This window comes from Bos taurus, chromosome 10 (genome assembly GCF_002263795.3).
Source record: "Bos taurus isolate L1 Dominette 01449 registration number 42190680 breed Hereford chromosome 10, ARS-UCD2.0, whole genome shotgun sequence".
NCBI classification, from domain to species: Eukaryota; Metazoa; Chordata; class Mammalia; order Artiodactyla; family Bovidae; genus Bos; species Bos taurus.
In genome coordinates, this window is record NC_037337.1 from 27,949,250 (window position 1) to 28,021,338 (window position 72,089).

At 37.6% G+C, this 72,089-nt stretch overlaps 3 protein-coding genes and 1 non-coding gene across 4 annotated transcripts; all 4 read left to right on the top strand.

Moving 5' to 3' along the window:
* The first annotated feature begins 21,420 nt into the window (after positions 1 to 21,420).
* On the top strand, positions 21,421 to 22,359 carry OR4F15 (olfactory receptor family 4 subfamily F member 15). The gene has a single exon (NM_001390411.1). It carries the CDS (start codon positions 21,421 to 21,423, stop codon positions 22,357 to 22,359), a length of 939 nt encoding a protein of 312 aa, NP_001377340.1.
* A 19,756-nt stretch (positions 22,360 to 42,115) lies between these two features.
* On the top strand, positions 42,116 to 42,187 carry TRNAH-GUG (transfer RNA histidin (anticodon GUG)). Its single transcript has one exon. It is a non-coding gene; the product is annotated as a tRNA-His (tRNA).
* Positions 42,188 to 46,995: 4,808 nt separating this feature from the next.
* Positions 46,996 to 47,949, top strand: OR4F14G (olfactory receptor family 4 subfamily F member 14G). The gene has a single exon (NM_001389896.1). The coding sequence runs from the start codon at positions 46,996 to 46,998 to the stop codon at positions 47,947 to 47,949; it is 954 nt and encodes a 317-aa protein (NP_001376825.1).
* A 16,456-nt stretch (positions 47,950 to 64,405) lies between these two features.
* On the top strand, positions 64,406 to 65,359 carry OR4F14H (olfactory receptor family 4 subfamily F member 14H). The gene has a single exon (NM_001390415.1). The coding sequence runs from the start codon at positions 64,406 to 64,408 to the stop codon at positions 65,357 to 65,359; it is 954 nt and encodes a 317-aa protein (NP_001377344.1).
* Positions 65,360 to 72,089: the final 6,730 nt, after the last annotated feature.

Here is a 72,089-nt window from a genome sequence, read left to right on the forward strand (position 1 = left end):
GCCTGGAAGAGAAACGCACAGGAAGTGAAGGAGACCAAGGATAAACTAGAACTGTGTCTCTCTTTGCTTCCAATTTTGATGATGCAGGTGACCTGTGGAGTAAGCTGATGCTCTTCATCATGAACATGCACTTGCATCTGACCCGGACTTAGAAAAACTGAGGTGGAAATCCAGCAGGAGTGAAAGGAGCTGAAGGCCCCAGTTGTCCCACATCAGCAAGGTGAGCCAGTTGCATGCATGAGTTATAAGGATACTTTCTCTATCTTGGCCTTCAGAACAAAAATGGTACTGCTTCACTTCCTTCCTCCAAATCTCAAACAAACTTTTCTAGTGGCGAATCCTAATGTGGAAACATACATGGAAGGAAATTCTGGGAACAGGTCTGGTTTAGCTGAGTTGACACAATATGAAGCCATGATAGCAGACTAGTAATTCAAATTCATTATGAAATATGTATCCATTCTTGCTAGGGTAAATCACTGCCTCTTCCATGAAAAAAGAGGTCCAATGTAATCCATATGTTGCCAGGTAGCTAGCTATTTTCCCCTAGAAATGATGCTGATTGGTTTCCTCTACTGGCAGGTTGGAACTCTGTGATGGAGGTACACAGATCAGTTTTGTTGAGGGGAAGTCTGTTGAAGGGAAGTATTGAGCCCATATATAGCTTCCATCCCTGTTACCATGGCCGCTCTGCACATGTGCCCATTAATCAAATCCTGGAGTGGTGAGAAGCTAACTGAAATTCATTGGATGGGTAACTAGTCCATCTGATTATTAAGATTCTTTTTAATGCCCCTTGATGGGCATTTTCATGAAATATCTTCATTGAGTAAAAGATTTAACAATCTAATAGGCTGTTAACACCACTCCACTTATTCATGTTAATACATTACTACCTAAATCTCAGGTCAGTACTTACATGTTAATAAATTCTACTTTAGTTTCATATTTTGTCTTTTTTGGCATAATAATTTTAAAATGCTCTCACATACATGTTCCCCATACTCTGAACCATATTGGCAAAATCCTACTATTCTTTTAGTATAAAACTGTATATTATTGTAAATTGTATTTCTCTATCCAAATTAGGTTGGGACTAACACTGTTTATGGTACTAGAGACAACTGCTCTGGTAAAGCCAAAAATACATATTTTATGCAAGGAAAAGCTGGTTCATTCAGACTCGAGTGGGGGTGCTGCTCCAATAAGGTTCTGGGAGAGTGAATGCCTATAACATTTCCTATCAATGGACATTTGAGTTTTATCAAAAATGTTTGCTTTTATAAGGTAATAGCAAACGTTTTAACATGTGTTCTTATACATATGTGCAAATGCTTCCAAAGGCTATATAAAAAGAAGTGGAGTTTCTAGGGACTACCACGTGCATAATTTCATTTTTAATATATACTGTTGAATAGTTCCATGGCCACATGGAAGTTTCATGACAATAACAGTTTAATTGGTCAACAGAAGGAATTCATTCAGGTATTCAGTCATGTGAGATACTTATCAATTAAGGAAAGGATAAATTACATTACCAAACAGACACATCTTACTGATGCCTTCTTTTCTGCTGAATTTATGGACCCATGACCAGTAAGGCCTTTAACCACCAGATCAAAGGACCAATGAGTGTCATCATTCTAGTACTTATATCCCTATGAACACAGGAATACTTCATCAACATCAGATTCTTTTGTATGTCTCTTGAGATGATGGGGACCTATTCTCTATCAGATGAGAGGTGATAGAGAATTTGGTTAGTTGACTTGTTTTTCAGTGTGTTTCTTTTCCTTTTTCTCAAACTATTTGTTTTGTTTCCTTTGAAAGTACAGTTAAGTTTGTTTGAAGTTTTATCAAGAATGTGCACTGAGTTTTGTCAAATTCTTTTTATGTGAGGATCCTGTGATTTTCATCCTTCATTTTGTTAACGTGGTGTATCACATTAATTGATCTGTGAATACTGAAACATTCTTGCATCCTTGGAAAAAATCCACTTGATTCTCGTGTATTATCTTTTTCAGGTATTGTTGAATTCAGTTTGTTATAATTTGATGAGGATTTTGCATCTATATTCATCAGAAATATTGACCTATAATTTTCTTTTTTTTGCAGTGTCTTTCTCTGGTTTTGGTATCAGGGTGGTAGTGGCCTCAGAGAATGATTTTAGAAATGATTCTTCCCCTTCAGTTTTATGGAGTAGTTTAAGAAGTGTAGGTATTAATTCTTTTTTTATATATTTGGTAGAATTCCTCCCTGAAGCTGTACAGTCCTAGACTTTGGTTTATTGGAAGTTTCTAGGTTACAGATTCAAATATAGTTCCAATAATGGTCCGTTCAGATTTTCTATTTCTTCTTGATACAGTCTGAGAAGAGTGTATGTTTCTAGGAATTTATCCATTTTATTTAGGTTGCCTAATTCATTGGCATATAACTGATCATAGTATCCTCCTATTATGGTTTGTACTCCTGCGATATTTATTGTACTTTCTGCTCTTTCTTTTTGTCTGCTGGGTCTTCACCCTGTTTTCCTTAAAAATCTTGGATAAAAGCTTATTCTTTTTGATTATTTTTTCTGCTCTTTCTTTTTGTCTGCTGGGTCTTCTCCCTATTTTTCTTAAAAATCTTGGATAAATTAACAAGTGGTGCTGGGAAATCTTGTCAACCACTTGTAAAAGAATGAAACTAGAACACTTTCTAACAACATACACAAAAATAAACTCAAAATGGATTAAAGATCTAAACGTAAGACCAGAAACTATAAAACTCCTAGAGGAGAACATAGGCAAAACACTCTCTGACATACATCACAGCAGGATCCTCTATGACCCCCCTCCCAGAATATTGGAAATAAAGCAAAAATAAACAAATGGGACCTAATTAAACTTAAAAGCTTCTGCACATCAAAGGAAACTATTAGCAAGGTGAAAAGGCAGCCTTCAGAATGGGAGAAAATAATAGCAAATGAAGCAACTGACAAACAACTAATCTCAAAAATATACAAGCAACTCCTACACCTCAACTCCAGAAAAATAAATGACCCAATCAAAAAATGGGCCAAAGATCTAAATAGACATATCTCCAAAGAAGACATACAGATGGCTAACAAACACATGAAAAGATGCTCAATATCACTCATTACCAGAGAAATGCAAATCAAAACCACTATGAGGTACCATTTCACACCAGTCAGAATGGCTGGGATCCAAAAGCAATAAATGCTGGAGAGGGTGTGGAGAAAAGGGAACCCTCTTACACTGTTGGTGGGAACGCAAACTAGTACAGCCACTATGGAGAACAGTGTGGAGATTCCTTAAAAAACTGGAAATAGAACTGCCTTATGATCCAGCAATCCCACTGCTGGACATACAAACTGAGGAAACCAGAAGGGAAAGAGACACATGTACCCCAATGTTCATCGCAGCACTGTTTACAATAGCCAGGACATGGAAGCAACCTAGATGTCCATCAGCAGATGAATGGATAAGAAAGCAGTGGTACATATACACAATGGAGTATTACTCAGCCATTAAAAAGAATACATTTGAATCAGTTCTAATGAGGTGGATGAAACTGGAGCCTATTATACAGAGTGAAGTAAGCCAGAAACAAAAACACCAATACAGTATACTAACGCATATATATGGAATTTAGAAAGATGGTAACACTAACCCTGTGTACGAGATAGCAAAAGAGACACTGATGTATAGAACAGTCTCATGGACTCTGTTGGAGAGGGAGAGGGTGGGAAGATTTGGGAGAATGGCATTGAAACATGTATAATATCATGTATGAAACGAGTCACCAGTCCAGGTTCGATGTATGATACTGGATGCATGGGGCTAGTGCACTGGGACGACCCAGAGGGATGGTATGGGGAGGGAAGAGGGAGGAGGGTTCAGGATGGAGAACACATGTATACCTGTGGCGGATTCATTTTGATATTTGGCAAAACTAACACAACTTGTAAAGTTTAAAAATAAAATAAAATTTAAAATAAAAAAATCTTGGATAAAGGCTTATTCTTTTTGATTATTTTTCAAAAAACAACTCTTGGTTTTATTGATTTAATTAATAATTACCATGGTCACATCAAAGTTTAACGAGACAGAAGAGTTATCTAAAAATTCTGGATGGACTCTGTAGACTCATTTTAATATAAGAACTGGATCTGTACTTGGCTGCCTTTAAACTTGAGTTCTTAGCCTTTCCAAAAGTAACCTCTCTTTGGGAAAACAACTTCTGATAACTAAACTTAGAATATGCTAATGTGCAACCTATAGTTTCTATTATTAATTTATAATAAGAAGGAATGTCAAAGGGAATTCTGTGCTGGAGGACTGTTTAACTCATTCTCTCTCTGTGTAGTAATACAGTAAATTGGATTTTAATCAGAAAATTGCAGTTATCTCAGTGTTTAAGGACATTAAGTAACATTCGGAATAACTTGCTATGTACCAGTTAGGAATGGAGACAAAATGATGAATAATATACAATTACAGATTTCTAGGATACTACTGCCTAGTAGGGGGCTTCTCCAGTGGCTCAGCAAGTAAAGAATCTACCTGCAATGCAGGGGATGCAGGAGACTTGGGTTCAATCCCTGGGTCAGGAAGATCCCCTGGAGGAGGGCCTGGCAATCCACTCCAGTATTCTTGCCTGGAGAATCCCAAGGACAGAGGAGCCTGAAGAGCTACAGTCCATAGGATCACAAAGAGTTGGAGACAACAATAAAGGATCTCTCCTGTAAAATCAATACAAGACATCATCAAATCTATTGATTAAGTAACCCAGGGAATAAACTAAGGCAGAGTAACTTCATCTTCATCATCATTGGTGAGATACTTAACAAATATTTTACAGGCACAGCCTCGTTTATCCCTAACAACAATTATCAGGAGCAAGCACTACAATTTGCCCCCATTTTAGCAGTGAAAAAAAGAAAAGAAAAGAAAACTTAAAGAGTTAAAATGACTTCTCTATCATTTCGCCTGAAGTTTACCTCTTATAGGAATTATAATCTTTAGTTGCTGTGAACACTAGGATATAAGACATGGTCTTATCTCTTGTGGAGAGTACAAGTCAAGGAATATGTGCCTTACATTAAAGAGACAGACTCTAGTATACTTTTTTTTTTTCTAATTTTATTTTATTTTTAAACTTTACATAGTTGTATTAGTTTTGCCAAATATCAAAATGAATCCGCCACAGGTATACATGTGTTCCCCATCCTGAACCCTCCTCCCTCCTCCCTCCCCATACCATCCCTCATTTGGGTCACCTCTAGTATACTTTTGAAGAATGTCCAATGAGCTGTTATTTTATAACCGTGTCCAATGAGCTGTTATTTTATAACCGTGGGGCATAAACAGAGGTGGGGTGATTGTCGGAGACAAAGGGAAGGCATGTTGATTTAGCTGCCTTGTGTGGAAAGGTCATCTTACATTGTGCTTCATCTTTTCCAATCTTATGTAGAGTTTTCTATTTAGTTTAAACCATCTCTAGGTGAAGGGGAAGGAAACTAATAATAAATGAGCATCTACGGACACCCAGGGGTTTCACTTATGTTCTCACTTGAAGCTCATAAAATACCATAAAACTTCACAAGGTAGACTTTTTTATCCCACTTTATAAATCAAGATGCTTCAGTCAAGTTGCATGCCTAAAAAATAATCTAGTTGCAGTTAAAACCCAATCCTGTCAAATTCTTCCTCAAAAATTTTTGTTGCAGAAACAAGACTGAACAACATTCTGCCACAACATTGGACTCTGTGGGAGAGGGAGAGGGTGGGATGATTTGGGAGAAAGGCATTGAAACATGTATAATATGATATATGAAACAAATCGCCAGTCCAGGTTCGATGCATGATACTGGATGCTTGGGGCTGGTACACTCAGACGACCCAGAGGGATGGTACAGGGAGGGAGGTGGGAGAGGAGTTCAGGATGAGGAACACGTGTTTACCCGTGGCAGATTCATGTTGATGAGTGGCAAAACCAATACAATATTGTAAAGTAATTAGCCTCCAATTAAAATAAACTTATATTTAAAAAAATTTTTTTTAATAATAATCTCCTAGGGTGAATTTATCTTCTTCCTTGGCACTTATATACGTGTGACACTGGAATATAAGTATTGAGCCCAAATATCTTCACTAAGCTACAGCCATATGTTATATATCTAGCTGCCTCCTTCATTTTTCCACTTGGATATCTGACTAATAACTGAAACCTGACTTGTCCCAAGTTGAATTTATCACTTTCCTCTTCAAAATCAGCTTCTATACCATTTCCTGTCGTAGTAGACAGCACCACAATTCATTCAGTTTAGATATTCTCTTCATTGCCTCCCCATCCAGTCAGTTATTAAGGCCTATAATTTCTACTTCCTAAGTATTTTTTTAGTCTATTCAATTATTTCACTACCTAAAGTCACTTTTCCAGTTCAGGTACCACTATCAATCTATTGTAATAGTCTCTGAATGGATTTCTTTGTAGGTATGAATCCCTTCTATCCATTCTCCATCTATCCACCAAGTATTCTTTCTAAAGATTTTAGTCACACCACTGCCTTAAACCTTCAATGTTCCCATTGTCCTTAGGAGGCAGTTTAAATCCCTTAACATAACTATGAGCTTCATGCCTGGTCCTTATTTCAATTCAGTGCAGTCACTCAGTTGTGTCTGACTCTTTGTGATCCCATAGACTGCAGCACGCCAGGCTTCCCTGTCCATCACCAACTCCCGGAGCTTGCTCAAACTCACGTCCACCGAGTCAGTGATGCCATTCAACCATCTAAGCCTCTGTCACCCTCTTCTCCTCTCACCTTCAATCTTTCCCAGCATCAGGGTCTTTTTCAAAGAGTCCGTTCTTCCCATCAGGTGGCCAAAGTATGGGAGTTTCAGTCTTTGTTTAGTCTTCAGCCTTTTCTTTTTCCCCTCCTCCATCTCAACTTTATGTTCTTTTTTCTTGGAAACCATTGAAGGATTTCAGGCAGAGGGATGACAAGATACTAGCTTCAACCTAAAAGTACCTTACTGACTTCTGTCTGAGGAAAAGATTTGAGGGAATAAGAGCAGGACAAGGGCAACCAGCTAAAAGACTTGCAATTATCCAGGGGCAACAATGTTTATAGCAATTCAGATAGGTAAATGATGTTGAATTAGGGATATATTTTGGAAAAATAAATAAAGTTACTGTGAATTTGCATTGATTACAACAGAATGTTCACATATTAAGTGAACCAACTAATTAGAACACATGTATACCTGTGGCAGATTCATTTGGTAAAACCAATACAATATTGTAAAGTTTAAAAATAAAATAAAATTTTTAAAAAAAGGACTTTTCCTCAAGCCCTGCTTGTTTCTTATGGTACAGTTAATAATCACAGATGCCACACGTCCAGTTCAGTTTCTGTCGTGTCTGATTCTTTGCGACCCCATGGACTGCAGCACGCCGGGCTTCCCTGTCCATTACCAGCTCCCAGAGTTTACCCAAACTCACGTCCATTGAGTTGGTGATGCCATCCAACCATCTCATCCTCTGTCATCCCCTTCTCCTGCCTTCAATCTTTCCCAGCACCAGGGTCTTTTCAAATGAGTCAGCTCTTCGCATCAGGTGGCCAAAGTATTGAGCTTCAACATCAGTCCTTCCAATGAACACTCAGGACTGATCTCCTCTAGGATGGACTGGTTGGATCTCCTTGCAGTCCAGGGGACTCTCAAGAGTATTCTCCACCACCACAGTTCAAAAGCATCAATTCTTCGGCACTCAGCTTTCTTTGTAGTCCAACTCTCACATCCATACATGACTACTGGAAAAACCATAGCCTTGACTACATGAACCTTTGTTGGCAAAGTAATGTCTCTTCTTTTGTTTATGCTGTCTAGGTTGGTCATAACCTTCCTTCCAAGGAGTAAGCGTCTTTTAATTTCATGGCTGCAGTCACCATCTGCAGTGATTTTGGAGCCCCAAAAAATAGTCTGTCACTGTTTCCACTGTTTCCCCATCCATTTGTCATGAAATGATGGGACCGAATGTCACAATCTTAGTTTCCTGAATGTTGAGCTTTAAGCCAACTTTTTCACTCTCCTCTTTCACTTTCATCAAGAGGCTCTTTAGTTTTTCTACACTTTCTGCCATAAGGATGGTGTTATCTGCATATCTGAGGTTGTTGATATTTCTCCTGGCAATCTTGATTCCAGCTTGTGCTTCTTCCAGCCCAGCATTTCTCATGATGTACTCTGCATAGAAGCTAAATAAGCAGGGTGACGATATACAGCCTTGACGTACTCCTTTTTCTATTTGGAACCAGTCTGTTGTTCCATGTCCAGTTCTAACTGTTGCTTCCTGACCTGCATACAGATTTCTCAAGAGGCAGGTCAAGTGGTCTGGTATTCCCATGTCTTTCAGAATTTTCCACAGTTTATTATGATCCACACAATCAAAGGCTTTGGCATAGTTAATAAAGCAGAAGTAGATGTTTTTATGGAACTCTCTTGCTTTATTGATGATCCAACGGGTGTTGGCAATTTGATCTCTGGTTCCTCTGCCTTTTCTAAATCCAGCTTGAACATCTAGAATTTCACAGTTCATGTATTATTGAAGCCTGGCTTGGCGAATTTTGAGCATTACTTTTCTAGCATGTGAGATGTAATAACAGACAATCATTATACATCCCTATTGCATAAGACACTACTAGGTGGAATATATAAAATCTAAAATGGACAGATATCAATATGCCTTCTACACAGATGTTTATATGATGGCCACAAATGTTAGCTGTAAATGAAGGGTTTTATGAGAAACCTTCCCCATAGTGATTCATACACTTTATAAACCTAGACTTTGACTATCTTTTGGTTGGTGAAGAGAATAATATTTGAAAGAAAGTGAAAGTGTTAGTTACTCATTCATGTCCAACTCTTTTTGACCTATGGGCTGTTATTGCCCACAAGGCCCCTCCGTCCATGGGATTCTCCAGGCAAGAATATCGGAGTAGGTTCCCATGCCCTCCTCCAGGGGATCTTCCCAACCCAAGGGTCGAACCTGAGTCTTTTATGTCTCCTGCATTGACAGCTGGGTTCTTTACAACTATTGCCATCATTTTAATGTGTATCACACACTATTTAATAAACAGGTACAGAAATCAAGTAAAAGTAAAAATAAGGAAATCAAAACACCAGGCTGTAGGATCTGCTGAGTACATGTGTGTCACAGTTGCCGTAACATTGCAAGTCTCATTTTTTCTGACCTGCTTGAGAAGCAGAAAATTAATCTTTTCCTGGATTCTCTCCTCCAAGTGTTCTCTCTAGAGTTCTCAAGGTACTCTTGGGTAGAGATTCTCATCTAAGAGGTGTAGATCCTTTGTTCTGTTGGCCATGCTGGAGCCATTCTTCTACTTCAAGGGCAGAGGCCAGTATGTGGTAAATGGGTAACTCCTTGACCCACTGCCCACCTTCTTCAAACTTGCTGATCCCTGAGTTGCCCATATATCATGGCCTGAACCTTTGTGGCCTTGTCTGGACTGCCCACACTTTTGCCTGGTTTATGTTTCTCATAGCTTCTTCTGGAGGAAGGGATTCCCAGGGAGGAGGCTGGGGCTCTAGTTGTGCAGGTCTTTCATTCACCTCACAGTCTCATCATTTTCAGAGAGCACAAGGATGTGGAGGACTCTGAGGACAACGTGGGAAAGGATAGAGAAGCTTCACTAGAGAGTGGTCAGCCATACCTTCACTCTGCACTAGCAGTTACTGTCCACTCTACTCCCCACTAGGCCTTGCCACTTAGTCTGGCCTACTCTGCCAGCTGTCTTTTACTTTTATTAATATAATGACAGTCTCTCAAATGCACCAGACAGCCTTCCTATGGACACTCAAGCTCATCAGACAGTCATCTGTGTACGTCCAATCTCATTTGTCAATGGTGAAAAGTTTTCCCAAGGACCTGTAGGTTCCTTTCAAACCAAGTAATGTTACCATATCTCTGCTTTAGTAGACAGTTGGGAGGCTGTTTGGCCCCAGGTACAGAGGTTTCTAGATCAATAGCTCAACTGAAACTCATATATAGTATCAGGATAGAAACTTACTTAAAAAATTAAAATTACTTATTACAAATCTGTTGAATCTAAGACAAAAGCAGGACTGGAAGACAGCTGATGATTCTTTGAATTAGTGAAAACTGGAGCAACAGCACCTTCGAGTCTTATAGGACATATATCAATTCCCACATTAAACTGATTTCTGAGACTTAGCCGATCAACATAATTCAAAGTGGGTAGTTATGTAGTTTCTAGTTGATTGATTAAACATACACACAATATTTTTCACCTCTTCCTGCCAAGAGGTATAGTCTATTTTCCCACCCTTAAATCTTGGCCTGGTCTTGTGCCTTGTTGTCACAAATGGAATGTGGCAAAGATGATGTTGCACGAATTCCAGAATTTAGGTGCAGGTTGCTTTGCAGCTTCTGCCTTTGCCCTCTTGCATTTTTCCTCATCACCAAGTAAGGAAGCTTTGGCAGGACTACTGAATGATAAAAGATCCCTTGGAGAGACTGTCATAACTAAAAGTCAGCATTAAGGCCCCATCGAAGTGAATGACACTGTCTTAAATCCTTCAAGCCTAGTCAAGCTGCCAGGTAACAGATGTTCCATAACTGCATGGTATAGACACAACCCATCATAACATGTGCTTTCCAGAGTTGGAACAGGGTCTTGAAGAATCTTGCTTTTCCAGGCATTAACTTTTAGTAGAGAATTCATAAGGATTACTGGGGGAAAATCTTGGTGACAAGTGGAACTTGAAAGGACTTATGACAGTGGTTATATTCTAATCAGTGGGCACATATTATAGAATTTTAGCAATTACTTTAATCAAACAACTGTGTTCCAACTGAATATTAACATTACTGCCATTTATGGGTTAAAGAAATTGGAGGAAGAATCATCCAATACCTGTGCAGTCTTATGCAGCAGCTTGAAAACACTGGAGGTAACCTGGGTGTCTGTCATTAGGTAATCAGACAGACAAAAAGTTGCATACCCACTGTGGATTACTATGCAGTATTTGGAGTAATAGACTGAAAGTACACATAGCAATATGGGCTAAGTGAACAAAGAACTGGAGCAATGTATATAAAAAGCTCTTATATGTACATACATACAAAATAATATACATGTTTTAGGGTAACACATACAATACTGAGATATATTTTTAAAACACTAGAAATGGTTTTCTCTGAGGTAAAGGGACTGAAAATGGAGTTTAAAGGAAATACAAAAGAAAAGCAAGCCCCTTGTTAACCAATGCTGATAATGTACTATGAACTGAGGAACTCATTGTCTATACCTGAAGCTGAAGACAGAGGGAAATAAGTCCTGCTACTTCCTCTTAATATTTTGAAGTCAACTTCTTTACTCATATTATTTCTACCTACAAATGACAGGTACAGTAAAGGACAATGGAATGATTCCAATGACTTGATTTTTTTGTTAAGTTCAACAAATAACTATTAGGCCTTCTGGATGGCAGGAAAGGTCTATATAGTCAAAGCGATGGCTGGATGGCATCACTGACTCGATGGACGTGAGTCTGGGTGAACTCCGGGAGTTGGTGATGGACAGGAAGGCCTGGTGTGCTGCGATTTATGGGGTCGCAAAGAGTCGGACACGACTGAACGACTAAACTGAACTGATGGTCTTTCTAGTTGTTGTATGGATGTGAGAGCTGAACCATAAAGAAAGCTGAGCACTGAAGAATTGATGCTTTTGAACTGTGGTGTTGGAGAAGACTATTAAGAGTCCTTTGGACTGCAAGGAGATCCAACCAGTCCATCCTAAAGGAGATCAGTCCTGAATATTCACTGGAAGGACTGATGCTGAAGCTGAAGCTCCAATCCTTTGGCCACCTAATGCAAAGAACAGACTCAATGGAAAAGACCCTGATGCTGGGAAAGATTGAGGGCAGGAGGAGAAGGGGATGACAGAGGATGATACGGTTCAATGGCATCACCGATTCTATGGACATGAATTTGAGCGAGCTCTGGGAGTTGGTGATGGACAGGGAAGCCTGGCGTGCTGCAGTCCATGGGGTTGCAGAGTCAGACACAACTGAGTGACTGAACTGACTGACTAACTGTACAAGTTGCCTTGGAAGAAACAAATATGAGTTAGAAAAAAATCTTCTTATTATAATGTGGTAAACTTATTTGTAAAAGTCACCTTAAAAAGCTATTTTTAGACTCCCCTGGCAGTGCAGGGCTGGGGAATCCACCTGCCAGTCGGGAGACATGGATTTGGTTCCTGGTCTGGAAAGATTCCACATGCCATGGAGCAACTAGGCCCATGCACCACAACTACTGAACCTGTGCTCTAGAGCCCACAAACCGCAACTACTGAAGCCCACATGCTTTACAGCCTGTGTTCTTCAGTAAGAGAAGCCGCCACGTTGAAAAGCCCACACACTGCAAGTAAGAGTAGTCCCTGCTTGCTGCAACTAGAGAAACTCTGCACAAAGCAATGAAGACCCAGTGCAGCCAAAAATAAATAAGTAAATAAAATTATTTAAAACTATTTTAAATTAACTTTTCTAGTTTATTCTTTCACTTGCCTAATTTATGAATTTATAGAGAAAATTTACATTTATGATATTGTTTTGTATTATTTGTATGAATTCCTTGGAAAATGACTATCATCAAATTACCAGGGGAGTCTTTCACTCACCATGATACCATGATAGGATTTGAATTGGCAAGTAAAATGATTTTTATTATTTAATAAAATAATACTGATTTTCTTAATATTACAATGTCTTCCCTTCCTCCTATGAGTCATTATCAACATTTTCCCCTTTGTTTCTTTGATCACTATGAATATATATTTTTAGAAGACAATTTCCTTGACTTACTAACTTTAGTTTTACAATCTCAGGACACTATAGCATTATTTGGTCACTACCCTCTAGTGTAGTTAATTAGCTATTTTTTTCATTTTTAGACACATTTTATATACCTCTGTGTGCTTCAGATAATAATCTGAGAATAGCTACAAGGCTTCCTTTATAGGAGTGATGGAGTGAAGTTGACAACAGGAGGACTATATTAAACTAGATAAACTTCAATGACAAGGAAAACTCAAGTAACAGTTTGATTTTTGTACACGTCAGTTAAGCTTCGGCCAGGAGCCAAGAAGAAACAGGTGGTGGTAGTGAGATGATGAGCACAATAGGAGAATAAATATGAATGCTTGTGAACATGACTCTTTGTGACCCCATGGACTGTAGCCTACCATGCTCCTCCATCCATGGGATTTCCCAGGCAAGAGTACTGGAGTGGGTTGCCATTTCCTTCTCCAGAGGATCTTCCCTGAAGAACAGGAATTAACCTTAATTTTTGACTAGGACTTGAAAGTGACTTGGAGATCCAAAGGTGTGACTGCAGACACATCATAGAGTCTGGAGTCCACACTGTGATCAGGACTAGGACACAGTTTGAATTGTTAACTTTTAACAAGAATCTTTAGGGAAATCTATTAGCACTGAAAGTAAAGGCAAATATGCTTTTTGTCTCCTAACAAGCTTGTTGTCTGCTTTACTTCTGTCTTTAAAAAACTAAAATCTAAAGAAGAAAAAGTTCATTGGGTACTAATGATAGTGTTAATCGTTCAGTCATGTCTTACTCTTTGCCACCCAATGGACTATAACCTGCCAGGCTCTTCTGTCGATGGGATTATCCCAGCAAGAATGCAGAGTGTGTTGCCATTTCTTTTTCCAGGGGATCTTCCCGACACAGGGATCAAACCTGGGTCTGCTGCATTACAGGCAGAATCTTTATCATCTGAGCCACAAGTGAAATGTTAAAAAAATAAAACCCCAAGTTCATCAAATCAAAGTGAGGAAAGAATGATTGAAGACTTGCTTAGAAGAAAAATATCTATGAATCTAATTCACCCTAAACTAAAATAATGTAGTGTCAGTTAAAATTAGGTCATGAAAAAAAAAAAGAGGAAAAAGCTACAAAACTAAATGAATAATGCTTAGAAACCAGCAATCAAACCTTCTGTTTTTATTTTTGTGTTTTAAACATTTATTTGAATTCTTTCTAGGTCACTACTTTTGATAGTGAAATGAGGGCAGTTATAGTCACAAGGATAATGGGATAGAAGATGGATCCTATGAAGAAAGGCCAAAGGAATTGATGTGATTAAAACTAGAGAATACAGATGAGTGATCTTCATTTGCTTTGACCATATTCGAGGATATTAAACATTTATCTGAAAAAGTTTCTGACATCTTCTTTATATTCACAGAGAAAGAATTAAGTGGACATTGGCTTAATTAAAAGGATGAGAGATTTTCTTTTTGTAAGGAAGAACATTTGGACTATAACATTAATAAAAAGCAGGAAATTTTGTAAACTGAGGAAGACCTGACATGTCCTAGATGGAGAAACTAAAGGAAGGAACTGAGTCAGAACATATTTTTAGATCTCTTTAGGCTGACTGATTTTATTAACTGGTCATAATGAGTATCTCTCTCTCTCTGTTTTCTTCCAAAAATTTTCAGTGGATTGTTAAGTATTGTCCAATTCTGCTTCCATATAGATCAAGACATTTATATGATGATTATATCAAATGCTGCAGAATCTGGATTTGTCACATATCCTAATAACTTAAGTGCATGTGCACTCAGTCACTAAGTCGTGTCCGACTCTTGTGACTTCATGGACTGTAGCCAGCCAGGTTCCTCTGCATAAGATTTCCCAGGCAAGAATACTGGAGAGGGTTGCTTGTTGGGGGCTGGCGTGAGGCATTCCGCCCATGGCAAAGGTCATGAGGAAGAAGGCTCGACATACGCAAAGGCGGGATCGAGCCTCAGGAGTCCCCCTGGAAATTCTCGAGCATCTACCCCCATAACCAGAGCCTGCCTACTTTACTACTTTGTGCTCTCCCCTACACCTCTGACTTTACGGGGGGCTGTCCCCCACCACCTCTTTCGGACAAGGAGTTAACTTAGAGCTCCAGTTAATAATAATTCCTGGGCATGATAAGACTGTTTCAACCTACAAACTCCTCTGAAGTTTCTCTAGCCTGCCTGACAGGTTTGTCCGGCCACATGTGATTGCTCACAGCCTCCCAACCGTGAGAGGCACAAGATGCTTTAAACCTTCTAAAAACAGGTTCCTTAGAAAAGTTAGAAAACCATTAGTATAAGTATAGTGGGCTGATTAGAAATTGTGTTGGTGAAGGGTTTTTCATTTGTTGAGCCAATGTTTGTTGCTGAGTCTCCACATCCCCTGCCCTTATACACATTAATGAATATATAGAAGAAATAAGTATTAACCTTTGATATTAATCATGTTAGACCTTAGGCTAAGTAAATTCTTTCCTTAACTAAAACCCACTACACCCTCACCCTACTTTATTTGGGTGGCGTCTGTTTTAAGAATAATCACCCTTGGAGAAAAAAGTGTCCTGATTGACAGACCGCTGTCACAAGGAGAGGGTCATAAATTGTCAGCAGGCCCCCTGGCCAGAAGATGATGTAACACCCCTAAGACCTCTGTATACATTTGTATGAAGCACCTGACCTTGATAAAAGTCAGGACTGCTGACCCCACGTGACTTTTGTATAACACCTCAGTGTATAAAAACAGACCCTGGAAAATAAAGACTTGGGATCAGTTCCTTGAAATACTGGCCTCCCCATGTCTTTCTCTCTCTCTCACTCTGGCTGAGTCTCCATCTGGAGTGCAGAACCCGCCATGCTTACTAATTATGCCTGGGCTTCTAAGATCTGACCGGGGAGGCCTCAGTGTCTCCTCTCCTTCGGGAGGACGGAAGGACGCCTGTGGCCTACGTAAGTGGCGCAAGCTTCTTGTCTTGAAGTTTTATTGGTCTCCCGTGTAAACCAAGCTACTCAGCCTTTTTTCTCCACTGAGTTTTCCTACTGAGCTATCCTCATTCTATTACTCTTTACATCTCTAATTAATGTCTAATTGAAGCTATTGTATCCTGATCCTCGCCGAAGCCGTCTCCCCTTCAAATACCTTGGATCAGCCGGGGCTGGACCCTAGCAGTTGCCATTTCCTTCTCCAGAGGATCTTCCTGAACCAAGGATTAAACCCACATCTCCTGCATTGGCAGGTGGGTTCTTTACCACTGAACCACCTGGGAAGCCCTAATTATTTAAGTCTAAATAAATAATAACTGTAATTCATGTCCTTATAGTTCTTGAAAGTAATAGTTAGACCAAAACTAGAGAATTCAAAGTGGTATATCTTCTAAAGACAATGGTCTTAAGGAGAGCACATACTTATTCCATGGGAGGTCTGGCATATCTGAAAGTGACCAAGCACCCAGAACCTAGCATATCCTGCTAGAAACCATTCAGAGACTAAACTATCACTCAAAGACATTAGATGAATAGTCGAGAAATTTGAAGCCTTGAAGACAGGGATTGCGTAAGTTTCCAGATATGTTGACATTTGCTGTTTGTATTATTTTGTCTTCTTTGCTCTTGAAGGAATTTTAAAGTAGATGCAGTTTGTCTTTGATCCCATTTCTCCTTTTCCTAGCTGTCATTCCTGTCTCCTGCTGAGCTCAACAGCTCTTTCCCTGCCTTATGCAACAACCTATTGGATGATGAATTAGTATTAAAATGGATCGCTTATTTCTTCATTGTCAATGCTCTCATGTCTTGCATACATAAGATCTCAGCTAAGGAAAGTTATCTGGTAACTTATTTGTTTTGTCTGTAATAGCTTAATGAAGCACTCTCCTCTTAGTAATGTATTACTAAGTAAATGTAAAACTAGGGAATTCAGTATGTTATCCTAAAAGAAATCAATTCTTAAACTAGGTTTCTATTACAAAATAATCTGGGGTACTGGGGCTTTTAAGATCATGCATCTGAACCTCCCATTCTACCATTTCTTCCTTTTTATTATAATTTTCCATCTAACTGACCACCTCCTGGTCTCCTGCTGCATTTAACAGATCAGTTTTGCTTGGCACTTCTTTTTCTCATCTTTCTTTCATTTTACTTCTGATTTATTAAAAGCACTAAACTTCTTTTTTTAAAAAAGTCCTTCCTGTCCTCTGGCTAGCCTCTGTCTTGATATAAACTTCACATAGAATCTCTGATTTTTTTTTTCCTGAATGACCCTACAAATCATCTTCTAACTTTCTAACTCTATTTCTTATAAGTTAACTAATAGTCAAATTTACCACCATTTCTTTTGCTATTCTCATTTGTATTTTTTGCTATTCAAATTTCAATTTGGAGGAACCACACTTATATTTTCACTTCCTAGTGTATTCTCATTGTTACCCCTACCTCATGGAAGTCTTAAAATACTTTTGTTTAGGAGCATTTTTTTTCCCTTAGTGGTCAGAGGAATTCTTTTTGCATTATTTTTCTTCCCATTTCATAGATATATTTTGATTAGTTAGTTCATATTATGGAGATTTGTTTAGAAGTCATAAAATGATTTATACAGCTCTTAAAGTTGTTCTGATAACTTTATGGTCCCATTTTACATCTATTCATTTTCTTACTTCACTATTTTATTCCACATAATTTATATCTATTCTTTTATCTTTATTTTATTCTAATAGCAGAGTACAAAGTACTTATAGATGTGGCATAAATTATATTTGTTAAATAAACATGTGAATAAGCCAAGAAATACAGCCAGCATCATTTTTGAGTTGCTTTTCAATCAGTACAAAGGATTATGATGCATCAATCCTACCTCAAGTTTTATAATATATTCAGAGAGAGAAAATTCATGCATATTTATTAGAAAACTGCTGAAAATTAATGTGATAGAAATTATAGATGTGAAGATTCAGATAAAGGAGATAAAGGAAGCAGTCAGAAAACTGAGGAGAAATTTCCTGAATGTGGAAATTGAGCTAAAAGCAGACAGAGTGTTTGATAATCCCAGGTATTTAATGACATAACATTTCTTCAAATGTTCCTATCCTTTCTAGAGAATAAAAATCTGTATGTAACAGACCAAAATTGCATTTCCTGTCATGTATATGGACTTCTCAAAGGCAGGAATTCTTGTCAATGCTATATCCCCAGTGACTGGAATAGTGCTGGGCATTCTGAGCACTCAAAAATAGTTATTGAATTAATGAACAAAAATCATTCAGAGAATCACTCGGGAGTCAATCATACATCTACTTGTCCAAGAACATATTGGTTGAGTGATCACCATATGTTCCCTATCGTTGTTGGATATTAGTTATTCAGGCTTGGTCCTGGATATAGTTGGAATCAGAAAGCACTTACATGTAGTTTCAGGGGAAAAGTCAAGATGCACAATTTGTACCTCCTCTTTCAATATCTCAATATTTAGGGAAAAAAGATTTTCCTTTTTCTTCTAAATTATTTGTTCACATGTAATAAAGTTGTAGTATACAGAATATTGTTATGGTCCCCAAAGATGTCCAAGTATGAGTCTTTGGACTTGTGAATGTGTTACCTTGCATGGAAGCAAAGACTTCACATCAGAGTCAGGGAGGAGATGTGATGACAGAGGCAGTTTGGAGTGATGTACTTTAAAGAGGGAAGAAGGGGTCATGAACCAAAGAATGCAGACAACCCTGGAAAAAGCAAGGAAATTGATTCTTTCCTAGATCCTCCAGAAAGAATCCAACTCAGCAAACACCTTAATTTTTAGCTTGGAAGACCCATCTCAGTTCTCTCATCTCCAGAACTGTTAGATAATACATTTGTGTTTTTCAGCCACTAAGTTCCCAGTAATTTGTTACAGGAGACATAGGAAACTATTAAAATGCAATGGATTTTCAATCAGAGTCAGGGATTCTTGACCCTAGTATAAACTCTCCCACCAGTCACATTTGTGATAATAAAGAAATAACTTCCTATATCTTATTCTGTATAAGTTGTTTCACTGAGGAAATAGATGTGAAATAAATCAGGAACACCTCATTAAACAGTGGAACAGTATAAACTCTCCCACCAGGCACATTTGTGATAATACATAAATGACTTATCTTATTCTGTATAAATTGTTTCACTGATGAAATAGATGTGAAATAAATCAGGAACAGCTCGTTAAACAGTGGAATTCTGATAGTCTATCTCTGGCAGTTCTTGCTTCTGAAGGATTGTAGTTTTGTCTTTACCTCCCCATGCTGGGATCTGGCTCATATCCTTTTGTTCTTTTTCTGGAATTTAAAACTCAATTATCCCCCTCTCTCAATAAAGACACAGACACTGTCTGACTCTTCACCCAATATTTATTTCTGTCACTCTTTAACCATTCCAAATGTGTTTTAAAAAAGAAATGTGACTGTCTTTATGTGGCAAAGTTATCTTTGAGGATATGATGAATGTGCATCATTTATAAGATAAAATGTTTTTTCCATTTTGAGATATATCAAAGGCTTTATTGACTATTTTAAATCAAGAATTGATATCTTATATTAGAAGTTTGGAACCAACCTGTTCATTCCCTACTCTCAGTTTGTAATCATAAAAGTTTGTTTTCTGTGTTTTTGAGTCATTTCTGTTTTCTAAATCAGTTCATTTGTATCATTTCTTAGATTCCATAGGTAAGTGATGTCATATATTTCTCTTTCTCTGTACGACCTACTTCACTTAGTACAGTAATCTCTAGCTTCATCCATGTTGTGGGAAATGGCCTTATATTTCATTCTTTTTATGACTATTATTTCATCATACATATGTACCACATCTCCATGTCTTCTTTGTCTGTTCATCTGTCGATGGACTTTTAGGTTGTTCCATATTTTGGCTATTGTGACTAGTGCTAAAATGAACATTGGGATGCATGTATCTTCTCAAGTTAGAGTTTTCTTTGGATATATGCCCACAAGTGGAATTACTGGATCATATAGTAACTCTATTTGTTTTTAAGGAAATTTCATATCATTCTCCGTAGTGCCTGCACCAATTAAATTGTCACCAATAGTGAAGAAGTGTTCCCTTTTATCCACACTTTCTCTAGCATTTATCATTTATAGACTTTGATGATGGTCATTTTTGATATGCTTTCTTGATTCAACAAGTGTAAAGAACTCATTAAGTACCTGGTTGTGTTAGTCATTATTGGTGATTGTGATGATGTTGAGGACTACTCAAATGAACCAGATATTATTCCTGTACCCAAGGACTATGTTTTGATAAAGAGATGAAAATTTATACAATCATGAGACAATGAAATAAATGCTAATGGTGCAGAGGGAGTATAGAGACTTGGGCAATTTGGAAGATTTCACAAATAAGGGAGGGTGGGATATTTATAATTGGATTTTTTTTAATTCTTTTTTTTCCTGGTTAACTTTTTATTTATTTTTTTAAAAATTTTATTTTATTTTTAAACTTTACAATATTGTATTAGTTTTGCCAAATATCGAAATGAATCCGCCACAGGTATACCCGCATTCCCCATTGTGACTGGAAGAATAAAATGAAATTTTGAAAAAGAAAGAAAGAGGCCTAAGTCTTTCTGATCAAGCCTTCCCTCCGAAAAAGGAAGGTTCTGAAGGTTCATCATGGCTCAGATGGTAAAGGGTTCACCTGCAATGCAGGAGACTTGAGTTCAATCCCTGGGTTGGGAAAATCCCCTGGAAGAGGGCATGGCAACCCACTCCAGTATTCTTGCCTGAAGAATCCCCATGGACAGAGAAGCCTGGTGGGCTACAGTCCGTGGGTCACAAAGAGTTGGACACAACTGAGCAACTAAGTCCACATTGCTCTAATTGAGCCATGTGATTGACAGAACAGAGACTCAGAAAGCTGTATGCTGTACATGAGGAATTGTTAGGTGGTTTGTATGAATTGGGCTTCCCTTGTGGCTCAGCTGGTAAAGAATCTGTCTGTAATGCAGGAGACCTGGGTTCAATACCTGGGTTGGGAAGATGCCCTGGAGAAGGGAAAGACTACCCACAACAGTGTTCTGGCCTAGAGAATTCCATGGACTGTATAGAGTCAGACATTACTGAGTGACTTTCACTTTCACTTTCTTATGAATGGCTGAAATAATATTCATTCATAAGAAATAATGATCAAAAGAATTTGAAGATGACTTATATGTTATTGAAGTAAAACACACCAGGCAACAGGAAATAGGAAATATCCATGTAATACTAGGAGAAAGCAAAAGGGAAAGAGGTCCAGAGGAAGAATAATTTAGTAGTAGTAGTTTTGAAATTCATAATGCCGTATGGGAACCATAGTATTCCTGTAAGCAGAAGTCAGGTGTGCATGTAGTGAAGAGTGGTTGTGGGAGATGTTAACATGATAATTTTCTCATGGACTGGAGGCTTTCTTTCTCAAATACCAATATTGTCTAGGCAATGCTTGTTCGTTTTCCTTCTTCCTTTAGGTAAAGTGAAAAGTGATCCTGGTGTCTGAGACAATGGATGTAATGAATCAATCCATAGTATCAGAGTTCATATTCCTGGGATTCACCACTTCATGGAAGATCCAGCTCCTCCTTTTTGTCTTCGCCTTTTTGTTCTACTCTGCAAGCATGATGGGAAACCTTGTCGTTGTGTTCACTGTAGCCTTGGATTCTCATCTGCACTCCCCCATGTATTTCCTCTTGGCTAACCTTTCAGTCATTGACATGGTATTTTGCTCAATCATAGTCCCTAAAATGATTTATGGTATTTTCAAGAAGCATAAATCCATCTCCTTTTGTGGATGTATTACCCAGATCTTCTTTAGCCATGCTGCTGGGGGCACTGAGATGGTGCTGCTCATCACCATGGCCTTTGACAGATATGTGGCCATATGTAAGCCTCTCCAATACCTGACCATCATGAGTCCAAGAATGTGTCTACACTTTTTAGTCACTTCCTGGACCATTGGCCTTATACATTCATTGGTTCAATTGGGTTTTGTAGTAGATTTACCTTTTTGTGGTCCTAATGTGTTAGATAGTTTTTACTGTGACCTTCCTCGGCTCCTCAGACTTGCCTGCACAAACACCCAAGAACTGGAGTTCATGGTAACTGTCAATAGTGGGCTCATTTCTGTGGGCTCCTTTGTCTTGCTGGTCATTTCCTACATCTTCATTCTGTTTACTGTTTGGAAACATGCTTCTCGTGGGTTATCCAAGGCCCTTTCCACTTTGTCAGCTCATATTACTGTGGTGGTTTTCTTCTTTGGGCCACTAATGTTTTTCTACACCTGGCCTTCTCCCACATCACACTTGGATAAATATCTTGCTATTTTTGATGCATTTATCACTCCTTTTCTGAATCCAGTCATCTATACTTTCAGGAACAAGGAGATGAATGTGGCAATGAGGAGACTGTGCAGTCGTTTTGTGCATTATAAAAATATTTCCTGATTGAATTGCTATGAAGATATGGAACTATAGATTCTCTCTCATGCTGGTTTCAGAAAAGACATTATGCAATTTCAGAGAAATATTCAAAACCTAGGCAGTGTTGTATGCCTATAAATATCTTGTTTAATAAATTATGATATCTATTTCACCATTAAATTGCAAATCATGTCATTCTTTAATACTCTGTACATCAAAGTGTTAAAAAGCAAATAATATGTCCTTTGTAATCTATCTGGTCTTAAGAAAGTACCATGTAAATGAGCAAATAATGACATTTTATCTTTTCTTTTTATTGACCAGCTATTATATTGATAGACAAACTGGGCATTTTTATTTTCTTTCATCTACTTACTACCAATCTTGATTTTAATTATCTTTGTTCCTACTTCACTTCTTATTTCCCCAGTTTTTACATATTTTTGCATCTTTATCAAGTTTGTCTATCTGGAAGTCTGGGAAATTATTAATCCTATGTTGAAATTATAGAATTTAAAGCTAGGATAGATTACCAACAGTGTTAGTTCTCATTCCCACAGCTGCACATGCTAAACCCCGGAATTGAGAGGTGGCTACGGTTTGCCAAAGAGCACACAGCTAGAAGTCACCAGAGAGAGACAGGTACCAGAAACCATGCCTCCCGTTGCCAGGTCACTGACCTTTCACTTTCAAATCAATTTTGCATTTGATTTTCTGTTCACATCCAACTCTTTCAGCTTTCTCCTGTAGTCCTGTTTGAAGGGAGAGCTTCACAGTTCTCATTTGTACCTCTTCTCCCTACAAAATTGTCATTAGCGTTTAGTACTTCTTTACCAGTTGTAAAACTTTTCCTTGTTCCTACTATTACCATAACAAAGGTGGATCCTACCAAAGCCAAATTTTAAACCTTAGCTTTAATTATGAAAAACATTTAAAATTCATTATTAAACAGTATTCTTTTGTCTTCACTGGTGTTCAGAGAGACCTTTGATTAAATTCTATTTCGTAGGCTTGAAATCCCCCCTAATACTTAACAGTTAATATTGCTCTCTCTACTGTGGGAAATAAATGTGATTGGTGAATTGTGTACTCTGCTTAAGTAAGTCACACTAAGTTCATTGTGTCCCTCCCAGAAAGATAAATATTTCAGCAAATAGAAAAAGAAATATTTATAAAATCTGTGTGAAGTTTCTCTTTTACAAGAAATTGTGCAGTTTGTTATTTAATATGATTGCTAAAGAATAGACAGAAATCTATTAATTGAAGTTTCTTTCATGATGCAATGGAGTTGATTCATCATCATTTGTGTCCTGGGGAAGGTAATAACTGATGCCACTCATATAGTGCTTTTTACAATTTCAGCATTGTTCATAAGTCTTATGGAGTGGATATTCTCATCATCTCATTTCATTGAGGAAGTGTCTGAGAAACAAATATGTTCAGTATCCTCAAGGTCTATTAAGCAATAAGCCTGGACACAAAGTCTTGCAAAAATTGTTTTTTAATTTTCCTTGGGTCATAGTTGATTTACAATGTTGTGTTAGGTTCGGATGTACTGCAAAGTGAATCTGTTACACATATAAATATGCTCAGCCTTTTTCCGATTATTTTCCCCCATAGACCACTACAGAGTAATGTAGTACATTAAGTAGAGTTCCCTGTGCTACACAGTAGGTTCTTATTAGTTACCTATTTTAGATATAGCAGTTTGTATCTGCTAATCTCAAACTAATTTATCCCTCCTAACCCTTTCCTCCTTTGCTAACTATAAACTTGTTTTCTATGTCTATTTCTGTTTTGTGGATAAGTTAATTTGTATCATTTTTTAGAGTCCACATATAAGCAATATTACATTTATCTTTCCCTGTCTGACTTACTTGGTATGAAAATCTCTAGGTCCACAAATGTTGCTGCAAATGACATTCATTATTTCACTCTTTTTTATGGCAAAGTAATATTCCATTGTGCATGTATGGGTGTGTGGGTGTGTGTGTGTGTGTGTGTACACCATATCTTCTTTATCCATTCCTCTGTTTATGGACATTTATGTTGCTTCCATGTTTTGGTTATTGTTAATAGTGCTGCAATGGACATTGGGGGTTGTGTATCCTTTTGAAACATGTTTTTCTCTGGAGATATGCCCAACAGTGGGGTTACTAGATCATATGGTAGATCTATTTTTAGTTTTCTAAGGAACCTCCATACTGTTCTGCATAGTGGTTTTATCAGTTTACGTTCCCACTGATGGAGTAGGAAGGCTCTCTTTTTTCACATCTTCTTCAGCATTTATTGTTCACAGATTTTTTGATGATAACCACTCTGACCTGTGTGAGATGATACCTCATTGTAGTTTTGATTTGCATTTCTCAAATAATTAGTGATGTTGGCATCCTTTCATGTGCTTTTTAACCATCTGTATGTTTTTTTTGAAGAAACATCTACTTAGGTCTTCTTCCTATTTTTTGATTGGGTTGCTTGTTTTTTGATATTGTGCTGCATGAGCTATTTGTATATTTTGAATATTAATCCCTTGTTGGCTTCTTCATTTGCAAATATTTTCTCCCATTCTGATGATTTTCTTTTTGTTTTGTTTATGCTTTTCTTTGCAGTGCAAAAGCAAACTCTTTGCTACCCTATGGACTATATCCTGCCAGGCTCCTCTGTCCATGGGATTTCCCAGGCAATAATACTGGAGTGGATAGCCATTCCCTTCTCCGGGGGGTTGAATCTGGGTCTCCTGCATTGCAGGCAGATTCTTTACCATCTGAGCCACCAGGGAAGCCCTAAGTTTAATTAGGTCCCATTTATTTTTGTTTATATTTTCATTACTGTAGGAGGTAGACTGGAAAATATCTTGCTCCAATGTATGTCAGAGAATATTCTGCCTGTGTTTTCCTCTAAGAGCTTATAGAGTCCATTCTCACATTTCATGACTGCAGCCATGAAATTAAAAGACGCTTGCTCCTTGGAAGAAAAGCTATGATGAACTTAGACAGCATATTAAAAAGCAGAGACATTACTTTACTGACAAAGGTCAGTATAGTCAATGCTATGGTTTTTCCAGTATCATGTATGGGTGTGAGAGCTGGACTATAAAGAAAGCTGAGTGCCAAAGAATTGATGCTTTTGAACTGTGGTGTTGGAGAAGACTCTTGAGAGGCCCTTGGACTGCAAGGAGATCCAAGCAGTCCATCCTAAAGGAAATCAGTCATTGGAAGGACTGATGCTGAAGCTGAAGCTCCAATCCTTTGGCCACCTGATGCGAAGAATTAACTTTTTGGAAAAGACACTGATGCTGGGCAAGATTGAAGGCAGGAGGAGAAGGGGACAACAGAGGATAAGATGGTAGAATGGCATCACCAACTGTATGCATATAAATTTGAGTAAGCCCCGGAAGTTGGTGATGGACGGGGAAGCCTGGTATGCTGCAGTCCATGGGGTCACTAAGAGTCGGACACGACTGAACAATTGAACTGACTGATTCTCACATTTAGGTCTTTGATCCATTTTGAGTTTATTTTTGTGAATGGTGTTAGGGTGTGTTAAGTCTTGCATTTTTGATCCAAGTTCTGTTATCTTAACTTCTGCACTGTAATTGATCTCTGGTAATAAAAGATATCAGAATGGCTCCTTTACTTAAAAATAATGCCTTTTTGTAGGTCTTCCTCTAGCTATTCCATCACCCTCAAAACCCTATATATCTGTGAGACTATTAAATTTCAAATTATTTATTGTGTATGTAAAGCCAGTTAGGTATCTTTTCTAGGTACTTACTTCTATCAAAGTTGAAATATCAAATTGTTCCTGAAATACTGTAGAGGAAAGAGTCTGTCTACAGGCTCAAGAAGATATTTGAATGGATCTATTATGTTTAATATACTAAAATATCCCTTACCCTATCCTTCTGGTAGGAGCTGAGGGACATGGCATTATCAGGTCAGCTTTAATAAAAAATTACAGGAGGAAGGACTATACAACTTTTCAGAAAGTGTACATTGCAATGATTCTTCCAGTACTTTTCTCAAAGGTACCAAGGATAATTTACTTAATCACATACCAGGGGAAAAAGTAATAGCATAACATTGTGAGGACTGTCGGACACAGTTTTTGACATGTGTACCTGGATTCCTGAAGGGTTATTGTAGCTCTTTTGTATAAGTGGAGGCATGTGGGAATTAGGTACACACAGAGTCCTGGTCTAGATTGGTGCATAGTGGGTCCACCAAATGACAACCCATAATGATCATTGCACCATTTCCTGAATGGATAATCTGAATGGATATACTTGGTAGTTGGTTCAACTCCTACACTGTTTCCTTGCCCTGTGGGTCACAGCTATAGTAGAGGGCAAGATACTGAACTGCCCCATCCACAGGCCTAAATAATATTTTAAAAATTATATTATTTTCTGTAAGGATAATGATGGCAAAAAGATATACAAAATATATAGAAATGGTGATGAGCATCCTATTTCCATTTAATTCACAACTGTAGCCCCTATAAAACCGTACAGACCTTGAAGAAAGATAGTGGACTATTGTAAGCTCAACCCAGTAGTAGTCTTTACTGTAGCCACTGTACCAAAGGTGATATCTTTGCTAGAGCAGATTAACATAGCCTTGGGTATATAATATGTGACCATTGATCTGGCACAAAAAAAAAAAACAACTTTCTATCTCTTTTAGAAAGAAGTAGAAATAGTTAGCATTCACATGGAATAAACAACAACACATATTTACAGTTTTACCCTTTGTTATACATAATCTAAAGAGATCTGAGCTATCTGAACATTTTATGGACCATTATAATTGTTTATCATATTAATGATATCATGCTATCAAACCCTTTAAAAAATAAGTTCCAAGTGCATTCAGTCCTTTAGTAATGTATATGTGTTTTCAAAGGAGGAAATAAATTTATAAATAATGAGGGAATTGCCACACCATTAAAATTTTAGGAATTCACAAAATGGATTGAGGATTTAAATGTAAGACCTAGAACTACAAAATTCCTAGAAGAAAACATAGAGCAAAAATTCCTTGACAGTCTTAGCCTAGTGCTTTGTGATGACATAAAGGGGTGAAGAAAGCTGAGCGCACTTAAGAATTGATGCTTTTGAATTGTTGTGTTGGAGAAGGCTCTTGAGAGTCCCTTGGACTGTAAGGAGATCCAACCAGTCCATTCTGAAGGAGATCAGGCTTGGGTGTTCTTTGGAAGGAATGATGCTGAAGCTGAAACTCCAGTACTTTGGCCACCTCATGGGAAGAGTTTGACTCATTGGAAAAGACTCTGATGCTGGGAGGGAGTGGGGGCAGAAGAAGGGGACGACAAAGGATGAGATGGCTGGATGGCATCACTGACTCGATGGACCTGAGTCTGAGTGAACTCCGGGAGTTGGTGATGGACAAGGAGGCCTGAAAGTGAAAAGTGAAAGTGAAGTCGCTCAGTCGTGTCCGACTCTTTGCGACCCCATGGACAGCAGCCAACCAGGCTCCACTGTCCATGGGATTTTCCAGGCAAGAATACTGGAGTGGGCTGCCATTTCCTTCTCCAGGGGATCTTCCCAACCCAGGGATCAAACCCGGGTCTCTTGCATTGCAGACAGACGCTTTACCGTCTGAGCCACCAGGGAAGCCCAGGGAGGGCTGGCGTGCTGCAATTCATGGGGTTGCAGAGTCGAACACGACTGAGGGACTGAACTGAACTGAAAGGGTGAGAGGGAGGGAGATAGAAGGGAGGCTCAAGAGGGAAGGGATGTATGTATACTTATGGCTATTTCACATTGTTGTACAGAAAAAAAATTATCCTACAATTAGAAATAAATAATGAGTAGGGTTTGAGATGATCTGAAATAGAGAATGAAAATTAATTAATTAAAAAAAAAACTCCTTGAAATTGGTCTTAGCAACAATTTCTTGGATAAGACACCAAATGCATAGACAACAAAAGGTAAAATAAATAGGTGAGACTGTGAGAGTTGGACTGTGAAGAAGGCTGAGTGCCGAAGAATTGATGCTTTTGAACTGTGGTGTTGGAGAAGACTCTTGAGAGTCCCTTGGACTGCAAGGAGATCCAACCAGTCCATTCTGAAGGAGATCAGCCCTGGGATTTCTTTGGAAGGAATGATGCGAAAGCTGAAACTCCAGTACTTTGGCCACCTCACTTGAAGAGTTGACTCATTGGAAAAGACTCTGATGCTGGGAGGGATTGAGGGCAAGAGGAGAAGGGGACAACAGAGGATGAGATGGCTGGATGGCATCACTGACTCGATGGACGTGAGTCTCAGTGAACTCCGGGAGTTGGTGATGGACAGGGAGGCCTGGTGTGCTGCGATTCATGGGGTCGCAAAGAGTCGGACACAACTGAATGACTGATCTGATCTGATATCAAGTTTAAAAACTTCTACACAGCAAAGGAAACAATCCATATATTAAAAAGGGAATTTACAGAATGGGAGAAAATATTTGCAAGGATATATCTGATAAGGGATTAATATCCCAAATATATAAAAACTCACCCAACTCAATACCAAAAAGCAATTAATCTAATTAAAAAATGGGCAAAGAAGTTGAATAGACATTTTTCCAAAAAAGACATGCAAATTGCCAATCAATGTATAAAAAGGTGCTCAACATTACTAATCATTGGGGAAATATAAACCAAAACCACTATGAGATATCACCTCACACATGTTGGAATCACCTCACAATGCATGCCTCTATCATTAAAAAAACAGAGAGGAATTTCCCTGGGGTGACCTAATTGTTAGAGTTCCAGGCTTTCATAGCTGTGGCCCAATTTTAATCTCTGGTTGGGAAACAGATCCTACAAGTCAAGCAATACGGCCAAAAAGAAAAAGTTGGTGCAGCCTCTAAGTTACTATAAACAGCATGAAAATTTAGAGAACAGTATGAAGTTTCCCCCCAAATTAAACATAGAACTACTGTGTGTGTGTATGTGTGTGTGTGCATGGGTGTGTCCTCAATAGCATCCAACTCTTTGCAACCCCATAACTTTTCCGTGGTTCTCTGACCTTGGGATTTTCCATCCAAGAGTACTGGAGTAGGTTGCCATTTCCTCCTCTAGATGATATTCCCAACCCAGGGATCTATAAAATGTAGCAATTCTACTTTCTGGCTATACAGTGAAAAGGGAAAAAATCAGCATCTTGAATATTTACACATCCATCTTCATCGCAGAATTATTCAAGTAGCAAACATATGGAAACAATAAAAATATCCTTAAATGGATGAATGGATAAAGAAAATGTGGCATATATACATTGTAGAATATTATTTGGCCATGAAAAACGAAATTGTTCCATTTGTGATAACATGAATGAGTCTGGAGGGTATTATATTAAGTGAAATAAACCAGACAGAGAAAGACAAATATTGTATTGTATCACTTACACATGGAATCAAAAAAAAAAATGAGCTGATTTTATACAAACAGGATTGAATGTTTCATGGGCTGGAAAGAGAGAGAAATGGGGAGATAGAGGTCAAAGAGTAAAACTTTCAGTTATAAGAACAAGTTTAGAGGCTCTAATGTACAAGGTGGTGACTATGGTTAATATTATGGTATCATGTACTTGAAAGTTGTTGAAAAAAAAAGTCTTAAAATATTCTCACCACAAACATACACACAAACACACACACACAAGTTAACTATGTGAGTCTGTGGATGTGTTAATGTTCTTGATTTTGGTCACAATCCCATATTACATATGTATGTTAAATCATTCGGTGGTATAATTTTGTTGTTGTTGTTCAGTTGCTAAGTTGTGTCCAACTCTTTGAGACCCCATGGACTGCAGCACAACAGGCTCTCCTGTCCTTCACCATCTACCAGAGTTTTTGCTCATATTCATACCTATTGACGCAGTGATGCTGTCTAACTATTTCATCCTCTGTCTTACCCCCTTCTCTTTTTGCCTTCAATCTTTCCCAGCATCACAGTCTTTTCCAATGAGTTGGCTCTTCACATCAAGTGGCTAAAGGATTCAGCTTCAGCATCATTTCTTCCAATGGATATTTAGGGCTGATTTCCTCTGTTATTGACTGGTTTGATCTCGTGCAATCCAAGAGATTATCAACAGTCTTCTCCAGCACCACAATTCAAAAGCATCGGTTCTTTAGCACTCAGCTTTCTTTATGATCCAGCTCTCACATCCGTACATGACTACTGGACAAACCATAACTTTAACTATATGGATCTTTGTTGGCAAAGTGATATGTCTGCTTTTTAACACACTGTCTAGGTTTGACATAGCTTTTCTTTCAAGGAGCAAGAATCTTTTCATTTCATGGCTATATCCACCATCTGCAGTGATTTTGCAGCCCAAGAAAATAAAGTCTGCCCTTACTTCTACTTTTCCCCCTTCTATTCGCCATGAAATCATGGGACCCCAGATGCCATGATTTTAGTTTTTTTAATGTTGAGTTTTAAGCCAGCTTTTTCACTATCTTCTATCACCCTCATCCAGAAACTTTTTAGTTCCTCTTCACATTCTGCCATTAGAGTGGTATCATCTGCATATCCAAGATTCTTTATACTTCTCCCGGCAATCTTGCTTCAGCTTGTGGTTCATCCAGGTCAACATTTCACATGATGTTTTCTGCATATAAGTTAAATAAGCAGGGTGACAATATACAGCCTTGACGATCTCCTTTCCTAATTTGGAAGCAGTCCATTGTTCCGTGTCCAGTTCTAACTGTTCCTTCTTAAACTTGCATATAGTTTTCTCAGGAGGCAGGCAAGCTGGTCTGGTATTCTCATCTGTTTAAGAATTTTCCAGTTTGTTGTGATCCACACAGTCAAAATGTGAAGTGCTGAACTGGATGAAGCACAAGCTGGAATCAAGATTGCTGGGAAGCATATCAATAACTCAGATACACAGATGACACCGCCCTATGGCAGAAAGTGAAGAGGAACTAAAGAGCCTCTTGATGAAAGTGAAAGAGGAGAGTGAAAAAGCTGGCTTAAAATCCAACATTCAAGAAATGAAGATCATGGCATCCGGTCCCATCACTTCATGGCAAATAGATGGAGAAAAAATGGAAACAGTGACAGACTTTATTTTCTTGGGCTCCAAAATCACTGCAGATGGTGACTGCAGCCATGAAATTAAAAGACACTTGCTCGCTGGAAGAAACGCTATGAGCAACCTAGACAGCATATTAAAAAGCAGAGACATTACTTTGCTGACAAAGATCCATACAGTCAAAGCTATGGTTTTTCCAGTGGTCGTGTATGGCTATGAGAGTTGGACTATGAAGAAAGCTGAGCACCGAAGAATTGATGCTTTTGAACTGTGGTGTTGGAGAAGACTCTTGAGAGTCCCTTGGACTACAAGGAGATCCAACCAGTCCATCCTAAAGGAAACCAGTCCTGAATATTCACTGGAAGGACTGATGCTGAAGCTGAACCTGTAATACTTCGGCCACCTGATACAAAGACCTGACTCATTCGAATAGACCCTGATGCTGGGGAAAGTTGAAGGCAGGAGGAGAAGAGGCAAACAGAGGATAAGATGGTTGGATGACATCACTGACTCAATGGACGTGAGTTTGGGTAAGCTCCAGGAGTTGGTGATGGACAGGGAAGTCTGGTGTGCTACAGTCCATGGGGTCACAAAGAGTCAAACACGACTGATTTACCTGAACTGAGCACAGTTAAAGGCTTTAGCATAGTCCATGAAGCAGAAGTAGATGTTTTTTTTGTAATTTCCTTCCTTTATCTATGATCCAGCAAATGTTGACAATTTGATTTCTTATTTTTCTACCTTTCTGGAAAATATAATTGTATATATTGAAGCCCATTGTACTCTTTAAATATGTGCAATTATATTTGTCAATTCTTCCTTCAAGTTTAAAAAAAAAAAATAGGAGTTCAGTGGTCTGTAGAATGTCAGGACAGCCTCCTTTTTTAAGCGGAGAAAGTTTTATTGAAAGGCTATACAAGGAGATGAGCTGTCTCACACTCTGAAAAGCCTCAAGCTCCCTGAAGGGTTTCAGCAAAGCATATTTAAAGGGAAGTGCAAGGGTCACAGGGTATGTGATTAACTTGTGCACATTTAATAAAATCACTTTGCTGCACACACTGGAAACTAATATAACATTGTAAATGAACTATACTTCAATTAAAACACACAAAAAAACTTTTCTAGAGCTGTACACTTCTCAAAGCTGACAACCTTTCATATCTTCCAGTACATGGAGTGATATTCGTCATATAGAATGTTTCCTCCAGAAACAGGAGTAATATAACAGGCATTGTGTGTCTTTAGTAGTGATCAGTTCAGTCACTCAGTCATGTCCAACTCTTTGCAACCCCATGAATAGCAGCATGCCAGGCCTCCCTGTCCATTACCAACTCCCAGAGTTTACCCAAACTCATGTCCATTGAGTCATTGATGCCACCCAACCATCTCATCCTCTCTCATCCTCTTCTCCTCCTGCCCTCAATCTTTCCCATATCAGGGTCTTTTCCATTGAGTCAGTTCTTTGCATCAGGTGGCCAAAGGACTGGAGCTTCAGCTTCAGCATCAGTCCTTCCAATGAACATTCAGGGCTGATTTCCTTTTAGCATGGACTGGTTGGATCTCCTTGCAGTCCAAGGGACTCTCAAGGGTCTTCTCTAACACCACAGTTACAAAGCATTAATTCTTCGTTGCTCGGCTTTCTTTATAGTCCAACTCTCACATCCATAAATGACTACTGGAAAAACCATATCCTTGACTAGGCAGACCTTTGTTGGCAAAGTAATGTCTCTGCTTTTTAATATGCTATCTAGGTTGGTCAAAACTTTCCTTCCAAGGAGTAAGCGTCTTTTAATTTCATAGCTGCAATCACCATCTGCAGTGATTTTGAAGCCCTAAAAAATAAAGTCAGACACTGTTTCCCCATCTATTTGCCATGAAGTGATGGGACCAGATGCCATGATCTTAGTTTTTTGAATGTTGAATTTAAGCCAACTTAGTAGTGATAGAAGGTGTAAAATGTGATAAAATTTTTTCTCCTTTTTCCCACCAAAAGGATATCCTCTCCAAAGTGAAGAAAAATTTTCTATTTATTTATTTTAATTTTTTTCTACATCTCTCTGTCTTTGAACATTGGAAGCTCTCTATAACCAATTAGCAATGGAGAAAACACAGCCTACTTATGAATAGTTATGCATGTCATAATGGCAACAACTGTAAGTAAATGGCCATTGCATTAAATTCTATTTAGAGATAGCCTTGAAGGAGAGTGGTGAAGGGAAAACTTTCTAATGGAAAGAAACTCAGGGAATACCTTTAGTTGCACAATTCTCTTGGAAGGAAATGTAGCTCATGGTACATATATTACTAATTGTGGGCAGGCCTAATGGTTTGCATATTTATTTAGGTTCTAAGAAAGAAAAGCTATAAAATTATTGGCATAGAGTTCTGTGTAGAAGAGGTGTGTAGCCAGATTTCTCAGAAAAGTACAGAGAATGACAATGTTTATTCTCATGTAAGAGCTGTTTAGAGGTTATTCACTAAACAGGAATAAGATGACCTGCCCCTGTGGATGTCTATTAAACCTCTTTTCTCAACTATTCTAGAACTATATAATTGGCACTAGAAGTGGTCATAGCAGCTAGTTGATATCTCTACATAAAATCAGCAACATGCATTTCCCCTCATTGAGCTGGTCTGTCTACCATAACTACCACTTGCCCAAGCTGCAAAACAGAAGTAAGTGGTCAGCATCTTGTATAGTGTGATATCTCACTTGACTATTAGAGGGCCATCTGCCTTATGGCAGGTTGAATAAAGCTCAAAACCCTTCTTTTATGGAAGCGGGAGATGCTTATCTCTATAGGGATATAAATCTCTTTCTTTATCTCTCTTTCTGTAATCTAAATTCATAGGAAGAAATATTATTTATATACTTATGCATCTTGTATATACACATCTAATAGATATGCATTTAATATAAAGTACTGTACATAGTATTTACTATAATACCTATACATTATTCATTATAAATATATAATATATAAATTATATATATATATATATATAATTATATATAAACATAAACCTGGTGTACTGCAGACCATGGGGTCGCAAAGAGTCAGACACACCTTAGTGACTGAACAAAAGCAACAAATATATGTCATGCTGCTGCTGCTAAGTCGCTTCAGTTGTGTCCAACTCTGTGCGACCCCAGAGATGTCAGCCCACCAAGCTCTGCCGTCCCTGGGATTCTCCAGGCAAGAACACTGGAGTGGGTTGCCATTTCCTTCTCCAATGCATGAAAGTGAAAAGTGAAAGTCAAGTCGCTCAGTCGTGTCCGACTCTTAGCGACCCCATGGACTGCAGCCCACCAGGCTCCCCCATCCATAGGATTTTCCAGGCAAGAGTACTGGAGTGGGGTACCACTGCCTTCTCCAATATATGTCATAATGCATATTATATTGGGGGGCTTCCCTGGTAGCTCAGTTGGTAAAGAATCCACCTCCAATGTAGGCAACCCCAGTTCGATTTCTGCATCAGGAAGATCCCCTGGAGAAGGGATAGGCTACTCACTCCAGTATTCATAGGCTTCCCTGGTGGCTCAGAAGGTAAAGAATCCACCTGCAATGCAGGAGACCTGAGTTCAATCCCTGAGTTGGGAAGATCCCCTGGAGTGGAAACCCACTCCAGTATTCTTGCCTGGAGAATCTCCATGGACAGAGGAGTCTGGCAGGCTACAGTCCATGGGGTCGCTAAGAGTTGGACATGACTGAGTGACTAAGCACAACACAGCATACTATACTTATGTAGTATAAATTATTTGTCTTTCCCTTCCACAGGGCTTCTGCAGCAGTACCATTTGATTCATGGAATACCTTTAGTGCCTTACCTGTTGCTATAATATCACATACAATATTGCATCTGGACTTATTTTTATAGGAAGTGAAGTGTGATCATAGCATTCACTGGACTTACGCTCCCACACCCAGAAACAACTGGCTTGAAATATTAGTGTAATGAAAATGCTCAGCTTTTGTACCAACTGGGAAATGAAAACCTTGCAAGATTAGGGTGCTGTTTGATGCAGTACAAATCTTACCAGTGACTAATATATACTTTGCTATCTATTTAAGGCTGGAATGTATGACCAAAGTAGAAAAAGTTACTCTAACAATAAGTCCAAATAATTTACTGGGGAAATTTATGCTTCCTGTTCTTTTGAACTTTGGTTTAGTAGGTTCAGAGACCTGAGTGTCCCAGGGAAGAATATTTCCAAAGGCAATTCTGCTGAGACCAGTCTTTAACCACTTTGGGCTAAAATCACTGAACCTACAGACTGAAAAGGATCTACAGCTGATATTTGTGGTGACTGAGGCAAGAGTGAAAATGGACATCCATGAACTATATGTTGAAATGTTTTAAAGTTAATAGAATCAAGGTAATGGAATCTTGAGTATATAAAATTTTATCCTTCGGTGTAATAGAATCTTGAGTATATGAATTCTATCTGTTAGTGTCAAGAAATATATATATGATAACTGTTATGCATATCTAGAGCAAATCTTGTAAAGTTAGGCTTATAGACTTGGGGAAGTTTGAAAAGAAATCCCTGGGTTTTGGAGACCAGAACATGATCTGGTAGGATGCACCTAGGCTCTAGGTGGACGTACTCTTTGGTTCCTTGGAATTGTCACGCCATGATAAAAGGCCATGACTGGGAAGGGACCAATGACCAATTTAATGTCTTCTAAGAATAGGGGCCAGGGCACAGGATTCTATCATTTGGGTCTAAGGACAGTACTGCATGTCAGGTTGACAGATCTCAAATACCAGGAGGAAATTTGGTTTCGATTTCACAACAGAAACTAGGGATATTAAGTACAGAACTCAGGGGGTTTGTTGGAGTGCTTATTAGTGCCTCTTTGCACAGTAATTCTCATCAATGCAAAATAGTGACATCACATTAAACAAAGGATTATCTCAGGACTGATAACCTATAGAAGTGAAGTTTAGTTTATCCCACTACATAGAATGTGCTGTTCAGCTAAGTTCCTTTTTCTATGGAGATAAAAAGAAATGAGGAACATTGTTTTATCAGAATAAGCCTCATAATCAGCCATGCAAGTGGAGATTTTTTAAATTTATTTTTTATTGAAATATAGTTGATTTATATTTCAGATGTACTGCAAAGTTTGGTTTTATATGTATATGTTCTTCAGAATATATATATATATATATATATATACTTCAGATCCTTTTCATCATAGGTTATTACAAGATATTGAATAGAGTTCCCTGTGCTATACAATAGGTCCTTGCTGTTTATTTTTTATTTTTTTAATAAAAATATAGTTGATTTAAAATATTTCAGGTATACAGCAAGGTGATTCAGTTATACATATGTATAAATTCTTTTTTGGACTCTTTTCATTATAAGGTATATAATTCTTTGTGCTGTATAGTAGGTGCTTTTATTTGTCTCCTTTATATGTAGTAGTGTGTATCTGTTATTGGAGAAGGAAATGGCAACCCACTCCAGTGTTCTTGCCTGGAGAATCCCAGGGACAGGGGAGCCTGGTGGGCTGCCATCTCTGGGATTGCACAGAGTCGGACACGACTGAAGCGAGTTAGCAGCAGCAGCAGCAGTAGTGTATATCTGTTAACTCCAAATTCCAAATTTACCCCTCCTTCCCTTTCCCCTTTGGTAACCATAAGTTTGTTTTCTATGAATCTATTTCTGTTTTGTAAATAATTCATTTGTATCATTTTTTTAATTCCACATATAAGTTATAGCCTATACTATTTGTCTTTCTCTGGCTTACTTCACTTAGTATCATAATCTCTAGATCCATCCATGTTGTGAAATGGCATTGTTTCATTTTTGAAAGCTGAGTAATATTCCATTGTATATATATGTATTAGTCTCTGTGTATATATATACATGTATATACACAATATGTGTTTATATACACACACACACCATATCTGCTTTATTCATTCATCTGTTGATGGACATTTAGGTTGATTCCAAGATTGACTATTGTAAATAGTGCTGCTTTGAACATTGGAGTGCATGTATCTTTTTGAATTAGAGTTTTCTACAGATACTTGCCCAGGAATGGGATTGCTATCTCATATGATAACTCTACATTTCATTTTCTAGATCAACTTCGTATGGTTCTCCATAGTGGCTGCACCAACTCACATCCCCACCAACAGTATAGGGGGATTCCCTTTCCTCTACACCCTTTCTAACATTCATTCTTTATAGACTTTTTGATAATGGCCATTCTGAAAAGTGTGAGGTTTTGATTTGCTTTTACTAATAATTAGCAATATTGAGCATCTTTTCATGTGCCTACTGGCTATCTGTATGAATCTTTGGATAAATACCTATTCAGGTCTTCTGCTCACTTTTTCATTGGGTTGATTTTCTTTATATTGAACTGAATGAGTTGTTTGTTAATTTTGGAACTTAATCTTTTATCAGTATCATCATTTGAAAGCATTTTCTCCCATTCTGTAGGTTTTCTTTTCTTTTTTTTTTTTTTTTGTTTGTTTGTTTGTTTCCCTTGGCTGTGCAAAATTTTATAAGTGTGATTAGGTTCCATTTGTTTATTTTTGTTTTGCTTTCCATCTTGGAGATGGGTCCAAAAATATACTGCTATGATTTTTGTCAAAGAATGTCCTGCCTATGTTTTCCTCTAGAATTTTTATAGTGTCCAGTCTTATGTTTAGACCTTTAATCCATTTTGAGTTTATTTTCATAATCAGTATTAGAGAATGTTCTAATTTCATTCTTTTCCATGTACCCGTCCAGTTTTCCCAGCACCATTTATTGAAGTGACATGTCTTTGCTCCATTGCATATTTTTACCTCCTTTGTTATAGATTAATTTACCATAAGTATATGGATTTATTTCTGGACTGTCTATCCTGTTTCGTTGATCTAAGTGTCAGTTTTTGTACCAGGACCATACTTCTTTGCAGTGTAGTCTGAAGTCAGGGAGCATGATCCCTCCAGCTCTATTCTTCTTTCTCAATACTGTTGTGGCTTTTCAGAATCATTTGTGTCTCCCTACAAATGTTAAAACTTTTTGTTCCAGTTCTGTGAAAAAAATGCCATTGAGAATTTAATAAAGATAGCATTGAATCTATATTGCCTTGGGTAATATGGTCATTTTAACAATGTTAATCCTTCCAATCCAATATATCTTTGCATCTGTTTTTGTAATCTTCAATTTCTTTCATTAGAGTATTATACTTTTCAGAGTACAAGGTTTTTGCCTAGTTAGGTAGGTTTATTCCTAGATATTTTATTCTTTTTGATGAGATGTAAATGGGATTGTTTGCTTAACTTCTCTTTCTGATATTTGTTCTTTGTTCATGTAGGGAAAAGCAACATATTTCTGTGTATTGTGTATCCTTCAGCTTTACCAACTTCATTGATGAACTCTAGTAATTTTTTAGTGGTGCTTTTAGGATTTTTCTGCGTATAGTATCATGTCATCTGAAGACAGTGACAATTTTACTTCTTTTCCAAATTGGATTTCTTTTCTTTTCTTCTCTGATTGCTGTGGCTAAAACTTCCAAAGCTATGGTAAAGAAAAGTAGGCTTCCTTGTGTTCTTCCTAATCTTAGGGAGAATACTTTGTTTTTCACCATTGAGTATGATATTAGCTCTGGGTTTGTCATATATGGCCTTTATTATGTTAAGATATGTTTCTTCTATACCCACTTTCTGGAGAGTTTTTTTATCAAATGGATTTTAAACTTCATTGAAGCTTTTTTCTGCATCTATTAAGATGATCATATGATTTTTTTTCTTCTATTTGTTAATGTGATTATCACATTGATTTATTTGTGGATATTAAAAATTCTTGCATCTCTGAGATAAATCCCACTTGATCATAACATATGATCTTTTAAATATATTGTTGGATTCTCTTAGCTAGTATTTTGTTGAAGATCTTTGCATCTATGTTCATCTATGTTCTATAGTTTTCTTTTTTGCTATCATTGTTTGGTTTTGGTATCAGGGTAATGCTAGCCTTATAGAATGAGTTTAGTAGCATTCTTTTCTCTATTTTTTAAATAGTTTCTGAATGATAGGTGTTAACTCTTTTCTAAATGTTTGATAGAATTTACTTGTGAAGCCATCTGGTCCTAGACTTTTGTTTGTTGGGAGTTTTTAAAATACTGATTTAATTTCTGTACTGGTAATTGATCTGTTCATATTTTCTACTTTTTTCTGGTTCAGCCTTGGGAGATAGCAACTTTCTAAGAATCTGTCCATTTCTTCTAGGTTGTCCATTTTGTTGGCATAAAGTTGTTTGCAGTAGTCTCTTATGATTGTACTTCTGCTGTGTTGGTTGTAACTTGAGTGTACTATTTTTTGCCCTGGCAGGATACAAAATTAAATATTGAAATTTTTGTCTTATTACCTAACAATCACATAGTCCTGAAGTACTTGTCAAAAAGTTTGTTGCTGGTATTTTCAGATACATACATATAGGTGCAGATGTAAGTAGAGATAGACATAGAGATAATTATTGCACAACATCACACTACGTGTGCTATTTTACCATCCACAGTTCCATTCAGTAGTGTGTATGGTGTCCTTAACTGTATAGAATTGAAACTTGTTTTTAGTGACTTCAGAGGATTTAACTGTATGGATGCATCATAATTTTTTAAATTTATCATCAGTTGGTATCTGTTTCATTAACTTTTAAGCTTTATTCACTGAACTTCTGTGTTGCTAAATCTTTATACACATCCATGTGCTTAGTCGCTCAGGCATGTCTTTGCAACCTCAAGAACTGTAGCCCACCAAGCTCCTCTGTCCTTGGGGGCTCTCCAGGCAAGAATATTGGAGTAGGTTGCCATCCCTCCTCCAGGGGATCTTCCCAACTCAGGGATCAAACCCAGGTCTCCTGTATTGCAGGAGGATCCTTTACTGTCTGTACCACCAGGGAAGCCCATATACATCCATAGTTAGTCAATATAAGATTGAATAAAAATTAAGTCACATATGTTCTTCTGCTATCTAAACTATAACAGAAAAATTAATATGATTAGAGTTAAATTTTGAGTTAATATTTATCTATTTTCAGAGTTTATTTCTAATGGGTGATTACCAATATTTATAAAATTTTCAACAAAATAACACAAATATTTTGTGCTATTATATACAAAATATTCCACTTTTGTTTCCCTCTTTCTCTCCAGTGACTTATTATAGTTTTTGATCCTTTGGTTGCTCTGGTCAAACCAATTAGCTCTCTAGGGGCAAAGTCCCATGATCCATGAGCTCCTTCTAAACTGTTTTTGCATTATCATTTGGTCACTCTTTCTCTCAAGCTGTAAATTGCTTCCTTCTAATGTAATTCTCCTTATGGAAGAATTTTATATGGCATTTTGTTTTATGGAACATAGGAAAATCTCAGACTCTTCTCTTTATACAGGTAAAATGGAAGTATGGAAATAAATTTGACAATGCAAAGAGTGCCTTACTTTCAGGCATAATTTTTGTTGTCATAAGTGCTATAAATAATAGTGATATCCTCAAGTTTATGAGTGTTATCCTAAAAGCAAAGTAAATAGCATGCAGGATAAGGAATTGAATAATGCAAAGAATAATTGTACAAAAGTTTATTGACACACTGGAAAAGGCTAACTGACTGTGACTTTTAGTTAGTATCACATTGTTCTTAGGGTAATGTGAAAGATATTAAAAAAGGTCAAATGGTTTTGTAATATTTTGGATTCAGCATATGTTGCAATCAATCACATTTACAGTCAATGACAATCAGTTCATTGATGCTGATTAAGAATGCTTCTCACCATCTGCCACATAATAAACAAGCAGTAAAAATTAATGACACTTGAAAGTATTTTTTAAAAAGGTAATTGTGTTTTTCTCTCCATTAGCTTTACAAAAGAAATGTGTATAAACTGATCATCTCCTGTGAAAAAGGGAAGGAATTTATTATGAACTCAAATTTATAAGGTGGGAAAGGATTACAGAAATATCTCAATAGAAATAAAAGGTATTGAGACCAAAAGATGCAAAGCTGAATAAATAATTTCCAGTGTAATGACACTTTAAAATACGATGTGGAAAAAAATTGTAAACACTTAAAACTACCGAGAGCTTGAATTTGTTTTCCTAGTCTCTTGGTTATAAATAGATTATTTTGTAAGCTTAAGGTGAATGAAGAAAGTTTAGAGAAAGTTAAAAAATGAAATTTGGGGGATGTAGGTAAAAGAGGGAAAGTGAAAAAGAAGTCCTAGGAGGAAATTTTAAAAGGTAATGAGTTTGCTGAATCTTGAAAACAGAAAGCTAAGGGATGACTTAATTTGTTGCATATATGTACATAAAGGTTATTTGAAAAGGACACAGAATTATCTATATTTACCATAGCTATAGAAAGTAAAAGTAGAGATGGTCTTAAATTAGAGGAGGCAGTGTTTTACTTGGTTGCAAAGAAGGTTGAGCTGAGGAGATTGTTAAGCTCATGATATTTTTAAATTGAGGGAGAAACATATAAATTATGTTTTTAGTTAATATTTTGCTTAAATCAAACAGCTGTACATAGATCCCTTTCAATTTGGTGACTATTTGAAACTTCAGTTACCAATATTTCCTTCATCTGTAAAAGATTAAATGTCTGGTAATCTGTTTGAAGGATTAATCAATTCTCCATGGAACAAAAAAAGGACTAATCACAACAGAAGGCAAGGCATTATGCCTTGGTCTGAGAGTTACAGGTATCTAATGAGTTTACAGGGTTCCCTGGTGGCTCAGAGGGTAAAGCGTCTGCCTGTGGAGCAGGAGACCTGGGTTCGATCCCTGGGTTGGGAAAATTCCCTGGAGAAGGAAATGGCAACCCACTCCAGTACTCTTGCCTGGAAAATTCCAGGGACTGAGGAGCCTGGTAGGCTACATTCCATGGGATCGCAAAGAGTCAGACACGACCCAGCGACTTCAGTTCAATGAATTTTAAAACATGGGCATAGCTAATTTGTTTAAGAAAAATTATTTCAAAGCATAGCCAATAGGCAAAAGATTTTAGAACACCTTCATTCAGTTTGCCCCTGTATTTGAAGACTTTTAGGTGAATAAAGTCTCCATCTAGAATCATCTCTTTTTTTTTTCTAATTTTATTTTATTTTTAAACTTTACTCTTGCTCTGGACTGAGATTGGGATCCTGACTTTGTCTCAAGTGACTTTAAAACTGTGATGACCCAAACTTTTCAAATTTTTACATTCCTTTACATTTGGATGGATACACCTAAGTTCCATATTTATATCTTATTCTGCTTTAAACGGAGGAGGCACTGGCACCCGACTCCAGTACTCTTGCCTGGCAAATCCCATGGATGGAGGAGCCTGGTAGGCTGCAGTCCATGGGGTCGCTAAGAGTCAGACACGACTGAGTGACTTCACTTTCACCTTTCACTTTCATGTGTTGGAGAAGGAAATGACAACCCACTCCAGTGTTCTTGCCTGGAGAATTCCGGGGACGGGGGAGCCTGGTAGGCTGCCGTCTATGGGGTCACACAGAGATGGACACAACTAAAGTGACTTAGCAGCAGCAGCTGCTGCTTTAAATCACCTTTCCTAAAATTCTTCGTTCTTGACTAGTTGATAGAGATTGCAGAGTCAAAAGGCAAATAAATTCACAGCTGTATGCACATAGCTGATAAAAACTTGTTAAGAAATTCTCACCATCTGCCAGGCTGAGTCCCTTCGCTGTTCACCTGAGAGTACCACATTGTTAATCAGCTAATACCCCAATACAAAATACAAAGTTTAAAGTTAAAAACAAAAGAAATTCTCCCCAGAGCCTTAGTACTAAAAGACACCTATAATTGTTTATAATTACAGAATTTCTGAAGAGTGGGTCGAGAAAGTACTGCAAATTAAATCTCATAAACTACCTTTCACTTAATTTAAAGTAAGAATTACCCTTCTTTTCTTTGTCATCATACACATGAAAAGTGAAAGTGAAGTCACTCAATCGTGTCCGACTCTTTGTGACCCTATGGACTGTAGTCCGCCAGGCTCCTCTGTCCATGAGATTTTTCCAGGCAAGAATACTGTAGCCCGCCAGGGTTCTCTGTCCATGGGATTTTCCAGGCAAGAACTCTGGAATGGATAGCCATTTTCTTCTCCAGGGGATCTTCCTGACCCAGGGATCGAACTCAGGTCTCCCACATTACCAGCAGAGTCTTTACCCTCTGAGCTACCAGGAATCCATTATATACATACTTTCTTAATTTTTTCACCCTTATTAGATTTTCCTTTTATTTCTTCTTTTTCCCTAAGTCTTCTTTACTTTTACAGTTCCTTATTTTCTATTATTCTTGGTTGCTTAGGAGCTATGCACAGGTTCCTTACCCATCTTCCTTAATTATATAATTATATGTACCTTGACCTGCCTCTTGAGAAACCTATATGCAGGTCAGGAAGCAACAGTTAGAACTGGACATGGAACAACAGACTGGTTCCAAATAGGAAAAGGAGTATGTCAAGGCTGTATATTGTCACCCTGCTTATTTAACTTATATGCAGAGTATATCATGAGAAACGCTGGGCTGGAAGAAGCACAAGCTAGGAGAAATCTCAATAACCTCAGACATGCAGATGACACCACCCTTATGGCAGAAAGTGAAGAGGAACTCAAAAGCCTCTTGATGAAAGTGAAAGTGGAGAGTGGAAAAGTTGGCTTAAAGCTCAACATTCAGAAAACTAAGATCATGGCGTCCAGTCCCATCACTTCATGGAAAATAGATGGGGAAACAGTGGAAACAGTGTCAGACTTTATTTTGGGGGCTCCAAAATCACTGCAGGTGGTGATTGCAGCCATGAAATTAACAGATGCTTACTCCTTGGAAGGAAAGTTATGACCAACCTAGATAGCATATTCAAAAGCAGAGACGTTACTTTGCCAACAAAGGTCCATCTTGTCAAGGCTATGATTTTTCCAGTGGTCATGTATGGATGTGAGAGTTGGACTGTGAAGAAAGCTGAGCACCAAAGAATTGATGCTTTTGAGCTGTGGTGTTGGAGAAGACTCTTGAGAGCCCCTTGGACTGCAAGGAGATCCAAGCAGTCCATCCTAAAGGAGATCAGTCCTGGGTGTTCATTGGAAGGACTGATGCTGAAGCTGAAACTCCAATACTTTGACCACCTCATGCAAAGAGTTGACTCATTGGAAAAGACCCTGATGCTGTGAGGGATTGGGGGCAGGAGGAGAAGGGGACGACAGAGGATGAGATGGCTGGATGGCATCACCGACTCAATGGACATGAGTTTGAGTGAACTCCGGGAGTTGGTGATGGACAGGGAGGCCTGGCGTGCTGCAGTTCATGGGGTTGCAAGAAGTCGGACACGACTGAGCAACTGAACTGAACTGAACTGAATTATATTCATATAATTTTAGTTACTTAAATACATCCTCTTTGATCTTTCAAAAAATATTTAATTCCTGATATATTTACATAGCTCTTTTATGTACCAGTGTCATTCTAAGTTGGGGATACATGGATAACTACACAGGTGTAGTCCTTAACTTTCTGGGAGTCACAATCTAACTGGAAATGAGAACAAACAAAAAAAAAAATCAGTGAACTACATTTATAGTACTATTAAAACAAATGCAGTGCTTCTTAGAAAGCAAATATATTTAATCTGCACAAAATGGTTTTTAGTTTGTTTTCTAAAAGAATGAGTGTAAATAAGTATGTCCAACTCTTTAGCTGTAATCTGCCAGGCTTTTCTGCCCATGGAATTCTCCAGGCTAAAATACTGGAGTGGGTAGCCACTTCCTTCTCCAGGGAATCTTCCCAACCCAGAGATCAAAGCCGGGTCTCTTGCATTGCATGCAGATTCTTTACTATCTGACCATGAGGGAAGCCCCTAACAATATGAATATTATATTCTCCAATTATTATATAGAAGGAGATAATTATAACATAATAAAATATCTTTTCGATATGGAAATTTGATATTATCTCCTGGTCAATAGCATTTTATTTTCTTCTTATTAAATTGTGTTATATACTGTGCACTATTATAGATGTGTGAAAAAAGAAAAAATAACATTTACTGAATATTTACCTATAGTAGGTATATACTGAATGCACTATTGCAAAACTTTAATTATTTTATCATTATTCCAATGATTTTATACCCCAAATTACTCTGAGGAGTTAGTATTATTAATTGTAATGTCATGGATAAATGAAGGTTCAAGAATTTGCCAAAATTGCCTTGTCAGTAACTGAAGTACAGTTTAAATCTTGACTTACAGAATCCAAAGGACATATTCCTTCCACTGTGCTCTGTTGCTCCTGTAACTAAAAGTAAAATTACAAGATATTGTGATAAAGTCTTACATAGAGGTTTGAGCAAGATACTTTTCGCTCTTGCATGATCTCCTTCACAGTTTTAAGCTTCACAGACTATGTGCTAAGTACTTTAGGGCAGTACTTCTCAAAGTATCTTTGGTGAAGAATCAGGTATTGTTCTTCAGTCCTTCATGGACTGATGTTTTAACAAATGCAAAATTTTATACTGGTTTGCTATCCTGTGACACTTCTAGAGAATTTTCTAAACACTCGACTTCCACACCTAACATGACGCAGACTTGTAACAGTTTGTGGACCTGCACCTCTGTGTGGATCATTTTTCATTGCTTCAGGGAATCTAAATATGAATAAATCATAACCCCTGCCTCCCAGAAGCTTACAGACTACGAGGTGAGTTAGACTGGTACTCAGTTTACTAAAATACAAGAAATAGTCAAATAAATGCTTGTAGTATAAAACAAGACCTCACAAACATGGTTAAAATTTAATAGAACTTGAAGACAAATATCTTCCAGAGATGGGGAGTCAAAAGGAAGGCTCTGTCTATGAGAATAAGGCTTGTATTCTTAAAAGTTGATGGAATAATTGAGAAGTGATGAAGAGTATGTGTGATTGGAGCTAGCCTGTATTAGTTTTGAACCAAAAGTCAAGAATTTAAGGTTGAATTCCTATTACCCATGTTGACCGATCTTGTATGTCATGAATAACATCATAGCATCTACCCTAGAAGGAAGCAGAGTGGTATTAAATACAGAGAAAATTTGGTAGTTATGCTAGTAATTTAAATTCTAGTAATAATAAAGTAAGACTTCATAGATGCAAACAATATCTAAGTAATATTGAAGACAAATGTGTTCCCAGAGGTAGGGACAAGGAAGGAGGAGATAGGTCTTTCTGCTGGGTGAAGGTTTATAAGGCTTCAAAGAGATTGCAGTAGTGATTAGTGCTATATGACTGGGAAGATCATAATAGTTTTGAACCCAAAATCAAAAAGACTTGGGGTGGAATGCATATTACTCATATTTATTTTCTTGTGTCTCATGAGTAATACAGTGTATCAACCCATGGAGGAAGAAAAGGGTATTAAATGCAGAGATAAGTTGGAGGCAAGAACAGCTTCATATAACAGCCACCAGTTTTACTGTGTAAACATGGTTTAGAGATCATGAGCATTTTAGACCAGTTTTCATGCTAATATGTAAATTGGCTTTCATAACTTTGACCTTTCTTCTTCAAATTCATCAACACAATTGTCATAATTTGCATTTTTTCCTACTGTCCTCCTTCAGATAACAATGCTAACAAAGTCCATGGATGGAGCAAACCAGTCTGTGGTATCAGAGTTTCTGTTCCTGGGACTCACCAACTCCTGGGAAATACAACTTCTCCTCTTTGTGTTCTCCTCCACATTTTTCATGGCAAGCATGATGGGAAACTCCCTCATTATTCTCACTGTGACTTGTGACCCTCACTTACACTCTCCCATGTACTTTCTGTTGGCCAACCTCTCCTTCATTGACATGGGTGTTTCTTCTGTCACGTCTCCCAAGATGATTTATGATCTTTTCAGGAAACGTAAAGTCATCTCCTTTAGTGGCTGCATCACTCAGATCTTTTTCATCCACGTCATTGGTGGTGTGGAGGTGGTGCTGCTCATTGCCATGGCCTTTGACAGGTACGTTGCCATATGTAAGCCTCTCCATTATCTGACCATCATGAGCCCACGACTATGCATCTCCTTTTTAGTGGCTGCCTGGATGGTCGGCCTCATCCACTCCACAGTTCAACTGGTTTTTGTGGTAAACTTACCCTTCTGTGGACCTAATATGTTGGACAGCTTTTACTGTGATCTTCCTCGGTTGATCAAACTTGCGTGCATAGACATAAACCAACTAGAGTCCATGGTCACAGCCAACAGTGGATTCATCTCTATTGGCTCCTTCTTCATTCTGATCATCTCCTATATCGTCATCATTCTCACTGTTCAGAAACACTCTTCAACAGGTTCATCCAAGGCTCTGTCCACACTTTCAGCTCACATCACTGTAGTAGTCTTGTTCTTTGGTCCTTTGATATTTGTCTACACGTGGCCATCTCCCTCTATACACCTGGATAAGTTTCTGGCCATCTTTGATGCAGTTCTCACTCCTTTCCTCAATCCAGTCATTTACACACTCAGGAATCAAGAAATGAAGGTTGCAATGAGGAGGGTATGCAGACAGCTAGTGAGTTATAGAAAGATTTCTTAAGTGATGGCTGTATTGTAAAGATCCCTTGTTGATTATTGATGGTCATTACTGATGATCAAACTCAGACAGAAGCTTTTGATTGTTCTACCTTAATTATGCACAATGATATCAAGTCTATTTTGTCTTTCATTTAGGAGGGAGTGACATTCACTTCTGAAGAGAGGTGTTACATATTAAGTATTTATAATCAAAGATTATAGTAATCTTGAGTCTCAGTTCCTAAGGAATAATATCCACATGAAGTAACTATTAGAAATACAAAACAGATAAACTTCTTTATGGCCTTGAGAACAGGGACCCTTTTAACAGGAACCCTTCTCAGAGACAGGAATTCCTATCAGCACCTAGCGGGAGACTTGCTAGATGAGGACTGAAATGAGTCTTTATACTAAATGCTGCAACTTTCCCACATTCTTCCTTGGGTCTCTGCCAGGGCTGTGCAAAAGAGGGCAGACTCTTCGAGAGCAAACACACAGTCTGAGAACATACATGTAGGAACCCAGTGGTCACACAACTCTGGGTAGAAGCCATAGAAGTTGTTCTTGGAATTAAAAGATCTGGGAAACCCCAGGTGTTTCCCTCTGTGATTGGCTTTATGCTACTTGAACCCATTACATTTCCTTCCTTTTTTCTTCCTGTATCTTCCTCTTCATTTTTCTTCAGCCACTTATGGACTCTGGGCTAGGAAAACTTTCCCCCCTTTCCCTCTCCTTTCCCAGGCCTTTCTTCCTTCTCTTTCTTCCCATCCTGTTATTCCTCCCTGTTTCCCCCTGCCCTGAGTTTGCTGCTCTGTCCACTTATACCTTCCCTTCCTGATTCCCCTTTTTAATTGCTCTATTGTAGTTAGTATAAGTCACCAACTCAACACATTTTATGTCTAAAGGATTCATTATTCTTCAGGAGTTCAGCTGTTGAGTGTGATTGAAGGGAAAATAAGTGGCAAGGGGAGGGTCCCTTATAGAAGTGGCTTTCATACTTTTTGACAGAGATTCGTAGTAAGAAATAGAGTATACACTGTAGTACATACAATACCCCATCCCCACAAAGGACTGAACTAAGGCTTAACGTAGCGATATTTATTTTTATGAAATTTTGCTTTCCTTTCATTTTCTTCCTACTAAGAATTGTTTAAAACATACTTTGTGAGTTGTTTACAAAATCTCTGATTACTAAGAAAATTAAACAGAAGTAGAGTGTTACATTCACTGTTTCTAGTTAAAAGCAGAATAAATATACCAAGATCAATGTGTTATGTTATTCTAACAGATATCCAAAATCTAGTCTTGCTTTAATATATTTAATAGTATAGCACTTCTAAATTTATTTAAATAAGCCTATCAAAACTTTACTGTACATTGTCAAAACTAATATGTATCATTGCTTCAATTTAGCTCATTATTTGAAATTATATATATGCATATATAATTATATGATATATATCCAAAGCAAATAGAATTTGCTTCCTAAAAACCATATATAGCTCTCCATATCCATTCAGGTCTTCTTTTATAAGTACACATTAACAATACCTTATTTTTATTGAAAACACAGTGCATTATTTGTAATGAAAGAAAAATCATGCCTTGATTAACACAATTTTAATATACCAAACTCTTATTAAAGCAACTTATACATTCAATTCTTGGTGTCTATACTTAGTATTCTTTAGTACTAAAAATGATTACATGCATGTATTGAACCCATTCAGTTTTATTGTTTACTATCCACTTTCAATTTCTGGAATAACATTTTATCCTAGGATAAATGTACCCTTTTTCCCCTTGATAGTTTCTGGTCATGTTAATTCTAGTACAGCCTCAGTCACCCATATTACTTATTACTTTTAACCAACATAAGCAATTTGTATTCCACTGAGAGTTCTTGAAGGAGAATAAAGGAGAATCATTTTAGTAAACTAGCAAAACTCATGAACACACTAATATAACCACCAACAGACACACACACATTCTATTCACATTTTCTTATAGGTAGTATAAATTATGTTCTTAAAGTTGCAAACATGAACATAAGCAGTAACTTGATCAAAAGATATAGATGCTCTATAAAGACGTAAATAAGTTCTCACACACACACCACTGAATGTTTCAACATTCAATCTTTGGATAATTCAAAACTTATTCAAAGAATATCTACTAATTACTATGTTTAATAGTAAACCAAGGTCTTAAAATTGCTGAAGATATTAAACATTTTGTTTAAATAGACACACTACAGAGCTGTCAGAATTATAACTCAAATTGAATACATAAGTTTGCAATTTTTCTAATTCTAAATGCTTGTCTTATAATCTTTACTGGTAAGGTTGGAAAGGATATCTATCACTGTTATATTAAAAAATATAATCAATTGAATCTGAATTGTCCAAGGATTTATTTTCACTATGTGCATTTGGATTTTCATAGAAAAACACTTCTGTGTTAGTCATTTTTATAAGAAATTTTCTGAAAAATCTAGCAAATTTAAAGGAGTAGAAGTTCATTATAAAATTTTTGCAATATGGGCTGTATTATTGTAGATTCCTGTCAGCCTCTTTTAGAGGCTTTGTACAAAAATTATTAATATCTCCTTGAGTTGGACTATTTCACATTCACATGAGTTTCTCAACTGCAGAAGTTTAGCCGCACATAAAGTTCCCATGTTCAAATTTACAACCTTACCTACAGATCAAGAGAAGAATCAGATTTACCAAACATCAAAAGAAGAGACATACACAGGCATTAGATCGCAAATAAACTTTCTACTTATAGAGAAAAAGAGACATATTCTTACACAAATAGATTTTTCTTTCATTTTTAGTTAAGTAACAGAGAAAATTCTCTATCACTTCTCATCTGATAGAGAATTGTTTTTGTACTGGTTTGCTAAGGCTGCAATACAGCATACCACAAACTGGCTGGGCTTCCATAACAGAAATTGTCTCACGTTCTGGAGACAGTAACTCCTGACTTCCCTTACTCCTGCCCCTTTTTAATTGCTCTATTGTAGTTATAAGTTGCCTCCTCAAACATACTTCATGTCTTGAAGAGTTTATTATTCTTCACGAGTTCGGCTATCTAGTATGAGTGAAGGGAAAATAAATGGCAAGGGAGGGTTCTAAGGGTACTCAACCCATGATGCTTGCTGATATCTCTGACCTCAAAGAGGGCTCTAGCAGTTCATGGCTTATTGTCACTGCTACTTGAGTAACTGTGAGTTTTCTTCCTATATTGTCTAGATGGGCTTTAAGTTGATGTTTTGTCACTGTCTGCTGTGTGGGAGAGTCTGCACTTAAGTCCCTCAGTTATGACCCTCCATATCACATCACAATGAGGATGAGGTTGGATTTACGTGGATATTGTGTCTCCATCTTTCCTCATCTCTATGCAGGAGCTGTCAAATCTCCCCTCAGGTTTTCTTTGGAAAAGTTGCTCTGTATATAGCTTTAGATTTGTTGTGTCCATGGAAGGAAATGAGCTCAGCATTATCCTATGCTGCCATCTTGCCTTTCTTCCAGTCAGGGAATAACCTTTAGTTGTACACTTCTCTTGGAAGGGAAGATGGCCTATTGTACAAATAATACTAATTTCTGAGGAGAGCTAATGATTTATTTGTTTCTTTAAGACCTAAGAAAGAACACGAGTATAAATTTTTTATGGTGGAGTCTGAGGAGAAGTATATATGGATGGACTTTTCAGAAAGGATACAGAGACTGCCCATGAAAAAGAGTATTAGAGATTATTCACTATACAGTAACAAGAAGACTTCCTTCTGTGATGCAAAACAACCTATTTTCCCAGCTATCCTAGTATTGTTTCATTGGTATCACAATCTATTCATTATTAATTGGTACTAAACAGTGCTGATAGAAGCATAGTTGAAGTCTCAGCATAGATGAAGCAACATGAATTTCCCCCTCACTATGGGTAATCTATCTTTATTGCTGAGTGCCAAAGCTTCCCGTGCAGATGTAAAGCTTCCCTATATGGTGCCACACCTCATCATACTCTCCATAGACTCACTGTCTACCTTTTCTGCAAGTATTAGAGATTTGTCTCCATACTGTGCTGATTTTCTTTCCCAACTGTGGTGCTTCTGCTAGCACTCCCATTTGTGAACTTACAGAATACCTTTCTGCCTTATCTGTTCCTATGGTGTCCCATGCAACTTTGGCTCTGGACATAATTTTCTAGGAAATGAAGTGTGATAATAAGCTTACACCCATGGAATTTACTACACTTACCAGAAGCATCTCATTGATGGAGTGGTAGAATGGACTGGTTAATGGTCAGGTTTCTATCAACTGGGAGGTGAACAACTTTTAAATTTAAGATGCTTCCTATTTGGTGCACTACATATCTTAAGCCAGTGAACAATATATCTTGCCTTCTATCCTAAAGGCAGCATATATGAACCCAAGGTATAAAAAGTCACTTTTACAAAGGACCAAATCATTTACAATGTCACAAACCTCCGTCCATAGTTCATCAGGCACTTTGTCTATCAGATCTAGGCCCTTAAATCTACTTCTCACTTCCATTGTATAACCATAAGGGATTTGATTTAGGTCATACCTGAATGGTCTAGTGGTTTTCCCTATTTTCTTCAATTTCAGTCTGAATTTTGCAATAAGGAGTTCATGATCTGAGCCACAGTCAGCTCCCAGTCTTGTTTTTGCTGACTATATAGAGCTTCTCCATCTCGGGCTGCAAAGAATATAATCAATCTGATTTTGGTGTTGACCATCTGGTGATGTCCATGTGTAGAATCTTCTCTTGTGTTTTTGGAAGAGGGTGTTTGCTATGACCAGTGCATTCTATTGACAAAACTCTATTAGTCTTTGCCCTGATTCATTTCATACTCCAAGGCCAAATTTGCCTGTTACTCCAGGTGTTTCTTGACTTCCTACTTTTGCATTCCAATCCCCTATAATGAAAAGGACATCTTTTTTGGGTGTTAGTTCTAAAAGGTCTTGTAGGTCTTCATAGAACTGTTCAACTTCAGCTTCTTCAGCATTACTGGTTGGGGCATAGGCTTAGATCACCATGATATTGAATGGTTTGCCTTGGAAACAAAGAGATCATTCTGTCATTGTTGAGATTGCACCCAAATACTGCATTTCGGGCTCTTTTGTTGACCATGCTGGCTACTCCATTTCTTCTAAGGGATTCCTGCCCACAGTAGTAGATAACAGTTATCTGAATTAAATTCCCCATTACAGTCCATTTTAGCTCACTGATCCTAGAATGTCGACATTCACTCTTGGCATCTCCTGTTTGACCACTTCCAATTTGCCTTGATTCATGGATCTAACACTCCATGTTCCTATGCAATATTGCTCTTTGTAGCATCAGACATTGCTTCTATCACCAGTCATGTCCACAAATGGGTATTGTTTTTGCTTTGGCTCCATCCCTTCATTCTTTCTGGACTTATTTCTCCACTGATCTCCTGTAGCATATTGGGCACCTACCAACCTGGGGAATTCCTCTTTCAGTATCCTATCATTTTGCCTTTCCATACTGTTCATGGGGTTCTCAAGGCAAGAATACTGAAGTGGTTTGCCATTCCCTTCTCCAGTGGACACATTCTGTCATGCAAAGATGGGCTTGATAAAGGACAGAAATGGTATGGACCTAATAGAAGCAGAAGATATTAAGAAGAGGTGGCAAGAATACACAGAAGAACTCTGCAAAAGATCTTCATGACCCAGATACTCACAATGGTGTGATCACTGGCCAAAAGCCAGACATCCTGGAATGTGAAGTCAAGTGGGCCTTAGAAAGAATCACTACAAACAAAGCTACTGGAGGTGATGGAATTCCAGTTGAGCTATTTCAAATTCTGAAAGATGATGCTGTGAAAGTGCTGCACTCAATATGCCAGCAAATTTGGAAAATCAGCAGTGACCACAAGACTGGAAAAGGTCAGTTTTCATTCCAATCCCAAAGAAAGGCAATGCCAAAGAATGCTTAAAATACCACACAATTGCACTCATCTCACACGCTAGCAATGCTCAAAATTCTCCAAGCCAGGCTTCAGCAATACCTGAACCGTAAACCTCCAGATGTTCAAGCTGGTTTCAGAAAAGGCAGAGGAACCAGAGATCAAATTGCCAACTGAAAAAGCAAGAGAGTTCCAGGAAAACATCTATTTCTGCTTTATTGACTATGCCAAAGCCTTTGACTTCATGGATCACAATAAACTGTGGAAAATTCTGAAAGAAATGGGAATACCAGACCACCTGACCTGCCTCTTGAGAAACCTATATGCAGGTCAGGAAGCAACAGTTAGAACTGGACATGGAACAACAGACTGGTTCCAAATAGGAAAAGGAGTATGTCAAGGCTGTATATTGTCACCCTGCTTATTTAACTTATATGCAGAGAATATCATGAAAAACACTGGGATGGAAGAAGCACAAACTGGGAGAAATATCAATAACCTCAGATATGCAGATGACACCACCCTTATGGCAGAAAGTGAAGAGGAACTAAAAAGCCTCTTCATGAAAGTGAAAGAGGAGAGTGAAAACACTGGCTTAAAGCTCAACATTCAGAAAATGAAGATCATGGCATCTGGTCCCATCACTTCATGGGAAATAGATGGGGAAATAGTGGAAACAGTGTCAGAATTTATTTTGAGGGGCTCCAAAATCACTGCAGATGGTAATTGTAGCCATGAAATTAGAATATGATTACTCCTTGGAAGAAAAGTTATGATCAACCTAGATAATATATTAAAAGCAGAGATATTACTTTGCCAACAAAGTTCTGCTTAGTCAAGACTATGGTTTTTCCAGCGGTCATGTATGGATGTGAGAGTTGGACTGTGAAGAAAGCTGAGCACTAAAGAATTGATGCTTTTGAGCTGTGGTGTTGGAGAAGACTCTTGAAAGTCCCTTGGACTGCAGGGAGATCAAACCAGTCCATCCTAAAGGAAATCAGTCCTGGGTGTTCATTGGAAGGACTGATGTTGAGGCTGAAGCTCCAATACTTTGACCACCTCATGCAAAGAGTTGACTCATTGGAAAAGACCCTGATGCTAGGAAGGATTTGGGGCAGGAGGAGAAGGGGATGACAGAGGATGAGATGGCTGGATGGCATCATCAACTCAATGCACATGAGTTTGGGTGAACTCAGGGAGTTGGTGATGGACAGGGAGGCCTGGCGTGCTGTGATTAATGGGGTCACAAAGAGTCAGACACGACTGAGCGACTGAACTGAACTGAATTGAAATTATTTACAATATAAACTTATGCTTCCTATTCTTGTGAACTTTGGTTTATTGCATTCAGATAGCTCTATGACCCAGGAAAGAATGCTTCCAAAGGAAACACAGCTAAGACTGGCTTCTGACAACTTGGGGTGCCTCGTGTCATTGAGCCAGCAGATGGAAAAAACTTGCCTCTGATATTTGTGGAAACTATTGCAAGAGTTAAAATGGATGCTCATAAGCCATACTTTGAAATATTTGAAAGTTATAAATCAAGGTAACAAAATTTTGAGTACACTGTGTTTTGTCCTACATTAATAAACATATGTTATTTCCTCTTCTTCTCTAGTGTCTTATTATGAGTCTTTAGGACATTTTTTCTGGTCAAGCTAAATAGGTCCCTAGAGATAAAGTCCCATGATCCATGAACTCCTAAACTTCAGTCTTTGCAGTGTTACTTGGTCATTGTCCTCTAGACTTATTAATAAACTTCATTTCTATAATGGCAAGATTTTATGGCACTTAGAGAACACAAGAATATCTAACACTCTATGAGGAGGCTTCTTTTCTTTGTACAGGTAAAGTGGAAGAATGAGAATAAACTTAACAATAAGGAAAGTAGCTCTATATCAGATATGATTCTATTTGGAAACTACTGTGGAAATGAATCATATCTTAAAATGTATGAGTATATCCTAAACCTGGGTAACAATTTGACTAGTAATGGAGAATAATTGTGAAAAGGGGTATTAACACATTGGAGAATGTAAACTGACCATCACTTTTAACTAGAATCACACAGTGTTAGGGTAATGTGAAAGATATTAGGAAAAATCTAATGGTTTTATAATGTTTCAGTGATAATGAAATGAATGATTCCCATTCTCTGCAATTTATTAAAAAGGTAAGAAAAGTTGGTGACACATGAAACTAAGAAATCAAGGGTAATGCTGTAATCTCTATTGGTTTTCCAAAAAAGATAAATTATAAACTGGTTTTCTTCTCTGAAAAGGGCAGCAAATTTATTTAACTTGTGAAATTTTCAAGGTGAAAAAGAGTTTTAGAGACACCTAAATAGATAAGACACTCAAAGTTCCAAATATGAATAAGTTGTTTTCAATAAAATGTCAACTTAAAATAAGATGTGCAAAATTTAAAAACAAAATGAAAACTACCAGGAGATCAAATTGGTTCTCTTGCTTTCTTATGTGCTTTACAATTTTAAAATGTTTTTTATTTATTTTTTTTTAATTTTTTTTAATTTTTAAACTTTACATAATTGTTTTTTATTAATCTTTTTCTCTAAATAGTAAGAATAGTAAGGATTTAGATGAGAAAGGAATACTAAGAGGAAACATAAAAGACATTGAGTTTTAGAAACAGAAAAGTAAGGGATTACTCAGTCTTTTTTAATTCATATATATAAAAGAGTAATTGAAAAATATGCTGAAAATGATTTCTATGCATACAGCTATAAAAAGTAAAAGAAACAGTCAAATTAGGGGGAACAGAATTTTACTTAGGTATAAAGAAAGATTTTTATGACAATTTGAAAGTTAAAACTCAGGACATTTCAGGACAGCCCTGGTGGTAGAGTGGATAAGACTCCACCCGCCAATGCAGGGGACACAGGTTTGATCCCTGGTCCAGGAAGATTCCACGTGCCACAGAGCAACAAAGCCCATGCAACACAGCTACTGAGCTCATGTGCCATAACTACCGAAGCTGGTGCACCTACAGCCCATGCTTTACAACAAAAGAAGCCACCACAGTGAGAAGCCACGCACCACAACAAAGAGTAGCCCCCACTCGCAGCAACTAGAGAAAGCACATGTGCAGCAACTGAAGACCCAGCACAAGCAAAATTAAATAAATGAATAATTTTTTAAATGCAGGACATTTCAGCTGAGGGACTTTCAAACCTCTTAATAATTTTAGATTGAGAAGGAAATGTATATGAATAGTGGTTTAGATTTTTCAAAACTATGAGATGTCTGTGGATACCATTTTTCAGCTTGATAATTCCATTATTTAGAACCCCCACCTACCAGCATTTTCTTCATCTATAAAGAATTAAATGTCTGGCAATGTGTTTCTGGAAGATTGATCAATTCTCTATAAGTCAAGAAAAAATTAACACTGTAAAAGGAGAAGAACTGGACCTTTTCTTTTTTACCATGTAAATTTAATTGCTTAAATAATTATCATTTGATCATTTATGATTCAGCTGGCTTCAGATGGCTCTGTGCCCCAGGAAAGAATTCTTCCAAAGGGAACACCTAAGACTGGCCTCTGACAACTTGAGGTGCCTTGTGTCACTGAGCCAGCAGATGGAAAAGAACTTGCCTCTGATATTTGTGTAAACTATCGCAAGAGTGAAAATGGATGCACAACCAATCTATAAGAAAATGGTTTCAAAATCTAATCAACTGGGAGATTGATTGTAGGTATTTGTTGACTCTTCGGTGACTGGACATCATACCCTAATGTCTCCATCTAGAACCCTCTCTTTGACTATTGCTCAGGACATAAATAGAATTCTTAATGTGCTTCAGATGCATTTAAAACTTTGACATTTGAGTTTTACACATCAAACTATGAATTTCTATATTCTGACATTTGTTTGTGTATTTCTCTCCCTTTTGTAACATATACAGCAATTTCATCTTTCACCTCTTTCTTTTCTTCTAGTAGTCATTGCAGAGTAGTTAAAGAACAATCAGTGTTACCCCAGTAGTTTCCATATTTATAGCTTTTCCCTCTTTCGATGCACTTTTCCTCAAATTCCCAGTTGTTACATTGTGGAAGATATTCAAGATCCAAAAGGAAACTAAATTCATAACTAGATGTGTGTTATTAGTATAGGCGTATGGAGAAAGTCTTCAAAGAGACTGAGTACTTAAAAGATACCTGTAGACATGGTCTTAAAAGTTGCTATAATTAAAAAATTCTGCAGAATAGGCCCAGAAACTAATATTACTCATATCCCATAAGCTACCATTTACTTCATTTAAAGTGGACTTTGTCTTTCTTTGTCATTATACACATACTTGCCTTATATCCCTTCTTTTTGACATGGGCTACTCATTTTTCCTTAATCCTCCTCCATTTTTATAATCTGTTTCTATTTTCTTCTGTCTCTTCAAAACTCCTGGCAATTTTTTAAACTCCTGCCATAGATACACAAAGCAGCCATATTTTATGGTTTTCAATCATCTAATTATATTATCTTTTATCTTTGTTGAATTGTTATGTTATAAATATATAATCTGTATTCCTATCTCTATTTCAATTGCAATCTTATCTTCCTATATTGAGGTTATCTTTATTATGTGTAAATCATAATTGCCAAATCATTGAGTATAAGAAAAGAAGCAGGAAAAGTAGACAGGAAATGAGGTTGAAAAGAACCAGACTCCAGAGGACTTTGAATGCTCTGTTAGAACTTTGTGGTTTACATGAAGGCAAAAAGGGACACACTAGATTTTTAACAATATGATTGGGTCTGTTTTGAGAATTGATGTATTTTTGTTGGAAGGGAAAGTACTTGAAAGAGAAGAGAATTCTGGTGAGATTTTTGTGATAGATGTAGCAAGAACTGATGAAAGTAGGGGTAATGGAAAGAGAAAGGAATGGATCCATGGCAAATGCATTAAATTAAAAAAAGAAATTCTGACATATTTCAGTCATTTAAAAAGTACCCAAAACTGTATGATTGGGTATTTAATTTCAAGATTAATGGACACTTGTTATTTAACAAATTTGTTTTGAGAGGATATCACTGCAAGTAAAATTGAAATCACTCATCCTATCAGATTCCTCTCTTTTCCTCCTCAGAGAAAATCACTATTCTGACATTGTTGGGTAGCATTCTTGTTCAAACTTTCTATTGCATCCATATACATTTATATTCAATAATGTTTTGAAACATATAAAATGATATTTATGTTAGTATTAAATTTTATGTTTTTCATTCAATATAAAATATTTGAGTTTTTCATGATGATAAATATAAATCTGGTTTATTTAGTTTACTTTCCAAATAATTCATTTCATTTCACTGTATTAACTTACAATTTACTTATATATAACCTCATTGTGGATATATATATATATTTCTTCCATTACCAGATACATTAAAGAAGAGAAATTAATTAGATTTGATGACAAATATTGTCTCACATTCCCAGTTCTGAAACACATTCATTTTCTCCATTCTACAAATGGGAAAAGGGGTCAGATATGAAATGTATGTTACCAAAGTCACCAAGTATTAGGTGACAGAAGGTGAAATATAATTTTTCAGATATCAAAGCCTATACTCATTTCATTATCCCATGCAGCTTCTTTTAAAAATAATAGAAACACTTGTTATAGAATATGATAAGAGCTAAATTGAGATGAAGTCAAAGAATAATGAAGTCATATAATCAGTCTATTTAACACAAAGTCCCAAATGGAGTCTGTTGTCCCTGATTCCACATTGAGATTGATGATTAACTTCAATATATTTTGACTAGAATGAGGCACTCAAGCATTTTACTGAAGACTTGTTAATTCCTCTACTGTGGTGCTTATAAAGAAATATAGTTGTAGAATAGCCCTATAATTTATTGAGGGAGTTAAAAGGAAACATTAGAAGCAGAAAACTACTCAGGTTGGAGGAATTAAGAATGATTTCTTAAGGAGGTAGAAATTGAATTCAGGCAAATTTATGGAGACTTTTGAGTGGTTAGGTGACAATGATTCTCTTATGGTGTCTGAGGCCCCTTAGGAGATAGAGAGGTTGAGTAGAACAAATTAAGCTGGCATTTTGTATCATGAGTTCATCCAAAAAGCCTTATGTTCCAAATAAGAGTACTTTCCTGGACAAGTAGAGTAAGAACAAATGTTTTAGCAAGCTTCCCAGTTTCCCAGGACACTGAAGTACATTAATTAGTGATAGAAAGTTGTGTTGAATCTATAAATTGCTTTGGGTAGTATACTCATTTTCACTATATTGATTCTTCCAATCCATGAACATGGTATATTTCTCCATCTATTAGTGTCCTCTTTGATTTCTTTCACCAGTGTTTTATAGTTTTCTATATATAGGTCTTTAGTTTCTTTAGGTAGATATATTCCTAAGTATTTTATTCTTTCCGTTGCAATGGTGAATGGAATTGTTTCCTTAATTTCTCTTTCTGTTTTCTCATTATTAGTGTATAGGAATGCAAGGGATTTCTGTGTGTTGATTTTATATCCTGCAACTTTACTGTAGTCATTGATTATTTCTAGTAATTTTCTGGTGGACTCTTTAGGGTTTTCTATGTAGAGGATCATGTCATCTGCAAATAGTGAGAGTTTTACTTCTTCTTTTCCAATTTGGATTCCTTTTATTTCTTTTTCTGCTCTGATTGCTGTGGCCAAAACTTCCAAAACTATGTTGAATAGTAATGGTGAAAGTGGGCACCCTTGTCTTGTTCCTGACTTTAGAAGAAATGCTTTCAATTTTTCACCATTGAGGATAATGTTTGCTGTGGGTTTGTCATATATAGCTTTTATTATGTTGAGGTATGTTCCTTCTATTCCTGCTTTCTGGAGAGTTTTTATCATAAATGGATGTTGAATTTTGTCAAAGGCTTTCTCTGCATCTATTGAGATAATCATATGGTTTTTATTTTTCAATTTGTTAATGTGGTGTATTACATTGATTGATTTGCGGATATTGAAGAATCCTTGCATCCCTGGGATAAAGCCCACTTGATCATGGTGTATGATCTTTTTAATGTGTTGTTGGATTCTGATTGCTAGAATTTTGTTAAGGATTTTTGCATCTATGTTCATCAGTGATATTGGCCTGTAGTTTTCTTTTTTTGTGGGATCTTTGTCAGGTTTTGGTATTAGGGTGATGGTGGCCTCATAGAATGAGTTTGGAAGTTTACCTTCCTCTGCAATTTTCTGGAAGAGTTTGAGCAGGATAGGTGTTAGCTCTTCTCTAAATTTTTGGTAGAATTCAGCTGTGAAGCCGTCTGGACCGGGAAAAGATGCTCAACATCACTCATTATCAGAGAAATGCAAATCAAAACCACTATGAGGTACCATTTCACACCAGTCAGAATGGCTGCGATCCAAAAGTCTACAAATAATAAATGCTGGAGAGGGTGTGGAGAAAAGGGAACCCTCTTACACTGTTGGTGGGAATGCAAACTAGTACAGCCACTATGGAGAACAGTGTGGAGATTCCTTAAAAAACTGGAAATAGAACTGCCTTATGATCCAGCAACCCCACTGCTGGGCATACACACTGAGAAAACCAGAAGAGAAAGAGACACGTGTACCCCAATGTTCATCGCAGCACTGTTTATAATAGCCAAGACATGGAAGCAACCTAGATGTCCATCAGCAGATGAATGGATAAGAAAGCAGTGGTACATATACACAATGGAGTATTACTCAGCCATTAAAAAGAATACATTTGAATCAGTTCTAATGAGGTGGATGAAACTGGAGCCTATTATACAGAGTGAAGTAAGCCAGAAGGAAAAACATAAATACAGTATACTAACGCATATATATGGAATTTAGAAAGATGGTAACAATAACCCGGTGTACGAGACAGCAAAAGAGACACTGATGTATAGAACGGTCTTATGGACTCTGTGGGAGAGGGAGAGGGTGGGAAGATTTGGGAGAATGGCAATGAAACATGTAAAGTATCATGTGGGAAACGAGTTGCCAGTCCAGGTTCGATGCATGATGCTGGATGCTTGGGACTGGTGCACTGGGACGGCCCAGGGGGATGGTATGGGGAGGGAGGAGGGAGGAGGGTTTGGGATGGGGAACACATGTATACCTGTGGCGGATTCACTTTGATATTTGGCAAAACTAATACAATTATGTAAAGTTTAAAAATAAAATAAAATTGGAGAAAAAAGAAAACAAACAAAAAAAAAAAAAGAAAGTTGTTGGAGGTAATTAATCATGAAGACCAAGGCAGCAGGTACCAGCTTGATAATAAATGACTGTCATCAGCTATAATAGGGGCTTATCTTTCCTCAACAGTTTCTACTATCACTCTGTCACATGTTTTTGTTGAAACTGTATCCTCAGAAAGTCATGATTATGGAAAAAATAAACAGAAAATAGGACTCATCTTGGAGTCAGTAGATTTGGGTTTTAGTATAAGTGCTAACACTAAGTAAACTTATGGTTTGGATCAAGTTATTTTACATATTTAGGTATTTATTTCCTAATCTATAATGACTAGGGATTTTCATAAATAAAGCATATTGATTTTATCAATAGTTCTGAAGGAGGAAACAGAACAGGCTCTATCTTGAAATCAGAACTCCATCTTGGGCCGGACTGCAGACTTTGAGCTATATGCCCAGTGTCTATGGAAACGACATACCAACTGGAAAACCAGAGCCCCCCTCCAGATGCAAGAACCCCAGGGCTCTCTGTCACTAAAAGACTATCCTAATTATCTGTGCATATGTGACTAGAATCATATATTCTATTATGCTTATTGGGGTATAACCACAGGCCTATTGATAATTGTCCACTGTTAACTACCTAGGCTTAAGGCAAATGAATCATGGGTTAACTTTGATTGTCAGGGAATTGGGGGAGGTGGGTTTATGCACATACAGTCAGGGTATATAAGGTTTTCACAAAAACTGGTCGGGGTCCTTGGCTAAGACGAGACTCTACCTTGGGCCCGCCGGTGGAATAAACTGGACTCCACTATCTGCATTGTCCTTCTGAGTGAGTTTGTTTCCCGGAACGCGTGGCTACAACAGTTCCTGAAGTTGACCTTATTGAGTTCACTAGTCTCTTTCACTAGATTGAAAACTTTAATTTTAATCCTATTCCCTATTTTCATTTTCCTTTATGCAAAATTTTCATTTTCCTAAATTCCCCAACTCATAACTGTGTTCCTTCTTTCTTCACATAATCAGTCTCTAACCAGAGTAAATACATTTAATTTACCTTTTCAGCAAATCTATATTTGTGATTCTAAGTTTTTGGTTCATTGCAATGAAGAAGACAGATATAGTCCATAATTTCATGTAGCTTGCAGCCTAGTTGGGAAAGAGAAACAAATAATAAATTACATTTGTGGTGTTACTACTAATATATACAGTGTTCTTTGAGAGCAAAGGAATTAAACTTGTAGAAGATAATTAATATAATTAATAGGATGTGAATATTATATTCTTTATAATTATTTACTGAAATATATTTTGTGATATGAAAATTTGATGGTCCCTGTGGGTCAATATTTTTTGTTTTATTATTCATTCACTCCACAGTGTTGAGTGCTATCAGGGCAGTTGAAATAAATAGAAGCATAACACTTACTGAATGCTTAGTACTGCCATATGATTAATATACATTAATTATTTTACTAATTATGATTTCATAGATCAATAAACTGAGGCTCAAAGAGTTTAAGTAACTCACCCAAGATAAAGCTGTCAGTGGCTGAACATTATATACCTATATATCTTTGTAATCTAAATCCAGAAACAATATTTTCTTTTCTAAGCTAGGATATATCTCTAAATAAGAATAAATAATTACAAAATAATGTGATAAGACCTTATATCAAGACTTGTACAAATGGGATTTCACTATGTTACACATTTCATAGCTTTAAAATGTTCAAATCATGTTCTCAGTACACTAAAGTGGTGTTTCTCAAATTACCTTTGTTGAAGGATTTTTCTTTAGTCTGTAGTCTCCCATGGACTATTTCTTTGGGAAACAAACAAAATCAGAAACATGAATGTCACTGTAACATCAGATTGCTAAAGAAGTTTCTAAATACTTATAAATTCTGTGCCTCGATGAGCAAACTAGAAAGACAGTTTATGGACCTGCACCTCCCTGTATGCACCTCTTACTTCAGTGGAACTGGGGTCATAACATGATAGTTTTAAATGCAGAATCAAAAGTTTGGGGGTTGACTTCCTCTTACTCGTGCTGACCATCTTGTATGTCATGACTAATATTAGGGCGTCAACCCTGACAGGAAGCAGAAGGTGTTAACTGCAGAGACAAGTTGGTGATAAGAATAACCTCACATAAAAACAACTAATTTTTTTTTCTGTGTAATGACACTTATAGGCCATAAGTATACTAGGTCAGTTTTAATGCTAAAGTTGAAATAAGCTGCACGAGTTTGACCTTTTTTTTTTTTTTTTTTTCAGTATTATCATAATTTACACTTGCTCCTTTTGTCCTCCTTCAGATAGCAATGCTAACAAAGTCCATGGAGGGAGCAAATCAGTCTGTGGTATCAGAGTTTCTGTTCCTGGGACTCACCAACTCCTGGGAAATACAACTTCTCCTCTTTGTGTTCTCCTCCACATTTTATGTGGCAAGCATGATGGGAAACTCCCTCATTATACTCACTGTGACTTGTGACCCTCACTTACACTCTCCCATGTACTTTCTGTTGGCCAACCTCTCCTTGATTGACCTAGGAGTTTCTTCTGTCACTTCTCCCAAGATGATATATGACCTTTTCAGAAAGCATAAAGTCATCTCCTTTGGAGGCTGCATTGCTCAGATCTTCTTCATCCATGTCATCGGTGGGGTGGAAATGGTGCTGCTCATTGCCATGGCCTTTGACAGATACGTTGCCATATGTAAGCCTCTCCATTATCTGACCATCATGAGCCCAAGGATGTGTGTTTTCTTTATAGTGGCTGCCTGGATGATTGGCCTTACCCATTCAATGGTTCAACTAGCTTTTGTGGTAAAATTACCCTTCTGTGGCCCTAATGTGTTAGACACTTTTTACTGTGACCTTCCTCGGTTCATCAAACTTGCTTGCATAGACACATACCAACTAAAGTCCATGATCACAGCCAACAGTGGATTCATCTCTGTTGGCTCCTTCTTCATTCTAATCATTTCCTACATTATCATCATTCTCACTCTTCAAAAACAGTCTTCAGCAGGTTCATCTAAGGCTCTGTCCACACTCTCAGCTCACATCACTGTAGTAGTCTTGTTCTTTGGTCCTTTGGTATTTGTCTACACGTGGCCATCTCCCTCTATACCCCTGGATAAGTTTCTGGCCATCTTTGATGCAGTTCTCACTCCTCTCCTGAATCCTGTTATTTACACATTCAGGAATCAAGAAATGAAGGTGGCAATGAGGAGGGTATGCAGACAGCTAGTGAGTTATAGAAAGATCTCTTAAGTGATGCTTGCATTGTGAAGAGCCTTTGTTGATTACTGGTGTTAATTATTGGTGGCCAAACTCAAGAGAAAATCTTTTCTTCATCCTACTTTGATTTTCTAAGCACACTGATGTAGAATCTATTTTGTCTTTCACTTAGAAGGGAGGGACATTCACTTCTGAAAAGAGAAAAGGAATTACATATGAAGTATTTTCAAAGTTTACAGTGATCTTGAGCCTCTGTTCCTAAAGAATAATATTTATATGAAGTAATTTTTACACATACAAAACATGGAATCCTTCTTTAAGGCCTTTGGACAGGAGAATCTGTCTTTTTGTAACAGAAGCATGTCTCACAGAGATATTTGGATAGCATTACCAACTCAATCGGAGAAGGCAATGGCATGCCACTCCAGTACTCTTGCCTGGAAAATCCCATGGACGGAGGAGCCTGGTGGGCTACAGTCCATGGGGTCGCACAGAGTCGGACAAGACTGAAGTGACTTAGCAGCAGCAACCAACTCAATGAACATGAATTTGAGCAAATTCTGGAAGACAGTGGAGGACAGAGGAGCCTGGTACAGTCTATGGAGTGGCAAAGAGTCGGACACAACTTAGTGATTGAACAACATGTCTCACAGATAGGAATTCCTTTTTTTTTTTTTTTTTTTATTTTTAAACTTTACATAATTGTATTAGTTTTGCCAAAAATCAAAATGAATCCGCCACAGGTATATCAGCACCTAGTGGGAGACTCGCTAAGTGAGAACTGAACTGAGTCTTCATATTGGATACTGCAGCTTGCCCACATTTGCCCCCTCCTTTGGCTCTTTTCCAGGGTTGTGCAAAGAGGGCAGAATCTTCAAGAGCAAGCACACAGAATCTTTGAGAACATGCATGTATGAGGTCACACATCTCCAGTAGAAGCCATGGGAATTGTTCTTGGAAGAAAAAGAGCTGGGAAACACCACAGTTTTTCTCTATAATTACCATTTTGCTACTAAACCCCATTAGATTGTCATTTCCCTTTTCTTTCTAATTCTTTCTTTTCATTTTTTCCTCAGTCACTTATGGTCTTTGGACTAGGAAAAATTTTTTCTTATTTCCCTCTCCTTTCTTAGACTTCCCTCTCTTTCTTCCTGTCCCATTATTACTCTTCCTTTCCCTACTTTCCTGCATTGCCTGCTCTGTCCCCTTTTAACTTCCCTTACTTCTCCCCTTTACAATTGCTCTATTGTATTATTATAAGTTGCCTACTCAACAGTTTCACACCTTCAAGAACTCTTTGGTCACAGAAGTTCAGCTGTGAAGTTTGAGTAAGGGGGAAATAGCTAAATGGCAAGAGTAGGGGCTTCCCAGGTGGCTTAGTGGTAAAGAATCTTCCTGCAATGCAGGAGATCCAGATCGATCCCTCCTGGGTGGGGAAGAGCCTGTGGAGGAGGAAACGGCAGCCCACTCTAGTATTCTTACCTGGAAAATCCTGTGGACAAAGGAGCTTGGCAGGTTACAGTCCATAGGGTCACAAAGGGTCAGACATGACTGAAGAGACTTAGCATGGATGCGCAATAAAGAATATTGTATTTGTTATAGTATATACCACACCCCATCTTTGGAAGAAATTTAAATAAAGTTTTATATAGCAATATGTACTTAGGGGGGAAATTTGCTTTCTTCTTTTCAGTTAAAAGCCTCTTTTTATAAGAGACTTTGTGAACTAGACTCTGTGCTAGGAAAACTACACAGAAGATGGATAATAACATTCACTGCTTCTAGTTAAAAAAAAAAAAATGAACTTCTCAAGATAAATTTATTTCTCTAACAGAGAAAACCAACTGCTAGTTTTCCTTTAATGTAATATTTTATTTTTTATTTATTTTTTTATTTTATTTTTAAACTTTACAATATTGTACTAGTTTTGCCAAACATCGAAATGAATCTGCTACAGGTATACCCGTGCTCCCCATCCTGAACCCTCCTCCCTCCGCCCTCCCCATACCCTCCCTCTGGGTCGCAGCACTGTTTATAATAGCCAGGACATGGAAGCAACCTAGATGCCCATCAGCAGATGAATGGATAAGAAAGCTGTGGTACATATACACAATGGAGTATTACTCAGCCATTAAAAAGAATACATTTGAATCAGTTCTAATGAGGTGGATGAAACTGGAACCTATTATACAGAGTGAAGTAAGCCAAAAAGAAAAACACCAATACAGTATACTAACACATATATATGGAATTTAGAAAGATGGTAACAATAACCCTGTGTACGAGACAGCAAAAGAGACACTGATGTATAGATCAGTCTTACAGACTCTGTGGGAGAGGGAGAGGGTAGGGAGATTTGGGAGAATGGCATTGAAACATGTATACTATCATGTATGAAACGAGTCGCCAGTCCAGGTTCGATGCATGATACTGGATAATGTAATATTTTAGTAAAGCATTCCTAAACAAGCCTAAAAACCTGAGTTGTGTAAACTTTGCCAAAATTATTTAAGCACATTCATTGCATTGTTTCAGACTGATTATTCAAAATTATGTGTATATATATTTTATATATAAAATCTATCATATACAATCATTGTAGTAAACCAGCAAGCTCATGAGAAAAACCCTCAACAACCTACACACATTCTATTCACACCTTCTTACACATGGTAAATGTTAAAGTAGCAAAAATGAACGTGCTCAGTAATTTTATAAAAAGATAGAGTATAACAAGACTTACATAAAAGTCACACATGCAAAGACACACACACACACCCTGACCAGTGTTTCAATATTCAATCTTACTTAAAAATTACCCAAAGAATATCCATTAAATACTGTATTTATTATTAAACCAAGGTCTTAAAATTGCTAAGGATATTAAATGTCAAGTTTAACTGGATACACCACAGAACTCTTAGAAGTATTGCTGAAGTTGGTTAATCATTTAGTTTTTTTTATTTTTTTAATTTTAAATTCTCATTTTACAGTCTATACTGATAAGGTCAGGGACAAGACCTATAACTGCTTTATAAAAAATATTATCAAATCAGTCTGAATTGATTGTGTGAATCTGGATAGTATAAAAATGCTGTTGAGCTAGTGATTTCTTATGATAATTTTTTTAAATGCTAACAAATTTAATGTAGTAATTTCAGTTCAGTTCAGCCACTCAGTCATGTCTGACTCTTTGCAACCCCGTGAACTGCAGCACACCAGGCTTCCCTGTCCATCATCAGCTCCCAGAGCCTGCTCAAACTCATGTCCATCAGGTTGGTGATGCCATCCAACCATCTCATCCTCTATCATCCCCTCTCCTCCTGCCTTCAATTTTTCCCAGCATCCAAGTCTTTTCCAGTGAGTCAGTACTTCACATCAGGTGGCCAAAGTATTGGAGCCTCAGCTTCAGCATCAGTCCTTCCAATGAATATCTAGGACTGATTTATTTAGGATTGATTGGTTTGATCTCCTTGCAGTCAAAGGGACTCTCAAGAGTCTTCTCCAGCACCACAGGTCAAAAGCGTCAATTCTTCAGCACTCAGCTTTCTTTATGGTCCAACTCTCACATCATACATGACTACAGGAAAGCGGCAGTGGCCACTCAGTGAGCAACGTAACACAGTGCAAAATATCTTTCACATGAGGGTTTGCCCGTGTAACTGTAGCCCAGGCAGCATAAATAAGGCTTATAAAGGATCAGTGTGGAGGGCGAGGAACCAGGAATTTCACTGGAAGCACATGAGAAAACTATTGCATTGCAGGTCAGTGACTGTTGTGGCTAATAACTCAGGCTTTGTAAAACTGGATGGTGGGGAAAATTCTTCAGTTTACACCAGGCTCCTATTCCAGCTGCTGCTGAAGGATTTATTTCTCTTCTTTGAGCATCTCATGAGGTGGTTTAGCTATTCTTCAACAGCAGGAAGAACAGATACTCATAATTTAGTTTAGAGGCAAGGGATAAAAATTGATGTCAAAGAGGTTCAAATTAGGATGTTGCCAGTATTCTTCAAGAGAATATTCACCCAGGAAAATCAAGATGATGGAGTAGGAGGACTGCAAGGACGCCAAAATTACAACTTGCTGATGAAGAACCATCAACAAGTGAATGTTGGATCCCACCAAAAAAGATACCTTACATCCAAGGGCAAAGGAAAAACCCCAGCAAGTTGGTAGGAGAGGTGAAATCACATTTAGAATCAAACTTCATATCCACCAGAGATGCTCAGAAGGTTCAAACAAACCATGTGCATACCAGGAGACCCCACAAAGACTGAATCAGACCTGTCTTTAACTGTCTACTGTGGAGGTACAGGTCAGCAGTGGCCTGTCCCTGGGGCAGGAGCTCTGGATGCAGCAGACCTGGGTGTGGCATAAGCCCTCTTGGAGGAGATCACCATTAACCCCACCAAGAAGTGGCAAAAATACACAGAAGAGCTATACAAAAAAAAAATATTCACGACCTAGATAATCACAATGAAAGTGCCACAATCAATATGAGCACAAATTTGGAAAACTCAGCAGTGGCCACAGGACTGGAAAAGGTCAGTTTTTATTCCAATCCAAAAGAAAGGCAATGCCAAAGAATGCTGAGCTACCACACAATTGCATTCATCTCACATGCTAGTGAAGAAATGCTCAAAATTCTTCAAGCCAGGCTTCAACAGAATGTGAACCATGAACTTCCAGTTGTTCAAGCTGAATTTAGAAAAGGCAGAGGAACCAAAGATCAAATTCACAACATCCATTGGATCATCAAAAAAGCAAGATAGTTCCAGAAAAACATCTACTGCTGCTTCATTGACTACACTAAAGCCTTTGACTGTGTGGATCACAACAAACTGTGGAAAATTCTGAAAGAGATGGCAATACCAGACCACCTGATCTGCCTCTTGAGAAATCTGTATGCGGGTCAGGAAGCAACAGTTAGAACTGGACATGGAACAACAGACTGGTTCCAAATAGGAAAAGGAGTACATCATGGCTGTATATTGTCACCCTGCTTATTTAGCTTATATGCAGAGTACATCATGAGAAACACTGGGCTGGATGAAGCACAAGCTAGAATCAAGATTGCTGGGAGAAATATCAATAACCTCAGATATGTAGATGACACCACCCTTATGGCAGAAAGCAAAGAACTAAAGAGCCTCTTGATGAAAGTGAAGGAAGAGAGTAAAAAAGCCCTGTAATTTCCTTACTATACATAAGGGCTTACTGTAATTTCCTCATCGTACCTCATTGCCTCTGTAATGACCTTATTTCCAAATAACCTCACATTCTAAAGAACTGCAGAGAAGGCAATTGCAACCCACTCCAGTACTCTTGCCTGGAAAATTCCATGGACAGAGGAGCCTGTTGGGCTACAGTCCATGGGGTCGTGAAGAGTCAGACACAACTGAACGACTTCACTTTCACTTTTCACTTTCATGTGTTGGAAAAGGAAATGGCAATCCACTCCAGTATTCTTGCCTGGAGAATCCCAGGGCCAGAGGAGCCTGGTGGGCTGCCTTCTATAGGGTCTCACAGAGTCGGACACAACTGACACGACTTAGCAGCAGCAGCAGCTGAAGTACTGGGGATTGAACTTCAGCAAATGAATTTTGAGGGAAGACAGTTCAACCCATGACAGATCCTCACCATCTCAGTTAAATTCAGATCAGTCACTCAGTCGTGTCCTACTCTTTACCACCCCATGAATCACAGCACACCAGGTCTCCCTGTCCATCACCAACTCCCAGAGTTCACTCAAACTCATCTCCATTGAGTCAGTGATGCCGTCCAGCCATCTCATCCTCTGTCGTCCCCTTCTCCTCCTGCCCCCAATCCCTCCCAGCATCAGGGTCTTTTCCAGTGAGTCAACTCTTCACATGAGGTGGCCAAAGTATTGGAGTTTCAGCTTCAGCATCAGTCTTTCCAATGAACACCCAGGACTGATCTCCTTTAGGATGAACTGGTTGGATCTCCTTGCAGTCCAAGGGACTCTCAAGAGTCTTCTCCAACACCACAGTTCAAAAGCATCAATTCTTTGCACTCAGCCTTCTTCACAGTCCAACTCTCACATCCATACATGACCACTGGAAAAACCATAGCCTTGACTAAACGGACCTTTGTTGGCAAAGTAATATCTCTGCTTTTCAACCATCTCAGTAGAGATTTCCAAATGTCCAGATTATGAAATGAAATTCACAATCTATGTTACCACCAGTGTGGAATAATCTATCAGTCCTGAATAAACCAGGACTTGAACCAAACTTTGCCAAGACCCAGAAACAAACAAATCAACAGCAAAAAAAAAAAAAAAACTACCAAAGCATAAAACAAAACAGAGACCAGTGTCTGTGAAAGTAAACTTTCACTCTGCTTCAGATCCACTCTGGAAACTAGGAGAGATGTGTCTGGGCTTAAATGTCCCTATAAGGGCATTGCTTTGGAAATAAAATATATTGACTTGAGAAGATGTGTCCACTTGGATATCTTGATGAGCCTCCAAAATGATCAAATCATTTTCAAGAAGTTAAAAACATAATTCATATAAATTATTTATTTAACTCGCTAATGAAAGAAATGGCTGTCTTACAAACAGCTGTGAAAAGAAGAGAAGCAAAAAGCAAAGGAGAAAAGGAAAGATATAAGCATCTGAATGCAGAGTTCCAAAGAATAGCAAGGAGAGATAAGAAAGTCTTCCTCAGCGATCAATGCAAAGAAATAGAGGAAAACAACAGAATGGGAAAGACTAGAGATCTCTTCAAGAAAATTAGAG

What these genes read in the sequence shown, in the direction of transcription:
- OR4F15 (NM_001390411.1), top strand. Translation starts at nt 21,421, where the DNA reads ATGGATGTAATGAATCAATCCATAGTATCAGAGTTCATATTCCTGGGA.
- OR4F14G (NM_001389896.1), top strand. Translation starts at nt 46,996, where the DNA reads ATGCTAACAAAGTCCATGGATGGAGCAAACCAGTCTGTGGTATCAGAG.
- OR4F14H (NM_001390415.1), top strand. Translation starts at nt 64,406, where the DNA reads ATGCTAACAAAGTCCATGGAGGGAGCAAATCAGTCTGTGGTATCAGAG.